This window comes from Rhipicephalus sanguineus, chromosome 2 (genome assembly GCF_013339695.2).
Source record: "Rhipicephalus sanguineus isolate Rsan-2018 chromosome 2, BIME_Rsan_1.4, whole genome shotgun sequence".
NCBI classification, from domain to species: domain Eukaryota; kingdom Metazoa; phylum Arthropoda; class Arachnida; order Ixodida; family Ixodidae; genus Rhipicephalus; species Rhipicephalus sanguineus.
In genome coordinates, this window is record NC_051177.1 from 43706256 (window position 1) to 43778344 (window position 72089).

Here is a 72089-nt window from a genome sequence, read left to right on the forward strand (position 1 = left end):
TACAGGGCGTCGAAAAACAAAGCGGTAGACCCGCCGAAACAAGCGGCCTGGGGAGGAGAACACATGCGCGAAAATTGTGGCAGGACGCAGGAAAAGCGGGACGTTCTGAAAACGGCTGCCCGCGCAATCGAAGAGCGTCGATGGGGGGGCTCGAAATTGGCGGAAAGAAGCGAAAAGTGTATAAGGGCAACGCACGATGTTGGAACGGGGAGGCGTCGGAGGAAACGGTCGCTATGGCTGCACACTTTTGCAGTGGCGCTATGGAAACGGCGCTCTTCCTCGTCTCTCCGTGTTCGTGGATAGAGGGCGCTGTTGTTGTTGTTGTCGCGACGGCTGCAACGTGTCTGCCATGCAGATGGCCTCACGCGCCCTGTATACGCACGAAACCTCATCGCTGACGCACCCTGTACATAGCTCGAGCGAAACTGAAGTGGGTGTGGAAAAACGTGGCATTGTTCAGCGACCACGTGACACCATATTATGCGTATACTGATCGTATATACTATACTGATCGTATATACTGTACTGTGGCCACTCTTTGAAATATGAGCGCTTAGAAAGTTGCGGGTTTTCACAAAATAACCGTTTTATTTTATTTGTGGTGTTCGGGAAAGAGACCGCAGCTGCTGTTGTTATGAACCGAGGTTAGGACCCCGACAAATACAGGCTGTTAATGTATAGAACGGAGACACTTTCTTTTTTGGCTACTGTTCACAGGCAGGTTCATCAGCTGAAGTTTTTCGACATAGTTTAGTATGTCCAGTTGTCAGCAATATAATCACCACATCTCCATCTTATTTCATGTCACTCTCTCTCTCTCTTTGTTCGCTAGCGCTTTTATTCAAAAATTCCATTTCAACAAAACTCACAGGTTATCTTATGCATTCGTCAAAGACGACTCGAACTTGAAAACCATCTTCTTCTTTCTCTTCCCAGTCGATGTATTAATCCTGCCCCGACCCCTGCGAAATCTTTCTGCACTTAACATGATTTTACAGTGCCTGCAGGATCGGAGGCATTGCTTCTGCACCTCACATGGTTGTGCCGTGTCTCCGTGATCGGCCACCAAGGGCCGATTTCATGTAATGACGTCAACATGTAACGTCATGGCGCAGCACAGATTTTGGTGACCTGTTACGTCATGATGACGTTACGAGGTGATGATTTTATTGCATCACTCGTGTTGACGCCGCCGACGCCGACGGTCAATTTTCGCGTTTCCTGAGGCATCTAAGGCTTACGCCTTAAAAAGTACAATCGCAATCAGCTACAATCGCAACCCTCGTTGAGATTCACGGGATATCCGTTTTCCGACATCGGGAGGAGTCACGGCTCAAAAAAGCCCACGAGCTTTACATTAGCGAGAAGGCGTCGAGCGCAAGTGGCGCCTACCAGCGAATTCGTTTTCCTGGTGACGTCACCGCGCACACGCGTTTACCCCCGCGGGTTTACTTGAAACGAACGGACTCCTTTCGTCGTGTTTACCCCTCGAATCCGACCAGCCATGCCTATAGAGTTCATTTATACGCGGCGCAGTGTTCGGTGTAAACTCTTAAAGTCTACCCTGAAAAAAAAAAGAAATGACTAAGGAAACGACAACATCAACAAAAGGGTCGTCGTTGCTTCGTGCCCGCATAAGTTTTTCTTCTGTGGCGAAGCCTGGCTCGTAGGCGGCGTAGCGAGATCTATCGGCGGGCTCGGGTTGCTTCGCATCAGTATGGAAACTGCTTGGGCGAAACGGTCCCGCCGAGGCCCTAGAAAAGCGCCGGCTGCGCACACGAGGCGTCGGAGAAGAATCGAACGAAGCGCCTTTATCCGATCAAAGCGAGGAAGCTGATAAACCGCGCAACGCTTCTGTCGGTTCTTCTTTCTTCGTGGGGCGTTTTGGCGGTGCCCGCCATCGAATAATATTTATTTATTTATTTATTTATTTATTTATTTATTTATTTATTTATTTATTTATTTACTTATTTATTTATTCGAGAGTTTCGGTAGCTGGAGTTCGCACGGGGGCTCCTCCGAAGCTGCTCTCGAAGCGAAAGCGCCGGGTGTGATGTGACACTGGAACTCCGCGCTGCATTTGGGCACCGAGGGATAGCGTTCGGCCTCATACGGCTATGCTGAACAACATTCCTCTCTTCTTTCCCCCGTCTGCAGCTGAAATTTACTATAACATATAGCAGTCTGTCCACTGGATTTTGGGCATGTTGTTCAGAGACTGAAGCGCTGTTGAATTTTATCAATAAGTACTTCATTCTAATCCATGCAATACTTTATTAAATCGATTTGGGGCATCTTAATTTCTTTGGGTTTTCTTCTGTTCTTCAGCAGTAAGTGGAGTTATATAAAAAAAAAATCGGTCGATCGCACGCATTGTGGCAATCGATTTCGTGAAAAGCAGTCAGTGAGTAGCAGTCTAAGCCGGATTTCTAGCTCTGCACGAATCTTTACGAGGTGGATCGACGTCATTGTCTGAATTGAGCAGTTGCACGTATACCATGGGTTTACCACGCACGCCGACTACATTCGCGTGCGAAGGGCAGCTCACAGTTCAAAGTAACGCCGGCACTCACGTTTGGTAGAGACGTCAGTTTTCGCGCAGCCACAACTGCAAATCAATTGGTAGAGACGTCAGTTTTATAGCCACAAGTGGAAACACCATTTGCGTTGCCCTGACATGAAGCTTGCATATGGTCTCTTTCCGAAGCACTCTGAAGCACTGGCGTCGCTGCAGTGTGTGGTTAAATACTTCACTCCCTTGCAGAGTTCCTGTGTTCGACTCCGGTTTGAGGTGTGGTTTTTATTCTTTCCTTCCACGGGACTTTTCTGCTCATTGACAACGCCGCCGACGCCGTATTATTTGCGACATGTGCGCCATAACGCTATCACGTTAAGATTAACAAAGTCTATTCTCTCTGTCCTTGGGTTGATATAGTCTGTCAATCACCTGGACCGTCCAGCTGGCTGAAAACGCCGATAGGACCCAAGGGTTACTGGTCGCCGTTTAAACAGGAACCTGGTCCCCAAACTGCTGGACTCAATAAAGTTATATCTCTCTCTCACCTGTGACGCATACCCGCATACCACGGGCAACAGTATGCGGGTATGTGCCACTTGTGGCTGGTGGAAAAGGTTTGATGAAGGTCGCGATGAACAAGCCATGACATTCGTGTATTAAGGTGTGAATCGTGTTCGGCATACAGTGATGTCTTCCCATATAACAGTTTTGGTATATACCAAGTCAAAAGGACGACCACGAGAGCGTCCAGACGCAGGCGGCTAGATGAACGGACAGACGGGTGGATGGGTGGATGGGTGGATGGATGGACGGACGGACGGACAGACGGACGGAAACGGTGACAGTTCCTTTGTTTCGCATTTAAAGATTACCCCAGCGAAAATGAGTAAATGTTCTTCCAAACGCAATAACACGAAAAGTAACAGTAATTGTCGTCGTTGCGCAAAGCTGAGCAATTCGAAATATTTAAAAAAATCTAGGAATAGGCATTAGATTGTCTGAATGCACTCTAAGCTCTTATGTGTATAATACTAACGTTTCTTAAAAAACAGAGCAGCAAACATTTGCAATAACTGGAAAAGAGCTCAATTTATTTTTCTTCGAAGCGTTCTACGCAGTTCATGCCTGTGGGGCCAATATGAGGTTATGCACTGTTGTTGTTGTTGTTGTTGTTGTTGTTGTTGTTGTTGTTGTTGTTGTTGTTGTTGTTGTTGTTGTTGTTGTTGATGTTGTTGTTGTTGTTGTTGTGTTGTTGTTGTTGTTGTTGTTGTTTTTGTTGTTGTTGTTGTTTTTGTTCTTGTTGTACAGATCCGAAATCTCTTGGAGACAATGTCGTTGGCATAGCAACCGCATGTTCCTGGTGATATTGAGCAAGCTCCATTATGCAAAACTGTGATCTTTACCCACTAGCAGCCGTAGAACTATCAGAAAGGCAAGACGGCGTAGAGAGGCTTCAGCTGCGTGCTAATTCCAGGTTAATCTTTTGTCACGACCTCAGAGAATTCGACAAATGATCTCAGATGATGACATAGTTCCTGCTTGCTTGGTCCGATATTTCTAAACTCCAGGTCATTAGGCAGACAAGTATAAATGAACAAACTCTTAACTTTCAACTGTAAAGATCACGTATTTTGCGGAAATTGTGTGTGCAGCATCTATCAACAAATAGAAGTGCTTTCTGGTTTTCTTTTCAGTGACAGCATTTAAAGAAAAGGAGGTGCCTGTAGGCAACAATACGACAGTAGGCAACCCGGGATTCGGAAATATACCTGTCGCCACATGTACCATTTTTAACCTAACGTAAAGTGGTAAATTACGAATTGTTACTGAATCGCAAGTAATAACAGTGGAGGTGCTTTGAGAAATGTGAAAAGAACATCAGTCACATCATTGGATGCATAGATAGGCCATGCGTAAATGCTTTTTCAGTTGCTACTACACCTGTGGCTTGGCAGCATATTTCTGCGTAAAGCTCACACAATGGTGAACGTAAGAGATCTTTAAGGTTGTATGCCGCTTGATCAGCATAAGGTTTTTCTGAGCGAATACAAGTTTCAAACATACTGTTATACATCTTGAAACAGGAGGTTTTTCTCCGTCGTTCTCCGATGCAACTCTTGGCTGTCCGCCTTTCAGATATTCACCAAACTTTATTTGAAGCGGTCTGTGGAACTCGAAAAGTAAAGAAAGGAAGAAAGAGAACGAGAGATTTTCTTCTCCCAAACAAAGCAGAGTGTTATCGCAGCCACTGATTCGTGAGAATTTTAACAGCAGTTCAGCTCTTCTAAGTTCTATAACATCGCAACTAAAGGAAACGGTAGTTGGATAAAAAAAACGCTCCAGAACCCAAGCGCGCGCAATGCAGCGTGATATCATCGTCCTGTTTTTCTTTATTTTTCCTCTGCGTCTCTTGGTGCTCTTCTTCAGTGAGCATAGCGTTTCGGTGGACGTTCCCCCCTGCTCTTTGAGAACGTTCTCGTGTCTGTGGACATACGGTACGCTCACGCCAATGCTCACACTCGGCGAGTCGGGATTATTCGGGTGTCCCGCTCTTGGCCTTCATTGCGCGCAATGCCTTTTTTATTTCACCGTCGGGTCTCTCTCTTCGGCGTTAAGACACGCGCTGGCCCCTCAGCCACATCGCGCGCGCACCGTTTTCAAACAAAAGCGGGCGCCATTTCCGTCCTGGCCCGGCGTCGGAAAGTATCGCGTGTCCGTCGTCGTTGCTCGAGGCAGAGCCATCTCACGCTTGACCGGATTCTTCCTCTTCTTCGGCCTGTCGTCGTCGAGTGGATGAAACACTCCGTCTCTGGCCCTCTTTGCAGCGCCCCACGAAGAAGGAGAAAAAGAAAAATGCCTGCGCGTCGATACGGGGGAGTGATACTCACTCACTCCCCTCACTCGCTCGCCAACCCCTCGTTTCTTTCTTCCTCCTTCTCTTTCTGTATCAATATTTGCACCGCGTGTGAGACACACTCCGAGGGTGTCAGCTTTCGCGAGTCCCCCCTCCCTACGGCCACGCTCGACGATGCGTCTCGGACCGATATCTAATTTTGAGACCGACGCTACATTGGGTCCCCACACCCTCAAGCACGTCCCATCGGCGGTGGACGTTACGGCAATGTCTCTTCTTCTCACCCTTCTCTCTTTCTCCTCTTCTCTCTCTCTCTCCTCTTTCTCTCCCTCTCTATTTTCTTCTGGGGGTGCTTCTTGTCTTCTTTTTCTGCATGCATTAGGACGGTATGAAGTCTCGATCTTGATTAGCCGGTACTGAGGTGATGGATGCACAGTGCTCAAGAATATAAAAGCGACGCGAAAACATTAAGTATAGCGACTGGTATTCTCAATTGCTCGAGATAACCGCGTCGTGTCGCGACAAAACTGGCGTCTGAAGCTAAGGTTCGATCTTATGTAAATGTCTGAGTCGAAATTAAGCCGATATGACATGAAGACGGAGGGAACAAGGTTACATGCACCACTTTGTCCTAAATTGTCGCATTTCCATCTGTGAAGGCTGTTCCTAAACTAAGCCACTATGGCGGAGTTAGTATAGTATCTTCGGAGCATATTCTTAGTAAAGCAGCTCTATAAGCTTACTATGCACGGAAACACCAAAAAAGCATCATTCAGCTGCACACAAAGCGCTCGTTCCCTTATGCAGCGCTTGGGATTTTTTTTACCGCGCTGCTATGCATACACGACAGGTTTTAGCGTATTGAGCTTTATTTGTAGAATTACAAGCTTCGAAGTATAGTCTGTAAAGAGATTTTATACGCTGTTTGTTGCATCTGTCGTATCTATCATGGAAACGGTTTGTCGTGAATAAAAACGCCGAAGAACCTCCCTTTCTTCCTGCGTGGAATCCGAACACTAGTTCAGACATGCAGACCGTTGCGGTGGCGTCGCGTCGTAGATGTTTGTTCTTCCTGTTTTTAATGTCGCCGTTGTCAACGTTTTAGCGTATCCGTGATCGCCATGCTTTCGTCCTCATTTTCATTGGCCTCAATGTCGCTGCACTCGCTTAGCGAGCAAGCAAAGTTCGTTAGAGTGGGCAATGTACTCGTATTTCATAAACTTCAGTCGCCACTAACACTGAGATAAGAAGGCAACGTATTGTACATTCATTAAAACTCTTTAGGGGTCAAGGAGATGCATTGTGCCACTCTCTTAAAGGGGTACTGACACAATATTTCGCGACCGAGATAGCCTGCAAGATCGATTCCTGTGAACATGCGTATATCATGTGCAAAATACCAACAGCGAATATATCTTGGAAGTTATTTTAAATGAATTTTTAAGTTTGCGTGAGCGATCGACATCCTCGCGCTACTGACACCTTCGAAGGGGACCCTTGGGGACCCCCTACTTCTCTCAAGTAACCACGCTGCAACAAGTTATGATGACGTCATAGTCGCCATGTTTTTTTTTTTTTTTGCCGCGTTCGCTCCAGCAGTCTACTTCTCGGCGGCTGTTCGCGAACCGCGCGGTAGTGCGTCACAGTTCTTTGTGCTGACGTGCTCGAGCGCTGTACCCGCTAGGTGGTAGTTGCACCAGGTTTTGAAACCAAAACTGACACAGGTCGGTAATGAGGAGCCTGTAATTAATCATCTGTCGCGAACTGCAGCAAACGATGTGCCGTGTTATGACTAACAGGCCCCCAGCAACACATTGCAGCAAAAAACGCGAGGCCAAAGTTTTTGGGTCAGTACCCCTTTAAAGGTAATCCCGAGTCAAGTCAAAGCAGCGTACTGGAAATAGTGAGTTAGGCTAGTTGGTTCAGCATCTTGTGTAGGGTAGCGCGGAAGCAGTTTTGAAGAAAGTGCACAGGACAGGAAAGACGCTGACAGGAAAGAGGCACAGGACAGGACCGTCTTTACTGTCCTGCGCGATTTCTTCCAAACCGCTTCTGCCCTCTCATACGCAGGCTGCGTTCTTGCTTCATTGGAGTGAAAAATCAATCACCTTACGCAGTTAGCAGTGCATCCCTGTGCAGTTGTCCGCTCTACGGGTGAACTAAGGCCGTATGAAGGCAAATTCAATCGTAGTTGACATGCCGAATCGCTGCGGAGAGTGCCTGAAAAAAAAAAAGTCGGGCTTCGCGAGCCTTTTCTACACGCTGTCACCCCACAACGCTGAGACATGTCTCCCCAAAGAGCGCTTCGCCACTCTGGACGAGCTAGGCGCTCGTTAATTTGACGCGGACGGCGCCGTAATTGAGTTTCGGAGTTTCGCAAAAGTTGGATGCAATTTAGATTCCATCCGAGAAGTTCCGCTAATGAGGGCTTTGTTACGTGAGCCTTGCAAAGTGGTTAGTCTTCTCGTGGTATATAGCGACTCACCACTGCTACGACGGCCGAGCGCTACGGCTCAGTGTGGAGCATTCATTCATCATTATTTCGTTGACATCCGCCGATGAAACCTGGGGTTCGTTCTTTAAGTTTTTTCTTATTCGCCTTAATAAATATTACGAAGGAACAGCGCATGCGCATACACGTGCTCAAGCACACAGACACTTGGGAACACATTGTTTCGAAGTGTTCCGGACACACACCAGAGAAAACTCTGCTCCCGAGCATCCACTTCAATACATGTTTAGTTGAGCAAGAGGATTTGCTGGGCTAGTTGGTATGAAATGCAGGAGGAGGAGAAGGAGCAGAAGAAAAAACTTGCAGTGTTCTTTATGCATTCGCCTAAGATGACTCGAAGGCAAAAGCCACCTTCTCTTTTTTAACTCTACAGAGAAGAGCGGCTTTATGCGCGCGCTCCCCTCTGTACACTTCCACCTTTTGTTCTGCACATTTATGCCGCACTCTTTACTCTCCATTCTCATTTTCTTGTTGTTTTTTCTTGTAGTTTCTGAACGCAACATTTTGTGACCCACACCTGTAGTCGTGGGCGACTCGAACGCTCAGTTTTAAACGGCCCCTAAATAACCTCTGAAAATACAAAGAACAGGCTCGGTATTCCCTCCTGGCGTTTCCCGTCTTTTCGGCACACTTCGTGACGCCAGCAGTCTGTTCACGTGACGTCATGAGGAAGCAAGCTGTCGACTGGTTCATATACGAGGTATATCGATTGTGAGTTGTCTCCTACCCTGCTTTGCCGTGCAGTCGCACGCTCGTTCTGGCTTGTTGCGCATGACTATCGTCAGCGATCAAAATATTTCACTTTATTTTGTGCGTTTCCGACTGCGCAAGCGGAGATAACAGCGTGTAGCCGAAAAGCTCGCTCGAAGTCACGATAGGCTCAACGCTTAGTGCTGACATGTGCCCACGTGTTTCATGAAGAAATAAGTGGCGAGGAGGAGATAGCGCCTGTGGGAAGGGTACCGAAGGCGAGAAAGAAACCACTCTCTCGTCTCTGAACTCGGAGCGGCTTAGGGACCCTTTAAAGTGGCGGCTTTCACTGGCTTCCAAACGCCAGCCAGATAACAAATTTGACGCCAGAGCGCAGCGACTCTCTGCAGTGCCGTAAGTCAGCATCATCCGTGGCTCGGCGTATGTAAAATGGTGCGGAAGCGAACGAATGACGCGCAGGAACAAACATAGCTGATCACGCCTTCCCCGAGGTCATTTCTTATCATTTCTTGTTTCTCAAAAATAATCGGAGGTAGTTTTGGCCAGGAAAACATGTGAAAAGTACGTGTTGCGTGTACGTTTTGAATGATAATGCATTCCATTTTTCTCTCACGTTTTCCTAAGGCAATGGTACGGGCATGCCCGGTAGACACGCAGGCTGTCAGAACAGGAGCGCTTACCTGTTAAATCTAGAAAAGAAAACGCCACCTGCACAATTTGTCTTCCGTGCTCTAAAGCACGTCAGCAAAGGAAATTCGCCGATGAGAAAGCTTCCCTGCGCCTGCTTCTTTTCTTTCCTTTTTTTTTTTGTTTGGCACTAGCCACTCGACTCTGTTCGTTGCGTCAGACGCGGAAGTGCTTAGAAGAAAGTTGCGCGCCAATTACCTTTGTTTCAAGCGTTCGGGTTTCACACTTTGCCATCGTTAATGCATGCGCGCCCGTGTGTCCATGAGTTAGAATTGTGCTCCGTCCCTCGGAATACACTGCGGTGTGTGTCGTACGCAGATTCGCTTCAGTCCTTAAGTTTTGTTCTTCCTTTTTTAAACTACAAGATTTTGTTGCTGGAAAACTCAACCGAAAACATGTGTGTTCTTTCTTTCTTTCTTTCTTTCTTTCTTTCTTTCTTTCTTTCTTTCTTTCTTTCTTTCTTTCTTTCTTTCTTTCTTTCTTTCTTTCTTTCTTTCTTTCTTTCTTTCTTTCTTTCTTTCTTTCTTTCTTTCTTTCTTTCTTTCTTTCTTTCTTTCTTTTTGCTGTGTTCGTTTCCTTCGCTGTTCCGGCAGTTTCTGTATAAGAGAAAAACACTCTGGTCAGAAAAATAAAAGCCATGAGCTCGATCTTTCTTTCATTCCTTCTTGCATCTCTTGTGCGCATGCGCATGTGACAATGAAGAAAAACATTTTCAGCAAGAAAGACGCATATTTGTTTGTTTGCAAAGCACGGCACTACAGCACTTTTCTTCTTTTGCAAAAGTATCCGGCGAATATTTTAACGGAAGCGTTTGCACGATTACACGAGATACGAAGAGAAATCAATAGAGTGCGTGCTTTGGCATTCATGTTGTCGTGAGACATATACAATAAGCTTAGCACGCTGAGCAACATAGCTGTTTCTGTTGTCCTCGTCAAAACTGTTCACAGTGGGCAAGAAAACAGCAGCGCTGCCTCCGCACTGAAGCCCCACTTCTTCCTCGTGCTACTCGAGGCAGGTTGTCCCTATAGCGCTGGTATGTCCCGCAGAAACTGTACAAGCCCCACTGTTCCACTAACGTGTCGCGGAGAGGAGAATGCCACAAAATAGAGAAGGAGAAAGGTAAATTCAAGACAGGGAGGTTAACCAGATGAAGCCTCCGGTTTGCTACCCTGTATTTGAGAAGGGGAAAGGGGCGTAAAACAACGAAAGAAAAGAAGAGACTGTGACGACAGTAGGCGACAAAACAAACAAAATGTCATGACTATACCACCGTCCAAGTACTACACACGGACGTCGTCTGTGAACAGCCATAAAATACGCATGCTGATCAAATGGCTCCTCAAGATCGTCCACGAAATGCCAAGCGCATGCGGCAAGCCAGACTAGACGAGGCATGTCGCAGTAAAAAGACACGTGCTGCTCAAACGGAAAACTTTAAAGGAGCATACGCGACATTCAAAAGGGACTTTCCGTACCTTTCATGAAAATGTTGTGCCTTTCTGTACCGTTCTTCAAGGTTCAGTGCACCTCTGGGCCGTGTGATGCACAGCTTCAATGGTAATCATCCTTCACAGAGTGTAATGGCTCCCTAATAAACCCAGTGTTAAGCACCGGCGCCGAACCTGTCAGCTTCGTTGGTCAACCATTTCTTCGATCATCCTGGATGCATCGTCGTCTATTGACCAACACATGTATGGTTTGAGCAGTGTAGCTGCAGATTTCATTACCTGCCCTTAAAGATCGGGGACGATTTTTGCAGCTGGTCATCAGCCTGTCCGTAACCATTCTCGCCCAGTGACGTCATTTATCGCTAACAAGCTTACTGAAAGGTTACCCACGTGACTGCTTCCACCCTTAACGTAAAGAAACTGTGTACAGAACTTCTGTTTAGATAGCAGAAAAGCGGCAGCGCTACCACCCCGCTGAAGCCACTTTCCTTGCCCAGGTATGCTACCTTGTAATCCTCTTCATTTGCGGTCTGATGGTCGCTTTCCGCTGCTGTTTTATTGCCGATATAATCAGCGTCTTGGCCGTGTTTCGACCTATGTGCACGCCATGTATCGCAGGGGCTCCCGTTTGTTGAGCGGTGATGTCCAACTTAATCCTAGCCTCCAGAGAAAGGCAATTCGTCTCATTGAAAAGCTGATCTATTTCTTTACGTGGCTGCCCTGCCGGATAATTTTTCTGGTCAGTGAAATTGGCCTTTCCTTTACGTAATGACTTGTACAGCTGCCTATCGAGGGTAACTGAAAGCGGGCCGAGTTAGCTGCGATTATCAAAACTATCGAAGCGTCCGGAAAAAAATCGTTTAAAGTAAAACGAGCTTAATGGCTTGATAAGTTCTAAAAAAGAAGCAAAAAAAGAAACAAGCTCAAGAGACAACACGCAACACGCCGTCGTCGCAGCGGGATGGTAAGCCGAGAACGTTGGCTCTCGGATTGCTTTCTTTGAACTTGAGCACAATGAATCGGAAAACCAGACCAGGATCAATAAGCTACTATTGCGTGGTACACCTGATTCGCATGAATCATCAGCGCAATGTCAAAAGGAAATTCTACAACGTCTGCGAGACGTATGTTCATGTTGAAAAAACAGAGCGTGCCAACACGTGCACAAGATTGACGTAAGACACCGCAAACGCCGCAAGATACCACAGCATTTGTAGTGTCTTGACTGTGTCCGGGTTTTCATGCCCCGCCTTTTTAACACGAATACCTACGAACTAGCCAAGTTCTCTGTTATTCTAAGACGTATGCTGCTCACTGCCTGAGGGAGCAATCAAGCTCACCCATTGTTTGGAGACCTTGATGTTTAGCAGATGTCGTCGCATAATTATTCACTTTGCTGGCATTAAAACGATATAATCACTTTTACTTCTCCCAGGCGACCTAAAGAAATAAACTGCACATTCAACGAATGCTTCTCGCCGTGCGCACGAGTCGTTCGCACGAACCTGAATGACCAGGGCCACAGAAAGGTTCACGAAGGCAAAGTTCCGGAGAAGGTGACGACTTAGAGACTGAAACGTTCCTAAACGTGGGGTGTCGCTAGAGCCAACGTTTCTTCGTTCATTTCGCCTTTGCGGCGTTCGCGTGACTCGAACTAAAGTCTCATGACCACTCGCGCGCATCGTGGCTCGGGGCGCGCCACGAGGTACACCTTTCAGTTTTATCATTTTCATTGATTGCCCGGTGTCTCTAAACAGAGAGGCGGCGCCGTACTGTCAATTTACAAAAACTTTCCACCCCAATATATAGTTATATAAATGACGGTATCGGGAATGCGGTTGTCACTTTGAAGATGAGATATAAAACAAATGTGCGGTTGTTCTTGTATCGCACACTCATTGAAATGCGGCCACCGCGGTCTGCAGACGAACCGACTCCCTGTTGTTTAACCACAGCCGCTGTGCCTCTAATTCAATGTTTTGTTTTTCCTCGCTTAAAATGTACTATGGACTTCGCACAATGGTGTGTTCTTGCTCACTTCTGCTTGTCTTTCACAGGAAAGCGCCATATTTTCCGAGCAGAAGATAATAACGCTTTCTGCACAGTATGAACCAACTAGCCCAACAGCATATTTTATTAAGCCATATTTTATAATGGTAGAAATTATAAGGTCGACCTCTTTCAATTGTATTTAATAGTTATTACTTGCCTCTTGAATATATGACTGTTTGCAAATATATAGCACATGAGCTAATTAAGCATTATCAAGAAACCTATTTCTCTTAGAGCACAAGCAAAGAATAGGCGCACTAGCAATCAAACAATAAATCACCCGAACCACCATTGTCCTTCCTACCCAATCTGAACCGCTGAAACAACGGAAACCTCCTCTAGCGGCGTAACATTCCCTGCGCGTCAATCTCGGTCATTTTCTTTCTTGATGCATCCGCTGAGAGGGTCAAAGAACTCACCCTTTCCGAGTTCTCGCCGCTTCTTCCATTTACCGGGGACAATCCCTCTGCGACATCTTGGCTGACTTCAGGTGCTTTCCTTTTCTCTCTCGGTTATAACGCTCTATATTGTTGCATTCGCGCGTCCAAATCACACCGTTTTCTTAGAATGGCCTCCTTACTGCGCAAAAAAATAAAGAAAACTCAGTGAGACATACGCGTCGGATAAAAAGCGATTTGCGGAGGCTCAGTGCAAGGACCCCCATTCCACGAAAAGACACTCAACTCCACGATAGCGCTTCTCATATACCTTCTGCATCGCTTCAACTTCAACGTTCCTTCTGTCGCTACCGACGGCTTTGGATAAGTGTGCTGCTTGAGACGCCCATTCACGGCAAACACTCACATCTACGAAATAAATAGATGCGCAAAACGAAAACTAACACAAACAAAAGCGAGCTGAAAGACACACACGTAGTGCGTAGATACTGTTGCGTGGTCGAGTTGTAGAGAGGCACTGGTCAAACGTGTGACGTGTTTTTTTTTTTTTCTGCTGTATATAAGAAGTGACGGCGCGCGGCAGGGATAGAATGAACACCACGGAGCCGGGGCGACAATGGACAACTAAGGTACGCACACTGAGCTGTCGTGCGCTTTCAGTTGTCGGGTTGCTATTCGTCTCCGCAGGCGATGACAATGAAGGGAAGAAGATACCTTCAAACGGTACCGGTGGCTCTGATGATCGATGGCCGAAGTGAGTCTATCACAGTTCCACGAAACTCATCGCGCCCTGTCCCACAGTGTGTTCCCCCTTGCGTGTTTTTTTTTTTTTCATAGCCCACGGTTGTCTCTTTTATCAAAGCGACGTTTTTGTTTCGAGCAGGGCTGTCGCATCAACACACGTTCGCTCCATCTTTCCTTTCTCTTTTTATTTTCTGATTATGAATCGTTTCTCTAAACTCCTTTTTTTTTCTGTTCTCTCACCGCTACTTTCTAAAGCGACAGAAAGATTGAGGAACCGTGAGAAATGGGGCCTGCGATGGTTACGCTTACTTTTTAGGGAGGGGTGATTCGGTCTCCGAATGACCGAGTAGAACGGGCCTCGTCTGTGTGGAGCTATTGCTTGAGTGTGCTGCGTTTTCCGGACTGGTTAAGCGGCAGCGTCGAGAACCGTGCAAAGAAAATGTTTAACTTATATTGTTCACCTCTCATTTTTCTTCTATTTAGTCACCTTCGTCGGATCATAAAAAAGATCAAGCTGTAAACAGAGAATATGTCCACCATACCGGGATTAACTGGTGCTTCGAAGAAAAACAAGAGAGAGAAAGGTTAAGGGAAAGGAAGGGAGGTTAACCTGAAGCTTTTCGGTTTGCTACCCTGCACTGGGGAAGGGATAAGGGGGGATAGAAAGGTAAGGAAGGAAAAAGAGTAAAGAAAAAGAGAAAAAAAACGTGGTTGACGCCTCTTTCATAGGAATCGGTATAATACGAAAGTGAACCATGCCTTCATATGGATATTGTTGATTGTTTATTGGACATTGATGTATGAGTGCTTGCACAGTGTCTACTGGTGTTTGGCAGCTATAGCACCGTTTGACACCCTCGTTGACGCGTAGTGGCACATCTCCGTCCCGACGGCTAGCACCAAAGATCATGATTTAACCCTTGTGGTAGCTGAAGTAGCTGAAGGTGTGCGCAAATTTTCCACAACGCAGCCAAACCAACTAGCCCGCCTTTCCGTCTTATTGCAGTTAACATACACCTGGACACAGCATATGCCAAATCCCGCGCAAGGATCGCATCAAATAGCACATAACACTGATACTTGATATAGGCTCCTTCAAAGCGTCGTGAAATGCGAAGAGAAACGCTACGCGCGTCGTGTCTTCCCTCTAGCCTGGCCGTTACCTCTCACAGGGCGAGCGCGGAACGCGATGCGACAGCCAGGCGAGCGTCGGAGAGGATTTTCGATATGGATGGATGCTATGAGCGAGGCTTGGGTTAAAGCCGCCCCGTCGCGGTGTGCTAAAGCGTTGATGAAATTAAACTTGTATTGGAAACGCGCTGAATGGGATGGTCGTAGCAACGGTGCGTTTTTTAACACGAAAGTGTTTTATGCCGGGGTCCGCCAAGACTTCAGTGACGTATTTCCGTCACGGAAATGACGTCGAAAAAATATACACGATCAGATGGCAAAGAAAAAAAGGTACCGTCAACGGGCATCGAACCCACGACCGCTCGGTCCGCAACAACAGATGCCGGGCACGCTATCCACTGCGCCGCGGTTAGAGACCCTGGAGGCTTTACAAACGCGCCTTTTATATCTACCACTCTCCCGGTCGGCTAGGTAGTGTTGACCTCTGGGAGTTGTAAGGTAAAGGGATTCGTCATTGCTGCGGCGTCCGCGGCTAGCACCTGCAACGCGTTACGCGTCCGTCCCGTTCGGTGCGTTTTCAATAGAAGTTGAATTTTGTCAATAACTTAACACACCGCGAGGTGGCGACCTTTGCCCAAGCGTAGTAAAAGTGTCGGCCTCGCTCATAGCATCACGCTAATACAAACCAAAAATAGCTCTGCGACGCGCGCCTGCCTCACCTGGCTGTAACACCGCGTTCCACACTCACGCGCTCGCCACGAGAAAGATCGCGGCCGGGCTACCGAGGTGGCACGACGCGCTTTGCGTTTCCCTCTAGTCCGGCCGTGGTGTTCAATCACATTTTAACATACCGCGGGATGGCGACCAAGATCTGCGTCCAATATGCGACGCTCTTGTGACTATCGCACCTCGTTCTCTGATTACGCTTTCACCGTTAACTACTACGGCTACCACAAGGGTTTGTTTAATCATTTAACATGGACGTTAGTCGTCGGGATGGAGATGTACCACCAATCATCAAAGTGGGTGCATACACGTTAAACGGTGCCATCAGCTGCCAGACATCAATATACATTGTGCAAACTCTCTTATGTCAATGTACAGTAAGAGAGAAGAAATAGTAGAGAAGGAAAGGCAGGGAGGTTAACCAGTATAGGACAACCGGTTTGCTACCCTACACATGGGGACAGGGTGGGGGAGATTTAAAGATGGAGAGGAAAGAGAGAGAGAAAGATAGAAAGATAGCACATGACACAGCACACATAGAATCAGTCGGTCACTCTTGCGTGGTAGCATAGCACACATAGAAACAGTCGGTCACTCTTGCGTGGTAGTTGGTCACTTCTGCGTGGTACGCGACATTTCTGTCACAGGCGCTTGGCCAAGTTCGTCGCTCTCAAAAACCTCAGCAGTGCCGCATTCAGTTATTTCTGTAAGGGCACGCTTTACTTTCGTGTTATTCCGATTCCTATGACGGAGGGATCAACCATGTTTCTTTTTTTCGAGCCAATTAGCACAGATGTCACCAACCCGTTATAAAGGGGACGCTCATAGCATCCATCCATCCATCCATCCATCCATCCATCCATCCATCCATCCATCCATCCATCCATCCATCCATCCGTCCGTCCGTCCGTCCGTCCGTCCGTCCGTCCGTCCGTCCATCCATCCATACAACAGCACTGTGAGAGTGAAGTGTGAAAGATAAAAGGCGCATTCATGTAGCCTCCTTAATGTTTTTAGCGGTAGCTCAGTGGGCTAAACGCCCGCCAGCCATCGTCGTGGACCAAGAGGGCATGGATTCGACCCCCGTCAACGGCACTTTATAGTTTTTTTTCTTTGCCATCTGGTGGCGTTAATTTCGCGGACGTACTTCCGTGACGGAAATACGTCGTGAAAGTCTTAGTGGACCCCGGCATAAAGCACTTTCGTGTTAAAAACAAACAAATACAAAACGCACACACGCTCAAGCACGGGAGCATCATAGTCGTTTAGCGAGGTCGGTTGAGCGGAGAAACTTCAGCAGCGCCTTCGTCGCTCACTGGTTGGAAGCTAGAACGTTCCGGCACTCCAAAATTGATTGTTCAGAAAGCGGCTGGTCATCGAGGCGTGCTAGCGTTGCTGAGAGCTGTTGTCTTTGGGAGCTATAGTGAGGACAATGACACAAGACGTGCGCAATAGTTTCCTTGCTGCCACAGTGAACACAGGCCGCACTGTCTGCCATTCCGATTCAGTAAGAAAAGCTGTTCGCTAATGACACTCCAATCCACAGGCGGCAAAGGACTTGTTTCGGATCGGGATAGTCCGTATGTAAATTGAAGTTGAAGTGACGGCTTCAGACGGTGAAGGCGGGTATGCAGAAAACCGGACGTATTCCACATTGAATGCGTTAGATCACGTACGAGCGAGCGAATTTTCGATGCGAGCGAGCGATTTTTGAAAATGGAAAGGCTTCCTGTACGCCACCTTCATGACCATTCTTTGCAGAATTATCGGCATGTTCGTTGCCGTCGATGCCACAGTGGCCTGGAAGCCACTGAAAACAAAGGGCAAAATAGAGACAGGAGCAATGAATTCTACCCTGAAAGCTGTACTTAGTATTATATTAAAGTACGTAAAACAGTAATTTTTCGTTTCAGCCGCTAGGGAGCGCGGTCGACACGCAACAAATTTGCGAAGAGCTTTTTCTCTTTTGCTGGATAGCACACTCCAATACAATGATACCTAACTAAATTTCTGGCTAACTGCTGTGCTAGGCTGGATAACCGAGTTCTTGCTCTCGTCGGAAAGCTAGTTGAATTATTCTTTAGAACCCTTCACACGGCGCTAATTGGCTGGTTGTGATATTCTGGTGCTGAGCAAGACGTCGATGGCACGATTTCCGCACGGTGTAGTCTCATTTATATGGATGCGGAGTGCCGAAACATAAGTGTACAGTTATTTGGGTTGACGTTAAAGAAACTAGAATGGTGAAAATAACTCACTTCCTTTAAATAAGACGCATATCGTATTTCTTGCATTCAAGCAGGACGTCCTAGTTGGTCTGTTAATAATATTTCGCCTTTTCTTTATATTCTTTTCGAATGTTGTACTTATTTTCCACCCAGCCACGCCTGAAATAGGGACTTGCAAATGTGCTCTTTCACAACTTGGTGCCTGTAAAGCGTATTGTAAAAAAGTCAGCGCAAGCAAGACGGAACACAAGAAAGGAAGGCCACAGTACGAGCGCTGTCTAACAACTGAAGTTTTAATGAAAACAAAAAGAGAACACGACGAAAACCAACACAAACCTGCGCAGAAAATTTAGGTGACGTCAAAGAAATGGGTGGCCTTGCGCACCTCGCAATCTAGTAGACAAACAGACGGTTCAGATATGCAATCATTACCCTCGTTTCTGATAAAGAAAGCTTCAGCGAGCTCCCGCGCCCTTTTGTCTTTATGTTTCAGCATAATAGTATTACTGAAATATAAGCGCCGGCCGTCTCTGAGTCCATCCAGCGGTAAAGGGTGTGTATATAACGCTCGCCGTTAGCTACGTGGAGGATCTGCGTTTCGTTGCGTAGTGGATAGCGCCACTTTGTGCGGAGCAAGAGGTCCCTGGTTCGATTCCGCGCTTCGGAAGCATTCTTCTGAATTATTTTTCTTTGGGGCTTTTATATATATATATATATATATATATATATATATATATATATATATATATATATATATATATATATATATATATATATATATATATATATATATATATATATACGGTGCATGACGGCGGCGACGGCGACGGCAAAATCCAGCCGAGACTGTCCATATAATTGCTATCGCAATAAAATGATTTGCATCCACATGATCTGCTATGGGCCGAAAGGTGCGACGTCGGCGTTCCCTTTAAAGTATTATTGTGCTAGCGAAGTCTTTTGTTGATGCATTTGCCGGACTGGCCTATATACACCTTTTCACAGAAGAGGGGGGTCATGTAGACCACACCAACCATTTTTCCGGTTTCCGCAAACGGTTTCCGCCAAACCGTTTTTTCAGTAACACTGTTATTATGCTGAAACATAAAGACAAAAGGGGGCGGGAGCTCGCTGAAGCATTCTTTATCAAAAACGAGGGTAATGATTCTATATCTGAACCGTGTGTTTGTCTACTGGACTGCGAGGTACGCAAGCTCATCCATTTCTTTGACGTCACCAAAATTTTCTGCGCAGGTTTGTGTTGGTTTTTGTCGTGCTCTCTTTTTGTTTCATTAAAACTTCAGTTGTTAGACAGCGCTTGTACTGTGTCCTTCCTTTCTCGTGTTCCGTCTTGTTTGCGCTAAATTTTTTACAATATGCATCCATTCCAACTCGCTCACTTCTCTACCTTACTGTAAAGCATGCTTTATGTTTAACACGCTTGCTACTGGAAGAAGCCAGCTTTGCGATTACGCATGCCCAATCGTTTTCTGTCGTGTGTTTATTAATGTATGCGCACATAATCTTAATTGACTTCATGCGCTTCATTTCTTGACATAATATAAATTAATTCTAAGTAAAAAAAGTCCCAGTTTCGCCTCAAGGGCGAAGCAATGAATGCGATAGCAAGAAATTGGAATGTCACAGGAAGAACGGCATGCAGCTAGAAATTTGCTGCGCGCTACTCGAGCTCAAAGGACGCAGGGAAAAAAACACGCAAGGCTAGTGCGAACTAGCAACTGTCACAGCTCGACACGTGCAGTGCGCTGCTCAAACAGAAAGAACGACGCACGAAATGAGCGCACAGGCATACACAGGACGATCGTGAACTGTCACAATCGTTACTTCAACCAGCCCCTACTTTGTCTCTTCTAGCTAGCAGCTCACTCCTTTCTCGAATGCGGCAGCTACGGCGAGCAAAGTGTTCTTCCTGCGGTCTATAGCTTCAACGCAAACTTTGCGGTGAAAGCACAACACGTACAAAACTCCCCCTCAAGAGATAAGCGCGCAAGCACGGTCGACCACGCCCTGTATGACCATGGTACAAGTGGGAGCAGCACATCACAACTCCAGCGAAACACTAGAGAGTTTTAGAATTAGGGACCCGAGATAATTATGAGCGGCCAGGGTGCATGCGCAGAACGCAGGCTACTCTCGGACTCTTGCGCTCGTGTTGTCCCAAGACCCTGTATGGTACATATTCCTAATGCTTAACTTACGGCGCATGTCTTCGCGTACCTAATAGACTATCATCCTTCTTACACGTATTAGATTAGCGCTATTCTTGTGTGCGCATGTTAGGTAAGGTTGCCTTGGGCTTATATATGCAATGGCGTACGAAAGAATAAAGGATTTGTTAGTCAGCGCTTGGGTCCTACTTTTTTTTCGCGGTTGTCTTGTGCGTTTGTGCTGTAATTTTAGCCTGGAGATTCTGGATTCTGGTCATGGTATAAAATATATACAGCGATTCTGGTTCAGCCGTCTCGTTTCTCCCCTCTTGTGGCATAACCGTGCAAGAGCCAAAGCGTTCCCACTACCTCTTTCCACCACGAGCCACGGGACGCTCTTCTTTTTCCCTGGCCGAATGGCCATGAGTGGCGCGGATCTGCAACCCCTAAATGGAAAACTAGCGTGGGTCGCCAGCGATAACACGCAAACACACCGCGGTCAATGCTGCAGCATGGCCCGCGTCTCGATTTATTTTTAAACTGCGTGCGTTTGTATTCTGTCTTTAGTACCCTGGAGGATGAATGACGCATGTCGCAATTGTCTAAGGCAGCGCAATGCGGAGCGTGGGGTAGCAGGTTCGAATTCCCGGTCGGGTGCATCAGAGTTATTTTCTTCTGGAATAATTTTATTTATATATATACATACAGATACATATCCGGGACATGACGGTGACGGCGAAAATCCCCCGAGAGTGTCTATATAATTGCTATCGCAATAAAATAATACATCATGTATCGTATCACCGAATACGTCTAATCGCTGCAGAAATTAGTGGAGACGTCATTAGGTCTTTTCTGTTCGAAATATATATCGCATATATTGAATGACAAGGGAACCGGTGGATGTTTTCTTTGGAGCGCCGCAAAAAATAAGAAACGATGGGGAGAGAGGGGAGGAACGAAACTAACAATCTCATTGGCTACGTTATAAACCCGAACAGTTCTGGAGGGGCTTTCAACGGTGCGTAAAGATGCATATCTGGGATAAATGATGCTGCCTTCTTGGCAATGCACCGGTTTTTGAATCCTCTGTTTGTATATTTGCTGACAAATAGAAAATAATTCAAGGGACACTCGTTTCATAAAAGGGATTGCAGCATAATTATTATCGATTTCTTGAGCTTTCGTTTTTTATATTGGTCGATGTGCTTTCGATATGAATGTTTCATCCAGTCCCTTAGGTAAGATGCTACTGAGCGCGCGCGCGCACACACACACACACACACACACACACACACACACACACACACACACACACACACACACACACACACACACACACACACACACACACACACACACACACACACACACACACACAGCACGCACGCACGCACGCACACACACACGCACGCACGCACACACACACACACACACACACAACGCGCGCGCGTCATAGATTGTTTGTATTGCTTAAGGTTACCTATGGTAGGCCTATAGCTTCCTTCCACTCGGACGTCCAATTGGTTTCCTTGAATCAGTAGGACAGCATTGGGACCCGATTGCTTTCTTGTTTCTTTACTGGCTTAGGGTTCATAAAGTGGATGCAAACCACACACTGTGAGTGCTAATGAGAACCAATAATTTAGTGTTTACTACGTAGGTTCGTGAGTGTGATGCCCAGTGTCTTCCCTACCCTTTCATGTACAGCAGTCGACACTGATGGGTCCGACGAGTGGAAGGCTGCCACTGCGATAGCGATTGAAACTTGTTAGCAGGACCCTGTCTCACTTTGCTTCAATTACGCCTCAGCCCCTGCTAATCGCGTTTCCGGCCCCCGGAACCGACGCATTTGTCCATCGGTGTGGCAGGTGCCGCCACTGTACTTCCCCGATGGCGTAGAGGGGAACCGTTTTCTCCAGGAGCCACTCCTAAAGAGGAATGATGGGCCTGCGCACGACGCGAATCTGTCTCTGGCCCTTAATCGGGGCCCGCAATCTAAGGCCTGCCGGAGTTCGCCGTTCGTGCGCACTTTTCAGGAGCCTAAGAGCTGGCGAAAGAGCCGGCGTCGGCGGGCGCTCAAAGTGGCGAGGGGTGTGCCGCAGTCACCGCTGTCAGATACGCAATTGTGTTAATCGGGTGGAATCGATACCTTCATTTGTAGCTCGCGCCACCCTTATTCGAGCGTAGTCGGCGAAATAGTAATCTTCTCTATATACTAGGGGTGTGCGAATATTCGCAAATTTCGAATAACGAATCGAATAGCATACTATTCGATTTGGTACTCGAATCGAATAGTACATACTCGAAATACCGAATATTTTTCGAATAGTTTTCGAATAATTAGCGCCGACGGGAGTATCCCAAAACAATGAAATTTTGGAACAGTTAAAGGCCATTTTTCTTTTTTTAATGACTAAATTACGAGTATGCATGCAGCCCAAGCTTTTACGAAACTACCGACGCTATATTGATCACCGGATGAAGGCGGTTTTTTTTTTTTTTAATGAAAGCTCCACACTCACTCAGTTTTTACTATGCTGCAGCTGCATCGGTTAATCAGTTCCTGACTTCATCTTGTCATAACTGAAGGTGCACCTGCATTCAGCTTCATGAATAGCAATAGATGCAAGGGTTGTGTTTGCGTAAATTGTTCTTGCAGATACAGCTTTCAACACCGATGTCTACATGCCTTCAGTGCTGAGGACCATGTTGCGATGGCAGATTTATGTTTCATTACCGTCTTAGCTGTATGCATGGTGTTCGGTTCAAAATTGTTTAGATATTATGTCTCAGTTTTATTTATCTGCCGTACTGCTATATTTCAACCTGCAGTTACAAAATATTTCGAAGGCTCGGGTCGCTGCTGCGTACGAGCTTACCTCAGTTTTCATAACTGTGGTATTTTGAGTCTGTTAAAAGTAAGCGTAATGCTCTTTGGTGAAAGTGTGTGAATATTTCTTTTAAAAAAATGCTGTGTAGTTCTAGTACCGTGTTGAGAATGGTTGTCTTATTATTCGAAAACTATTCGAAGAGTATTCGATTAGTATTCGTATTCGATTCGGTGTCATCACTATTCGATTCGTATTCGATTCGGTTCCGAAATTCACTATTCGCACAGCCCTACTATATACACCTACATTACCACCTGCAGGCGATAAGAGGACGTCTGTTCAACGACAGCTTACGGCATATTCGGGTGGTCGTTTGAGAGAGCTCTGACCGCGTTTGAAAGTGGTGAATTCAACAACTTTAAAGCTCTACAACGAAAAGAAGCAAGTATGCAAGTCATGTTGCTCCTTCCTGATCGTATATTGACCCGTTTATTTTAGTGCAAAGCTTAATTGCTCTTTAAGGCCATTTTTTCAGAGTCTCAGGAGTACTCTGAAGACGCCACCCGAATGTAAACTTAGTGTGTCCGATTTCATATTATTGCAGGGCTTTCGGGGCTAATGTGAGGACACTGCAATGAAGAACCGCTTCAGTTTAGGCCTTTGTCACTTCGTCAAACCCTCTTCTGTCTTTTGTTTGTCGTTCCGCCGTATTATGCGCTGATAACGGTGATGCGTTATCAGCGCATAATACGGCGTGATGTATTAAGCGCTGATAACGGCGATAACACACCAGCTAACGCTGCAGAACGGCCCTAGTCGCTCCTTATGCCACTCCCACCCGTGGTCGCTTGAGTGAGCAATTTACGGGGTGTCGCAACCCGTAGCTGTCCGCGCATCAGAGCTGGCAGTTTCGAAATGCTGATGCAACACCACTCCGCGGAATTTCACTTGTCCGGAGGTCTAATATGACGCACTGGTTTAGGAAGTACTCATTAAGACGACATTCGCAATGCATAGCGGAAGTGTGTTGCCGCTGGAGCAATCATAAGTGGTTTAATGAGTGACATGCGCGAGTATTCGAAGTGCCAGCCATGACAAGATCGAGGAGAAGAAAAAGACGAAGACAGTTGCACGAGCACTTGAAAAATAAGATAACAAAGAAAAGCAAGTACTAATCTGGAGAAGGCCATGGTGTGGGCGAGGCAGAAAGGGCTAAGCGTTGGGGGCGAAAGAGACACGGGAGAAGCAGCGAAGAAGACAGACCATGCTCTAGGCTGTCGGGTTCCAGACCCGAGCCTTGGTGACCAGCTGAGCCTGGAGGGACCTGTCACGTACGAGCCGGCCATGGCGGCGCGTCTCTGACGTGCTGTTGCTGCGAGGCGTCCTATGCCTGTGGACACGCGGAGCTCTCGGGCTTCGGACTCGAGCTCTGGCGTAGGTGTCCGACCGGGACGCGGCTAAGGCGTTGGTGCCTCCTCTTCGATTAGCAGCCTGGGAAGGCTGTTTCGACCAGTGGTCTATGCGCCCCTCACCGAAACCGGTCATCCACTACGGGTCTTGGTGACAGCAGGCAGGCAAAGAACTTTATTATTATCCGGAGGCGGCGCTCGACCCCCTTGGTGAGACCAGCGTTTATTTATTTATTTATTTATTTATTTATTTATTTATTTATTTATTTATTTATTTATTATTTATTTATTATTTATTTATTTATTTATTTCAGTACCTTCAGGGCCCGAAGGCGTTACAGAAGGGAGTGGGTAAGAGTATACATAGTAATAAGAAAAATAAGAGTGAACAAAGAAAAATGCTGCTAAGAGTAAACATCGCATTCAACAGCAGCCTTAAAAGCAGTGACATCGGTCAATTGGGCAACAGAGGAGGGTTCGTACGTCGTCTCTCCGCAACAACTAGGAACTGCAATTTTAGGACTGATTTCACGGTTTAGTTGTGTATTGTTATTTTGGGTTTCTGTCAGTGTGGCGCGTGCTCGTTTTCAGTGTGTATATTAAATGTTGTGTACAAACGGCCTCGTCCTTTCGTGGGTGTCTGTGGCCACGTCTTGGACATCCATTTATTAAGGATGTACACGTTGTGAAACATAACAGCAACATAACAGTGTGCAGTCTTTCATTTTCTACTTTTGTTTTGATTACGTCTGTCTCCTATGAATTTGTTTTTTTTTTAATTTAGTTAACTACCGTGTTATATGATCCACCTCATGCAGAGAGCTCGCCTTTAAATTAAATCATTCTCCATGTTTTTCTTTCTTTTTATCTGTCTGCATGTGATGCAGAAGTTGAGCGCAATTGCGTGAACACTCAAAAAACATTTCCGTAAATTTTAAAGGGGTGGGGCAGCGAAATATATCATGTAAATATCGGAATAACTACTGTAGATCCCTTCGCTGTTCGCTTTACACTAAAGCACAATTTAGTTGCAGACAAAATGTGCCTCAATTTCGTCGCACAATTCATTAACACAACAAAGTTCCTGCGTTGCGTGACACGCACGTCACCAGAATTTGTACGCTTTTCTAGATTGGTCGAGGATTGATATTTTGCTACACATAGGCCTTTCTATCAGAGAACATGGCGTCGACAGTACCGCGAGCCCGAAAGCTTTCTGAAGTTAAACTATTGACTGTAATGGAAATAGGTATTACGAATGGCCTCTCTTCCGTTCTCTTTGCTGTTCGCGAGCGAGCGCGCACCAAACACACACTCACTCACTCACTCACGTTTTCCCCTTAAATTGTCCACTTAACGCCGAAATACCCAAATACTGGGCACTGGTCTCAGCCGCCGACTAGTCACTTTCGGTGCACCTTGCAGACGAAATTCGGCTCTCGTTCAAAAATAAATAACGAAATAAACTAGCTGTGGCCATTCGCTCTTCGGGGCGGCACTGGCGATCACCAGGCGCTGGATTTTGTGAGCAATAGGCCACAGCCACAAGTGGAAAGGGCGAGGAGCAAGGCCAGAATGTAAGGTGAGGAAGTTAAAACAAGAAAAGCACGAAGAAATAAATGATGGCCCGGTCGCGGCCCATCTCCCACCCGTTGTCCGACGGCAGTAATTTGCGAATTTCACTACCGCAGGACGCCACTTGATTGAGGCATCGATCGGCGCTGCACGGCGTGATAATCACGGCGCGCGAGAGCGTGCCCCCGAGCACATGCCAGCAGAGAAAAAGGTAGTGTGCGAGGGAGCGCGCAGGCAACGTGGCTCGCTGAAGGTCCCTCGGGCAGTGCAGGCATGCCCGCTTCATGTAAGAGAAAAAATGGGGAAGCTGTGTGCGTAGAGACGCATGTCGTGGTGCAGGCTTCGCACCATCATTGCGTGATGCGATAATCCCGTTGATAACAGGCTGAACCTACCCAGAAAAGCGGCCTGTTACGAGATCTAAAGTGATTGAACGCTGTACAGAGCTAACAGTGACGGACTAGGTATAAAGAGACATTCAAGCGAGACTAAATCTGCGTGGAAAAGACGTTTCATAAGTCCCCGAAATATATAATGTGTAACTTGACGACTTGTTCATGAAACAATTACTCGACCATATCTGTGCGTTTTATTCTCATTCTGTAACGTCAATAAGCTCTGAAGTCAGAGAGAAGAAAACAAGTTTTATTGCATTTTCAACAATCAGAAAAGTAACGTCTATCTGTAGCGTCTACCACGAAGTGCAAGTTTCACTTCGACTCCAATTAAAACGGCTGATTGGGTGAGTTACTTAGACATACGAGCGCGTAACTCATACAGGTCCTTGTCTTCCTAAGTCCCTGTATAATTTACGTGCTCGTATTTCTAAGTATTCAATTAAAAGCTCAAAACTATTCCTCATTCATTTCAGCCACACAGGAGACAACGACACATCGCGACGTTTTTGGAACTGTGTTAAAAGAACTCGACTATCGACAATTTTGAGAACTAAAGATCCCTGTAGCATGACCCTACACGTCGCAGGCGTGCAAAGCAACACGGGCATTGCTACTGTTTCTAAAATCAATTGGGCTCGGTTATCCATTATAGGCATGTAATGGGCAGTCACACATGTTTCATCCTGATCCTTTAATACCTTTCTCTAAGTAGGGTTGCTAACCGGACGCGCGTCTCATTGGCCTCCCTGATTTCCCTTCCTCCCTTCCTTTTTCTATCGTCTCCACACGTCGGTGAGGGCAATGTGATGGATTACGTGAACAGCCGAAAATGGCGGATCCATCAATATCACCAATACGAAACAAGAGAGCTGGAGTCCACCGCAGGAAATGAAAAGCCCGCTGAAAAAAAAAGCTAGTTTCACAGTGGAACAAACGATATAACGAAACTAACGCTGAAATATGGCGCAATTATGCGACATTGCATCGTAATTATTGTCCCAACTGCAGTATATGGAAACACATGCATCGCGTACATAGACCATGTCTTCCTTCGCGTGGAATTTCGTTAACATAGCTTGTTTTACGAAAAAAGCGCTACTGCGAGTAGTGTGGTTATGTCATTTCACGTGTTCTCCTTTCGTTGCACTGTTTAAAGAGAACCCCCGACCGATCCGGCCAGCTGTCGACGGCACACACACTGCGCTCCTCTCCATGAGTTCATAATGACTGGAACACGGAATGGAAGTCTGGCTTGGCTATTCAAGGTACCGAGGGCTGAGTGCAGAAGAAATGATCGGGGCTGAATTGGTAGGCAAGCCCGAGGCGCTGCCCCACCATTTGGCCCAGCTTGTGAACAACCGACGTGAGAGTCGGGTCCAGGTGAGACTTCATGCGTGGCACTGAGCCCGCTTTACATGCATCCTTTCGTGATACCCTGTATGCTGCGGCTTGAGATCACATGATTCCCTAAAGGGGCTTCTGGAAAGTGTTTTCGAGTGCGGTGGTCTGCAGTGTGCTCGACCAACTGCTAGTTAGACCTACCCCTTGCGATCGTTGATCAAGAATTTCACTTACTGAGCAACTGCGAGCCGCCAGTCTATTAGAGTATAAGACGAGTCTGCAGCTGGGGCATTATGGCAAGTATTGCGCATGTGACTGCACCAGAATATAAAAAGGAACTGTCCTTATTTTACCACGAGTTGTATTGACGTTGTCAATCAAGCGTATAGCTAGACAACGGTTACGTAGGAAGAGCGCACGAATAGCTAACCAAGTTACGTTCTTCTGTTTGAAGCAAGTCGGTAGGGACTTACTAATCTACAAGCAGTTGCCCTTTGCACAGTGATCACCTGTATCTTTTATATTTTAAATCGAGCATACGCAGTGATGTTGATGTGGTAGTGCAGTACAATGGCTGTGAGCAGCGGTAAACGAATATTATTTGAAACTCAAGAGAACAAATTCACAAAACTGGTAAGTGGTGGCTCTAAAGAGAGAATCAGCAAAATAAATAAACAGCAGCGAGAGAGAGAGATAAACATTTTAATGAAGCTGGAGATGTTTGCCTGGCTGTTCGCCTGACATGCTAATCCAGGTGCTGGGTGACGATTATGATATATACAGTGATAACCACATAACACATACAGTCACACAAGTTTAGAAAGTTTCGTTCAGGCTCATGGCCCGCAACAAAGTCAACGGCGCTTTCGTGGCACGTAGCGCACAGGTGCTGCTTTGCCATGGGCCCAGAACATGTCGCAACTCTAAGCACGATCCCCGTTGAAGATGCAAGGCCGCCTTCAGAGACTGTCTCTCTGATGCGTATCGCTTGCATTCACAAAGAACATGATGTAGATCTTCTTGGACGTTACATTGGACGCACATTGGTGAGTCCGACAGCTTAATCCAGTGGATCGCAGGAAGGCGAGTAGTGCTTGTAAAGCCTTCTTCTGCGACGTTATGTCCGGACGACGGCATAAAAGTCTTTCTTCTGATAGAGGCTGGTCGTCTAACTTGTTGAGAGCATGGCAAAGAGATTGTCTCTGTGTTCTATACTTCGGACAGTCACACAGAACATGCCGAATCGTTTCTTCGTCGCCGCAGTGCTCACAGGCGGTGGTGTCGGCCATCCCTATGCGAAATGCATACGCATGGGTAAACGCGACGCCCAGCCATAATCTACAGAGAACGGTAGCGTCACCTCGGCGAAGTCTTGATGGCAGTCGAAGGCTTAACGTGGGATCAAAGGAGTGTAGTCGTGCATGCATGAAATGTGGCTCATTCCAATTTGACATGGTGCATTGGCGAGCGAGCATGCGGAGCTTCTGAGCAGCGTCTGTCCTAGAAAGAGGCACTGGCCTGTCAGAGCGCCCCTGAGCGGAACGCTCTTGTGTGTGTGTGGTTGTGATTGTTTTTTTCCTATTATTTATTTTCTCTCTCTCGCTTTCAACCCCCCATTCCCCAACCGCAGTGCAGGGTAGCATACCGGATGCAAACTTCTGGTTAACCTCCCTGCCTTCCTCTGCTCTTTCTCTCTCTCCGACAGCTTAATCTTGCTCCTGAAGTAGTTGGTGTATGCGACGTTTAGTCTGATGCGGTGCAAGCATGTTTCATCTTGTCTGTTTAGGTCTCGCGGCATATCGAAGTTACATGATGGGTCGATCTTGTAATGTGGTCCATACTGGTGATTAGCATCTGTCCAGAGAGATCGCTGAAGCCGCCAAGCGTGTGCCGATATGAGTGTCGCGGCATCTTTTCTCGAGAAAGGTATTTCGATGATTTCTCTCGAGGTTTCATGTCCAGCCTTGGCAGTGCCATCAGCCTGGACGTTGCCTTGTGTTCCACAGTGGGCAGGTATCCACTGCAGAGCAATGCGGTGATGGAGGTCGCAGGCTTTGTTGCATAGATATTTGATGTCCATGACGAGTTGGTCCTGCGGGCGTGGAGACTTCAGAGACTGCAGCGCCGCTCTTGAGTCGGTGAAGATGACCCAAGACTCAGCTTTCTGATCTACAATGTAATTAAAAGCAGCCCGTAGTACAGCCAGTTCAGTCGCTGTAGATGAAGTACGGTGATTAAGAGTGGCAGAGATGGTGACATTGGCAGATGGAATCCAGACACCAATTGCAGACGATGTAGGTGTAACAGAGCCATCAGTGTAAATATGACGGTGAGCCCTCTAATTGTTTTCCACGTGCTGTAGGGGGAAATATGTTAGTGCTGGTCCGGGTGTGCGTCTCTTGTTCTTGAACCCCGGCACAAAAGGGATTATTGACCACGAAGGAATTTTCCACGATGGCTCCGTAGGCATTGATGCGCTTTGATAATGCAGCGGGAGCAAGCTCCGCACCACAAGACCGCTGTCTGAAGCAAGCGGATGACCCGGCACTCTGGTGGCATAACGCAAGTGAACTCGAAGAAACTCCTGCTGCAGAAGTACTGCAGCTGATAGGCGTCTGCTTTCAGCAAGGGTTCCAATACTTGATGTGTTTTTTGGTAGGCCAAGGCACACTCTCAGGGCTTTCGCTTGAGCTACAGTCAGCGCTTGTATGTTGGTTTGTGAAATGCCATGTAAAGCAGGAAGGCTGTATCTTAGAAGACCTTCACAGAGAGCCGTATACATTCGCAGCAGGGCACTTACGGAGCAGCCCCCGGCGTTGCTTGATAACATGCGGAAGGTGCTTGCGTATGATGCAACTTTTTCCTTTAATATTCGAACTCGGGGCGTCCACGTCATTAGCCTGTCAATTTTCTCTCCCAGAAACTTATGACTTGGCACATACCGAATGGGAGAATGCGCTACCTTTAACGTATAGCGCGAAACATCACGCCTCGTAAAAGCAACGGCGGCACATTTTACTGGTGTCATCATTAGACCTCGACCGAGTAAGAATTTTTTTTATTGAATTGAGAGCTTTTTGTAGTCTTCTCGTAGGACACGTCTGTTGCGACCACTGCTCCATATACAAATGTTATCTGCATAGAGAGAGATTTTGACCTATGCAGGGATGCACTTCTCCAGTCCAATGAGAGAGATGTTGAATAAGGTTGGACTTAGAACATCGCCCTGGGGAACTCCTCGATGCACTGTGTGCGGGGCTGTGTCACCTACTTTTGTGGACATGTACACTAACCGATCATTGAGGTAGTCCAAGATCCAGCGGTACATACGACCGCCAACTCCGACAGACTTCATAGCGTATAGGATGGACTCGTGAGTCACGTTATCGAACGCTCCCTTGATGTCGAGGAATACGCCGATAGTGATGTTGCCCGTAGCTTTGTTGAGTTTTACGCAGTTAATGAGACGAATCACATTGTCGATGCTACTGCGGCCCTTTCGAAACCCTGACATTTGTGGAGGGTACGCATTCACGTTCATCAGCAACCAGTCCAGGCGCATCAATACCATCTTCTCCATAAGCTTTCCTACGCAACTGAGAAGAGCAATGGGACGATAGGAGTTAAGGTCCGTTGGAGACTTGCCAGTCTTGAGAATAGGGATGACACGAGCGCGTTTCCAGCAAGGTTCAAGACGCCCACTCTCCCAGGTGGCATTGAATATGGCAAGAAGGTGCATCTTCGCCTTGTCGCCTAAATGCGTTAACTCAGCGTAGCTAACGCAGTCAGGTCCGGGAGATGACGCCTTGTTCACCAGTGCCAATGCTCCAAGCAGTTCCATGATCGAAAAAGGTTGATCCGCCTCTGTGGTGCTCGTCATCGCTAAAACCTCTTGAGCTACACGAGGTAAAGTTGCTTGCGCCACTACTGCAGTGATCTTAGAGCAGAAAGCCTCCGCCACGTCCAACTCGCTGCTGTTACGAGATGAAGCAACTGAACTGAAGGGATGCAGTTGAGTCGGCGTGGTTTTTAGGCTGGGGACGATACCCCATATTCTTGACAGCGGATTTCTTGGGTCCAGTTTAGAACAGAATGCCCGCCATTGCCTCCTGACTAGCTGATCCAGGTGACGTTGGATTTGTTTTTGCATTCGCCTGGCATCGCGAATGTCATCTGTAGACAATGTCGTACGAGCACGTCTTTCAGATCGGCGGCGAATGGCCCGGAGCCTCTCATACTCAACGTCAACCGTTGAATGAGTTCGAGGTGGTTCTAGGCGTTTGGTGCTGCTCTGTTTTGCTTGATTGAGCACAGCCACAAACTCCTCATACGTCATTCCAGGTGGGTCTGAATCTTCGATTGTAGCGTTTTATAACTCCCAGTTACTGCAACGAACCACCCTCCGTTGGGTGTACTGCTTAGGACAGCTCAAGGAAACAGCAGCGAGTCATATAGACAAAGTGCACCCTTAAAGCACTCTGATGTCACAAGTCACAATTGGCGCTACATTATTGATAAATAGAAACAGAAACACGTTTAGCCCTACCTGGACTAGAAAAGTTAACGTATACAGAACAAAATAGTTAAGGTCTGTGGCGAGCTCTGAATTAGGGCAAACAAAACGCGGATTGTATTTATGTAACCTTATTAGGAGGCCACGTGATTACTGCCTCACAACTGTCATGTGTCTGCGAAGCAAGCGTTCCGTTGTTACGACATGCAGGCTTCTCGTGAAAATGGGACCTCTAATCTTTTGATATTTTTGTGCTCAACGATCAAGGCAAAGTGCATTCTAAAAACGGGATCTGCAAGAACGACCTTATTGGACCTTCTTTCAACAATTATTTTGTGTGGTGCACTTTCTATCAGTAATCGTTGGACACGTGCGAACTATGTGCAGGATCCCGAGATCACGTTTATTCTCTTAGAAAATAAAAGATGTGAGTTCAGGTATCCTGTCTTGTTCTGCTAAGAGCTTCACTGAATCTTATAATCCGCCTAGGGCAAACCCCAGCTGAATCGAAATCTCCACTGATCCTATGCAACATACATAAGTAGCTAACTAAAGTACGTCGTTCCTCTGCTTTTGTATGCTTTCTTTTACTGTACAAAAAGAATCGGTCGCATTTCTTTCAACGATCTCTTTAAGCGAAACGCAACGACTTCGAACGGTCTGCTTAGTATAGAGGGGCATTGCCATTTTTAAGCACGTGAGCGTTGTCGCTTCGATCTTCATGATGGGCGCAACGACGACAGACTACATGAGACAACTTTTGTTTGCCTTTCTTTCTTTTCTCTCTTTTTTTTTACAATCACGGCCGAAATGTATAACATGGGCGTAAGCACACGTATCTAGTGTCAGAAGGCTAACGCAGCCTGGTAACCGGCAGCCACATTCTCTTGAATCAAATCACGTAAATCTTCACTCACCCTGAGTACATACAGAGTTACTTGCCGGGTTCATTTTAGCAGTAGTCTGCCGGCGGTTTGTCCTCATTCGTCATAATATTTTAACATTAACATTATGGCTCCCAAGGAGCCGTCAAGTAATCACGCGGGTATAGTTGCTGGGCAACCTAGAGCTCTTCGCTGTCAACTCTGGCTGTGTAATTGTATATTATGCACGACGACCCCTCATAACATGTTATCACGTTTGGACCTTAGAATAAATGGGAAGTTGGTCACTTCTCCGACAGTTTCATATGAAATCAGAACTATCGCACACCCTAAATCTACGTCACACAGCGCCGTATTCTTTTTTGAAAGCTTCCTCTTAAAATCCAGATCTTGTTCTCAACTGAGTAATATTGTTGCTTTATAAATGTTTGCTATCTCAGCGCAGTTTTCTTTCTGTCTATTTTGTATCATTCAGTTAACGTGGGGTCATACTTTGGTCAAAAAATGCAATTTTGCGATTTTGCGATCACCTGATAGAGAATTTCTTTACTTTCAGAAAATGTAACACACTTCGCCAATCGCGGTTTCAAAAATATTTTTTCGTCCTTTTTCTTTGACACGTTGAGAGGAAATGCGTGTGTACCGTACCTAATTTCTGCGTTTTTCTCAAAACAACATTTTTGAAGTTTGTGTACGTTTTTCTCGGGAACTAACGGGCGTAAGCGAACGAAACTTCTCACATATGTTAATTTGTGACCCTTGCATAATTGGAACAAGAATCGGTAGCCTAGGTGCATCTGTATTGTTCAGTGTAAAAGAAAAAAACCATGCGTAAGTGGCAATTTTCATACATCTATAAACGTAAAAAAATACATAAAAATTTTATTTCTTGTTGTACGCTCACAATTTTAGTTCCACTTCTCTAAAGTGTCAGTAGCTACCTTTGGAAAAAGTTGCAATGCCAAGAAGATGTAAGATCTTGACAAAAAAAAACGGACATATGCAGAAAAACAAAAAAAACTAAAATAAAAAAAAAACACTAAACACAATTTGAAACTAATTTTGAGCTCCAATGCAACCTACATGTACCTTGAAAATACGTTGTAAACTTTATAGTCATAGGTTTTATTACCATTGCTTACAGCCAAATTTTGACAGTCACTTTCAATGTCGCACCACACCTTAATGTTGCTGCACTTTAATTTCTTAATCTCTTTAGAAAATTCATGTTCTTTTATCATTTTTTGTTGCATACATATCCCTCCTAAAGAGGATGCAACACATTTGGCTTATAGTGTCTTGCAGATAAAACAAACGGAACGACTTCTGTTCTTGCATGATCAACTATGGGTCATCCAGCAAGTACGTGAAGGGGCGAGGAGACAGGGTCTCCGGACCTCCTCGGGGCAGCCAAGGCCCAGGCCACGAATGTGGCGGAGTTCGCAATAAAGTTGTTACCACCACCACCAACTCCTGAGGGGTTCAGTATAAGCACCGAATCTATTATTACTGTAATTAATGTACATCCTGCCTAATCGACAGTATCCGTATCTGTCATGACGTGTTCAGCGAGTACGTCTTTATGGTGAAAAGTGTCAGTGTCTTACGTTGAAGTCATGGCTTCGATTCATGTCTCTATAGGCCCTCAATCAAGAATGAAGTTACGCAGAACTCCGAGACCAAGTTTATAAATGCTGACAATAATCTTCTGGCTAAGGTTGAGCGGCGCACATTGCTGGTCCTCTGAGGCATCTGATACGGCAGATGTATTAAATGCATTAGGTCGATTCCACGAAAGATCGAAAAAGGGTGTATATTTGATGTTTCCGATTTTCCTGATAATTTTGTATGTTGTGCACATATGACTGCCCAGCACGAAATCGCAGTTCGTTTTGAAATAAAAATTTTTTTCAACACAGGAAAATTCGACAAGTGTCGCCGGTTGACGACGACCATTTTACGAAGAGGGCGTTTTCGTAAATTCGCAATCATGCTGGCAGCCACTGAAGCTGTATATTACAAATATCTTTCTTTTTGGCGGAAGTAGAAGTAAAGAGGAAATAGCTCTTATCATTTCATGGAATTCTGAGTAAATTATGTATTTTTAAAAATTCACGAAAAACGCTGCGTTTTTGAAAATCAGTCAAATTTGGGACGCTATGGCTACTTCTGTGAACATCTTAGCTTGTTCATATTTGCAGTATGAATAGGCCTTTATGTGAATAATGAACCTCTGCATTTGTATTTCTCTAATAATTTACAAAGTACTAAATTTTCATGCTCGAAACACCAAAAAGAGAAAAGTGCTCTTCCATTTAAAAATCTATAATAAAAAAAACCCAATCTCAATTTTGTTCAAAGTCCCCCAAAATGTTCTCAAATGACTGCAGAATGATATTATGAAAAAACATGTTGCATCATTTTTATTACAACAAAAGCAGAAAATGTCAAACATTGTGTTTCCAGAGCGTGGTGGCTACTGCGCAAAGGACATCTCTAGTATCAAGAAAATACAGTAACACGTCTTTTTTCTTTTCTGAGCTTCACTAAACAACAGTAATGATCTATGGTCGGAAATTGGGAACTGTTTTGTAAAGAAAAAGACCGTTCCAATTAAATGCATTCGCGTAGTTTGCGACTTCACGCCAGTGTTAGACATCCCTCAGTCCACAGTATGCACTTTCAGTTGTAGCCTCCTTTTCTTTCATCTATTTCAGTTGAGTATAATTCATATCTTGAGTGCTAAAGAACGAATTCCCTCCATGCGTCTCTTATGATGATGTGCTGTGCCAGAATCGAGAGATTGGTATAAAAGCCAAGGTCTCTTCATGAATGGAAATGAATTTCTGGAGAGCGGTCGCCAAGAGGTGTGGTTTTTGTTGACCCAAATGTGTACGTTGTCAAACCTTATGATCAATGCAGAGTTTAAAGAGAATCGACTACGTGAAGATTGGTGGCAGCAGTTCTGGCCACGGACAAAAGACGTTTTGTTTGCATTGCATCTGCTTTGTTTTGCATATCCTTCTTTCTCTTGAACGAGTGCTGGCAGATCTGGTTTCCCTCTTTGAATTGAGCGCGCATCCTGCTTCATGACCCTCCGCAAAAGAGTCTCGACCCGATATCTTCTACGTAACGAAAATTCTGCTGCAGCGGAATTTTCTTTTTGTGCACCATGAGGCAGTCCGTACAAAATCTCGGCCATGGCTATAACGCCTACCCATAGCCACCTTCAGAGCGTAGGATAGTGATCGCATCAAAGTGAAGCACAGTTTGGATGCTTAACTTCTATCTCAGGTGGTGTTTGGCTGACTGGCACAGCCGTACTCGTTGCTGTCGTCTGCTCAGGCGGGCGTCTATCGCGCCGCCCTTTGCACCTGTCCGCCTAACGCATGCTACTCCGTTTACACGAGTGCTTGTATATAGCGCGGGCCACACGATCCGCACGGTGCGGATCCAGAGACCGGGCGGGAGAGCGACGAGCGGTGAAAAAAAACCACAGCATATCCACGGAGTGAATGATGATGAGTGGGCGAAGCTGCGGAGGTTCATCGGTAAACCGTGATCTTCCGTGAATTCTGCCCAGTACATTATCACCGACGTGAGATCGGGCGCGTTTATACTAAAGGTTCGATGAGAGTTATGACGACATGCAGCTCACTTTAATTTTACATGTACGCTGTGAATTTTCATTGTTTAGAAAACCATTGCTTTAAAGAACATCTGGCGTCTTTCGTTAAGCAGCTGGCGTCTTTTCGTTTTGCTTTAGAAACATCTGGCGTCTTTTCGTTTTGCTTTTAGAAAACATCTGGCGTCTTTCGTTGGTTTATTTCATCAATCAACGGCGTTTTGAACAAAATTTTTATTGTTTAATCACGCACAGGAGAAATCTCACCAGGCACTACATTCGAGGTAAACAATGGCTGCTAATAGGAATGAGAGACAGAAGAAGTCGGCTTTTAGCTAACACTTACACTTCTACTTCTACTAACGTTTCCTACTGGAACATGCCAATGGCTGCTAATGGGCAATGAGAGACAGAAGAATTCGGCTTTTAGTTAACGCGCACGCTGCGAATTTCTTATTGTTCAACAACGCACAGGATAAATCTCCCACCGGCACCACTTTGGAGGTCAAGATCTGGTACTAGCGTTACGACTGGTTACGCACTACTACGACTACGAGGGACGAACGGGTGCCGCCTTAAGGAGCTTCGCCCCTAAAATGTATCGTGTAACCAACGCAATCGACACCCCAGCTTTTTCTCGTGCATAGCGACAAAGCCTGGCAAACAATGTGTGGCTGCTGTGCTTAGGTTGCACTGTGGTACTCGCCGTTCACCACTGCCTCCATTTGCGATTTCTCACATTCTTACAATGCATGATCGACTCAGCTACACATATTTCGCGTTGAGCTTCGTTACTTTTATATAAGCGCATTTACTAAAAAAAATTATCCAGAGGAATGAAAATGTCCGTGCTGCCCGTCGACGAGGAATGTAAGTGGTGTCGCAAATGCATTTAATTGGAACGATCTTTTTTTTCTTCACGAAACAGTTCCCACTTTCCAACAATAGGTCATTACTGCTGTTTAGCGAAGCTCAGAGAAGAAAAAAGACGTGTTATTGTATTTTCTTGTTACTAGAGATGTCCTATACGCAGTGGCCACCACGCTCTGGAAACACAATGTTTGACATTTTCTGCTTTTGTTCGAACAAAAATGATGCAACATGTTTTTTCATAATATCATTCTGCAGTCCTTTGAGAACATTTTGGGGGACTTTGAACAAAATTGAGATTGGGTTTTTTTTATTATAGATTTTTGAATGGAGGAGCACTTTTCTCTTTTTGGTGTTTCGAGCATGAAAATTTACTACTTTGAAAATTATTAGAGAAATACAAATGCAGAGGTTCATTATTCACATAAAGGCCTATTCATACTGCAAATATGAACAAGCTAAGATGTTCACAGAAGTAGCCATAGCGTCCCAAATTTGACTGATTTTCAAAAACGCAGCATTTTTCGTGAATTTTTAAAAATACATAATTTACTCAGAATTTCATGAAATGATAAGAGCTATTTCCTCTTTACTTCTACTTCCGCCAAAAAGAAAGATATTTGTAATATATAGCTTGAGTAGCTGCCAGCATGGTTCCGAAGTTACGAAAACGCATTCTTCGTAAAATGGTCGTCGTCAACCGGCGCCACTTGTCGAATTTTGCTGTGTTGAAAAAAATTTTTATTTGAAAACGAACTGCGATTTTGTGCTGTGCAATCATATGTGCACAACATACAAAATTATCAGGAAAATCGGAAACATCAAATATACACCCTTTTTCGATCTTTCGTGGAATCGACCATTATAAATTGCTGAACAAATCGTTGTTTGGGTCTAGTCTCGATGATCCTGGAGCACTCGGCGCGATAATTTTCATACATATCTACCAGCTCGTTGCTTACGGCTTCGATGGTCTTGTTCCCGAGCGCGCACATACTATTTCAGCTGCTGCATGGTTGGGTTCTTTTCTGAAACACCTTTTTCGATGTGTGTTTTCCATGTTCTTTCTTTTTCCTTTAGCATTTTCTCATGATACTAAGGCCATGAGTCGGCTTCGACAGTAATTACAAATGACCTTCTTTCTTTATTTTTTCCTCCCTGTGCTTTGTCTGATTGCATGTCCCCGAACAGGAGTTACGCCTACACGTATGACCGCGCGCTGCGTGGTATCTGATTTGCAAGCACCGAGATGCATTGGAAGATGCCCACGCACGTGAACCATTCTCGTGCTCCGGTAATGAGCCCCGACGATATTGAAGGCCTCAACAAAGCAGATTAATGTGCCTGATTAGAACACGATAATCTGCGTATTTTCGGTCATAAGGCCTAAGAGAATGGCAGGATTCGTGTATGCAGCGGTGAGCCGACGGCAAGGACATACGCTTGGTTAAAATTGCGCTGTTTGGTTGTTTTTGACGAGCAGACCTACCCATCGAACCACCTATCGAATATGCAGCCCGACGGCTTAATCTTGGGCATCCGAAATGAGCTGACCGTACAGTTTGTTCGGAAAATTGTTAAGCTTTGTTCGGCGTGTGTCGCATAACGACGTATAAGGAAAAGAAAATTGTACTGCGGCGATGTCCCTGTTAGCATTGCGCCCATGGGAAGGAAGTCGCGCAGGATGGCTTGCACACGTTGAACCAAGAATGCTCTATTAGTTTCCCCGTCGTTCGATATTAGATGATGGGGCGCACTGGCGACGGCAGACATTTGTTGAGAAACCTGCAAAGATAATCGTACATAGATTTCGCAGTGAGACAAGTCAATGCACAATTGTCCTAAAATGTACGAACGCACGCGTTTGACATGGGATAAGTTGAAACAGGCTGTATTTCACACTGGAGTGTGATCTGTTTTGCCTAGTGCCAACGCTTATGACTTGATCGCGCTACCTGTGTTGTCAGCGTCCGTCATAACCCAAAAAGCGCTGTCTCTTGGCGAAAAGGGGATGCGAGTTTTAAAATGTTTGCCACATTTGGACCTCTCGCCTTCAAGTATTCAAGTCGACGTCATTAATATATTGGATACGTTCAAATTACCGTTTATCGACTGGTTACAACTTTGCTACTCTCGCATTGATGCGTATCTCGACGAGGGGACCTGACGAAGACAAGTCCTTCGTCGAAAATATTTCTTATCACTTCAAGCCTCCGTCTTTCGCTCGAACTTCTGTTTCCTTCGGATTCCCCTTGTCCTGCGACATCACAATTAATTGGCCTAACTCGTCGTTCCGTCATACTTTGCTGTTTTCTTACAGGTGCCTGCGAAACCTGCTGTTTGTCAGTACCACACTGCCTTCTGTAAAGCTCTGGGCGCTTGTTGGTAATTCAAATAAATAAATAAATAAATAAATAAATAAATAAATAAATAAATAAATAAATAAATAAATAAATAAATAAATAAATAAATAAATAAATGATTAAACGTCTGCGTGTGCCAGTGGATTCGAAGACTTCAAACTGTATGGGAATCGCGAAATAACCTACCCTAATATCGGCATTATACGGCCCCTTCACGTCCATGCACTATTCCACCCACCCCACTGCTCCTCAGAAGCATAGAAGCAAAATGAAAAAAAAAAAAGGTATCGTGGAGGGCTCCAGGCGTTCTATTGCACCGTTGACGGCCTCCCCCGTCCGGTGTCTAATGTCTCGCTCCCATAGAAAAAGCTAGTGGTGCGCACCCTCAACTGCCCTACAGCAGCGCGGCAGTTTTGAAACGGGACTCCTTCTTCCAATGGCGCTGAGTTCACCGGGATCGGGCGATCTATCACGTATACGTGCCCGGCGATATCCCCACTTCTCAGGATTGCGTTGGCGCTTGGGCTTCAAGGCTGGCGCCAAACTGCACCCGGCTTCTTCGCCCCCCAACCCTCCTCTCCTACCGCAGTTTTCCTCCGGCTCCCGCCCCGCCAAACCAATGGCATTGTGAGACCCCCTCCCTCACAAGTTCGTTCGTCCGTGCCCTCGAGCGTAATTTCTTTTTATTAGTTTTCGGTGGGCACGCACTGATATTCAAGCATTCCCGAGCAGCTCATGAATGCCTCCCGGATAGCAGGATAAGTGCACTTTTGTGACTGCACCGTAGGCTGCCAACCAAAGTTGTCATGGCTCGTTCCCTATTGCTGCAAGCAAGGCGGGCGCAATCTCGTGCGCTGGTTCTATACGGCTCCTCCACCTCGCACCATGTATGTACATAAACAAAAACGCGCGAGCGCACGCGCACTTTTGTACCTCGAATCAGCACTGAGAGAGTGGATCAGTGTATATAAGTTTTTGTGTTGCCGTAGTAGCATTTACCATGTGGAGTTTTCCAGCCGGCGGTCAGAACAGGCGCAGCTTAGCGGCAGCGTTATTGGCTCGAGTTGATAAACAACGGAGCTACTCCTTACCCCCTCTATTTCTACACCCCCCCCCCCTCCCTTCCCATGCTGCTCGATTCTTTGCCAATCGCCCAAATTGAGGTTGGCGGGAAAGGCGATTTGAGCGGCAGCCCGGCTGTTTGCAGAACTGCTTTGCGTTCACGAGATCAGCAGCAGTAGGCGATAATGCGTGGGCCCTTCTTAGATTATCCGCTCGCTTTCCTACGGCATTTTTTTATACTTTGCCCTAGCTTTACTTCAGTATTTGCGACCGAAATTCTAGGGCCTACGCGGACGTCAACGCGTGCCGTATTGAGGGCGTTGTGACTGTCACCACGACACGTTCTGACAGTTCAGTCACTACGTTCAGTGACAACGTACTGACTATGTAGCTTTTAGACAGTGCATGACTTTGTACTGTAGTTAGACTATCTCCTTCTCCTTCATTCTTTCGTACCCCATTTCCCCTTCACCAGTACAGGATAGCTAACCGGAGATTTTCTCTGGTAAACCTCCCTGTACTTCCTCTATTTTTTCCTCTCTCTCTTTGTGACCACTCATCTTGTTCTCTTTCTTTTTCTCCACTTCACATACTTTCTTTCAGTTTCTGTCGCCTCCTTTGATGCATGTTGGCAGGCAATCGGCTCCCTTGCGGTGGCAACTTCATGACAGTTGAGTTGAGTTGAATAAACTTTATTTGCCCAACGCGATGACAACAAAGCGGCCACAACGATCATGATATGAGTGGAAAGGCGAAAGGAACGCATACATCACTGATATGTTCAACCAAAAAAGGCAACTGACCTGCAGTAATTAGACTCTAGGCCCAAAGCGTGCAACTTGGCAAATAACTATTACTACGAAAAACTGCGCAAAATAAACAGGGACAAGTGAGACGCACTCACAAGCGCAGACTAGCAACTGGAAGTTTATTGAAGGAAGCACACAAATATAAGTAACAAGAAAAACCACGTGAACAATTAGAGGTTGGCGGTTAGATAGTATATCTCTAGTTTGTAAACAGGGACAAGTGAGACACACACACAAGCGCAGACTAGCAACTGGAAGTTTATTGAAGGAAGCACACAAATATAAGTAACAAGAAAAACCACGTGAACGATTAGAGGTTGGCGGTTAGATAGTCTATCTCTAGTTTAGACTACTAGAGATAGACTATCTAACCGCCAACCTCTAATCGTTCACGTAGTTTTTCTTGTTATTTATATTTGTGTGCTTCCTTCAATAAACTTCCAGTTGCTAGTCTGCGCTTGTGCGTGTGTCTCACTTGTCCCTGTTTATTTTGCGCAGTTTTTCGTAGTAATGGAGTACCAACTCGCCCAACACTCAGTCCTTTTAAATGGGCAAATAAGAAACCCGTTAGCATAGCAGGAAGCACATAGTTGCAAAACGAGCTCGGCAAGGTAATCAAGGTAGCAAGAAAGGTGTGTCCGGTACTTGGAGAGATTTTGCCATACAGCAATGGAGGCATTGATGCGTAGCTCACCCTCAGCCGTCCAAGTGGCGGCGGCGGCGGCGGCGTGGATCCGCGGTGGTCAACGGCGCCAGAGGGCTTGCAGCCGTCTGAGTCACCACCCTTCCTTCGGTACTTGAATTCGTTGAAATATTTTTTTCAATCAATCAATCAATCAATCAATCAATCAATCAATCAATCAATCAACCAACCAACCATCATCAATCAATCAATCAATCAATCAATCAATCGGGCGATTGAATGTGTAGTCTAGTGATCGCAAGCATTCGATCGCATGATCGAATGCTTGCGTCCCATTGGTAGCGTGTTATTTATACCTCGAATACGGTTTCCACCCTTTTCCCTTATCGTGCATGTGAACGTATTTTGCTTTATGTTAATTTCTCTTTTTTGAATCATTGGGATGTCTACAGACCTCCGCTAATAGCTTGCATGGGAACGGGACCGGCTAGCATCAGATATTACAGGCAATACAGAGCTCTGCATATTGTTTATGGGCTCTTACGCGCCTGGTTTTGTTTCTCTTGTTTTCGCTTATTTTGCCAGCTATTTTTACTCCAATGCTGATTTCCACAAGCCGCATCCGTCAGCACTGGCCGCCATACTTATCCACACTCTCTTGCGAAGCGAAGCAGATGAAAGAGAAAGGGCGCCTTGCTGCTTGCACCATTGCTGCATCCGCAGAATGCAGGCACTTTGTTTGTGGTTGTAAACTGCGCTTGCGCGGCCTCTACAAGTGGGAGCTTGCTTTTCATACAACACCGTGACTCGCTTAGACAACGCCACGTGTCTGGCGCCGAAGCCAGCACTAAAGCATGCCGCCTCAGTCTCAGGCGCCGCACCTTCTTTTCTTCGCGTGAGATCCATCTATCGCCAACGCGCATGTGTTACGTAAAGACTACGCGTGAAAGCTGAAGTATTGTAGTTCAGAAAAAAACTTTTCGTCTCTCTTCACTGGAACCGTGATATTGGGAATACGGCCCCAGAAGCGACTGCAGTTGGCAGCGTGGTTCGACGCAGGACGTGGAACGAACATTGGATTAACTAGTCCGAAGTCTGGTGAGTGAAAAAATTGATTTGCATACGCAATAGCTCCTTTAGTCTGAATTTCTCAATTCTCTATCTTATGACTCGGAGTACACACAATTCTGTTTTTCTTCTACTGTACGCACGTGCTGCTTAAGACAAGTGAAATTTAATGTCATCACCACTTCAGCTTTCTAAATGTACTGCAAAAGTGCGCGAGCACGGTGGCTTGCATTCTTATCTTTATTACGGTTCTCTTAACACGATAACGTTAAAGAGCTCGTTTCGCAGAAATTCCGGTGTCGGCGTCGGTGACGGCGTCATGGGTTGTGACCAAAAAATCATCTTGTCCGCGACCGAAAAGCGAGAAAGATGCAAATAAAATAAATAATAAAAATCTTAGGTTCGAGTGAGAATCAAACCCAGGCCGTCTGCGTGGCAACGAGGTGTTCTAACACATAGCCGTGGTATTTCTTGAAACTGCTTCGAAAAAAAAAACACATATGAATGTCATGTATTGCAGGGAGTCTCCTTAACGCCTGTAATATTGCGTAGCAGAAGCGTGGAATCGCGCCAAGCGTCAAAACATGTGAATTGCGTGACGAGCAGCAAAAGCATAAACAAAGTGAACAGCTGCGTACGTTCGCGTGTTGCCTTACGGACACGTAGTGGGCTTTCCGCTGATTCGCAAAAGCGATAATTATGGCGTAGTGGGCACTTCACAACTGTACTTGCAGTAGGCACTCCAGGACACCTTGAAACGGCCAATGTTTACGCGCAAGGTCATTCGTTTCCTTACGGCACGGTTGAGGCATGCACCGAGAACCGAAGCTAGGCTAGCAGTTGAGAAGGCGATGCGCACGGGGCCCGATTACGCTATCGCGTTCTAGTCTCGAAGGCGAAGCTAAAGCGTCCTCCAAGTTTTCTTCACACTTTCTTTTCTTCGAGACGCGCTCTAAAAAAGTTTTATGAGTTCGCTCCCATCGAAGATACCAGATGAAAACTTGAATCGTTGTTAACTTCCTTTGAGGAATTTGTTATTACCGAACACATTGAGTGACCTTGAAAGTGGCCATGTTCAGATTCGCCGACGCCGCTTTTTCAGGCGGCTTCTTAGGTCGCTTCAGTTTTATTGCATAACTATGGTGTGTCTGTGTCCCAGAGAGACCTTCGCCACGCTACTCTTGTGATCCAAAGCACTTGCAGCCGACTTATTTGAGCGTAGACCTGCAGTACACGAAAACGCCTGCGCAGTCTAGAGCTGTGTGAACCTTTCAACAAAGGGCGTGGTTCACTTCTCTTCTTTGTTATATACAGTGTTACGCGTAGTGAAAAGGATGTTGCCGTACCATTTATGATGTACTACGTCTAGTGGACAACCTGTGCACAGATATTCGACAGCTTAGGAAGAGAAGCAGAGTCGTGGGTTTGAATCGCAGATTCTTTCAGCAACAATGAAAACCAGGACGTGGCAACACCGAAGATGTTCTTTCAGTGTCTAGCAAACTCGTGAAAGTTGCCCTTTCTAATGGATGAGAGAACCGAATGCGATTGCAGTGAGGCGGTTATACAGGAACGAAATCATGTCAGTTCCAAAAGCGGCATGCAGGCGCCCAGGGTATGGATGCAAGAAACAACTGCCAAGAAGAAGAAGAAAAAATTCAGCCATCCCCACGCGTTGTGGGAATCGGTTTCATGCGAAGCAGTCAGCGAGTACTTCTATGCTGTATTTTATGGCTTTGAGCCAAGCATTACGAGGTGAATCGACGAGTTTTACAGCGAAAGCTGTTATGACGTCACAACAAGGGCCGTTTTTGCCGCTGTAGTTGTCCGCCGCCGCCGCCGGTCTCCGTAACATCTATCGCGCGAAATAAAAAAAAAAACGAAATAGAAAACAATATCCAGGATAGAATGGGGTTCGCACCTGGGCCCTCTGCGAGGGAGCCCGGTATTCTACCTCATGCAGAGCCATGCCGGTGCTTCAAACTGCTTTGGAAAAAGACCCATACAGCCTTCATGTCGGGAAAGAACCACATTAACATATGTAATGTAGCGTGGTAGAAGAGCAAAATAGCAAGCAGACGTCACATAACGCGAATTCTGCAACCAGGCGTCACACAATGCGAATTGCGCAACGAGTGGTTTGTTGAATGCTTCCAACCCATTACAAACAGCCCTGCCACATTTCTTCATCCTCATCAGCCACAGTATCAACAAAGTGCACATAATGCCTTACAGTTGTGTAGCGGCTGCCATGGTTCTCCGCAGAATGACGAAAAATGGCATGGTGACTATTTCCCTACTTCAAAAAAATTATGAATATTTACAGCGTACTGGGTTCCTCGAAAGTGCACTTCTATTGGTTGCCAAGGAAGTTCATAAGGCCCCCATGATCCATTTCCTCAGGGTCTCAATAAAGTTCTTTCCCTCTCTCTATCTCACGTTGGCGTATGTTATAAAGCGTGGTGGGAGAGTGAAATAACGATCGGGCGTCACACAATGCGAATTAGGTAACTAGTAGGTCTTTTAAAGCTTCCAACCCATTACAAAGGGCCCAGCCATAATTTTCTGCGTCATCAGCCGTCGCATCAAGAAAGTGCACATAAGGCCTTACAGATGTCTGGCTGGTACCTCGATTATCCGCAAAATGACGAATAATGGCGTAGTGGGTGCTTCCCAACTTCACAAAAAATATGATTTGTGGCGTAGTGGGTACGTTGCTAGTGTACTTGTATTAGTATCTACAAGAGAGTTTATAACGGGCTCTAGAAATGCTCCTCCTCAAGCTTTCACTGTAACTGTGCTGCGCTTTCCACGCAGGCCTGGAGTTTCTTTGTAAGTGTAGTAGCTGTGTGCACATCGTGGGCTTACCAGGCACGTCGACAACACTGGCGTTTAAAGGGTAACTTATGGTGCGAAGTAACGTAAACCCTCACGTTAGAGTACATACGTCAGTATTATCGATACTAAGTGCACTTTATGGTGCAATCATGTGATTATCATATGTAACTTTCGTTAATGTATTCCTCCAGGGTCGAGCAATGTTTCAATATAGCTTGCTGAATCATAGGAATACAAATGTCATGCTTGTTAGACGGCTATAAAAGCGGAGCCAACACTGGAACCACAAACGTTAATCTCATATGATGCCTGTATCGTAGGAGTGCATATGTAGTGTTTATTGTTTTTTTGTAAAACTGTTTTTCTGTAAACTAGACAAACACAATTGTCGTTGCACCGACATTACGCCTGCATAGGTACTTTTTCCAAACCAGTTTTCAGACCTCGTGTGGCTCTGTGGTAGAATACCCGATTGCCACGGAGAATGCTTGGGTTCGATTCCTGCTGGGATCCTAATTCTTATTCTTTCCATTCGTCGGGTCAACGCTGCCGATGTCGGTTTTTCTTAACGCTCTCTCTTTTAAATTACCAATGTCTGTTCTCGCCGTTCCTGGGTAGATATAAGCTGTCAATTCACCAGTGGCGTATACCCGTACACTGCGGCCAGTGGTAAACGGGTATGTGCCACACGTGTCTTGAGGAAAGGGTTTGACGACGTACGCGACAAAACTTTCACGTTATTCATGTCATGACCCGACAGTCATATTCGTCAAATCCTCTTACCCTCCCATGCCAATCTTGGTCTACACCAAGTTAAGGAGGCGATCATGAGAGCACCCAGACGTAGGTGGCTTGATAGATAGATAGATAGATAGATAGATAGATAGATAGATAGATAGATAGATAGATAGATAGATAGATAGATAGATAGATAGATAGATAGATAGATAGATAGATAGATAGATAGATAGATAGATAGATAGATAGATAGATGGATAGATAGATAGATAGATAGCAACAGCACGCAGTTATGGCGCTCGCAGTCAGTAGGACCAGTTGTACACGATAAGGAATTGCGATGCTACTGAGGTTTGTTCAGGAAACATTCGCTACAGACGAGGCTCAGTAGTTTTCTAAAGTTTTCTCGCATTTGTAGAATGTAACCTTGCGCCTGGACTTCTCGTGAAGACCGGACTATTTTTTTATTCGTGTCATTTTATCTTATCTGTTTCTATGTAACTGGCATACAATATATGCGCCGAGGCACTCGACAAACGAAAAGCCGTGCGAGAGCGCACAGCAACGAGGTGCCGTTACTGGTCTAGAGGGCGGCTGACGTGTACAGAAAAGCATCTCTTGTGAAAACAAACCAGCGCTCGGCCGGAAAACTTACGCGTCGCAGTTTTCCGAGGTCGGTGTATATACTCCTGGGAGGGTACGCAGGAACAGGCGAGCACGAGGAGGCGTCGGCTTTATCATCATTTATTTTTGGGCTCGCAATGTTTACCGTGTGTTTGCACGCCCCTTGTGCGGTTAACTTATGCCGCCGCTATTGGCTGAGCAGGTACCGGATGCGAGTCATGCCGGAAATATTTGCATACGCCGCTGAAAGTGCTAACACCTTTCGTGTGTGTTTTAATGACTTCGCCCCCTTGAATACCACCCCGCCTTTTCGAGCTTCTTCTTTCCTATAGCGAGAGGAGAGCCCATTTGTCAAGATCAGGCTTGGTTTCGGCGATGCCAGGAATGAATGATTGCAAAAAAATTACCACGTGCCGCTGATTGCAATAAACATGCCAGCACACAGCAATATATTATATGCAGAAGGCTGGCGCATTAAGCGGAAGATAAATATCCACTTTGATGCCCTGTGCTGGGCAAGGAAGGTGTAGAGGAGACAGAGACGTCTGAAAGAAATGATTAGACCGAGATGCAAGCTCTCACTCGTGTTGATGAGTGGTTTTGAGACAAGTACATTCTTGAATAAGATTGAGAACTGGGAAAGTTGGGAAGGATTCATAGCGAGTATGCACAAAATAGTGTGAATAAAACGAGGAATAACGCGTGTGCTGTTGTGTCCAACACGAGTGTTGAAGAGTGGACGCAGCAGCACGCGTGTTGTCCACTCTTTCTTAGTCCGACCCGCCTCGGTGGTCTAGCGGTTATGGTGCTCGGCTGCTGACTCGAAGGTCACGGGATCGAATCCCGGTTGCGGTGGCGGCATTTCGATGGAGGCGAAATGCTAGAGGCCCGTGTACTTAGATTTAGGTGCACTTTCATGAACACCAAATGTTCGGAATTTCCGAAGCCCTCCCCTACGGCATCCCTCATAATCATATCGAGGTTTTGGAACGTAAAATCCCAACAATTATCTTCCTTAGTCCTCGCTTTGTTCGCGCTGTCTTGCGTGCATTCGCTGTGCAAGACATTCTTGTGGCGCTTCACCTGGTGATCCGAAGAGCCTCCGAAAATCCCATTGGCGCCGTAAGGTACACGCAAGCCAATTCGCACAGCCTTTTGTCCCAAGGGCCCGCAGACTGGTGACCAACCCTATAGCGCTAATCACGGACCCCACGCTATCGGGTATCGGCCACCCCTCAACTGCACCTGCGCAGACAGAGATCGCGCAGACAAAGGCGAGGAGGAAAAGGGGAGGAGTAGGGAGTCGAGAGGAGACGCGATACGAGCGGATCGGGGCTTTTCATTCGCGACAAAAGCAATCGCTGCTGTTAGGAAACGACGGACTACTAATGGCGTTCATTGTGGCTCTGAGAGCGGGTATGCCTATAGAGCAATGGATCTCTATAGAAGCGGCTTCTTTATACGTTTACTCTCGGTTCAGCAGCATGGTTTCACCTGACGGTAGGTGATACACAGAGCTGCCACAACTACTTGCACTGCTCGACTTTTGTGCCCTCTAAAACAGAGAAGCAGGTGTAGCTATTGTGCAGAAGCTAGGGATTATATGAATACCATGATTTTTGTAGGCTCGATGTAATGAACGTTTCCTTCGAGAGGCCGCGCCATGGTATGCTTGGTCTGGCAATTTTTGTTATGGTTACCATCGCGGTTTCAAACGAAGAGTTTCAACCGATAATTGTAAATACATTTGACTCGATGACGTAGTGCGCCGCCTCTGAGCTCTGCAGCACGCCTTGCGATACCTTGTCGCTCACATTGAGTGGAGAAACAAAAAACTCACCGACGATTACGATACTGAATAATGCGAACTCTAAGCGCAGCTTCGTGTTGGGCAACGCCAACTGTATTTAAAGTTTTGGCTACCCGCAATTGTGGCAATGTAACATTCCTTACATATTCCCACAGAAACTGCCAGCGCTCGAGTGCTACGCACTCCACTTTTGCATTGCAGGCGTCGCGAACCAAGCGAAGGAACGAAGAAAACAAGAGAGAAGGCAGGGAGGTTAACCGGGCACATGCCCGGTTGGCTACCTTGTGCTAGGCGAATGGGAAAGTGGAGCATTAAGATGAGAGACACGGGCAAGAAAAGATGCAAACGATCAGTAAATACCCTTAGGCGTATGTAGCGGTGGCACTCTACAGAAGTCGAAGGCGTTCACACAGTCCCGCATTCCTCAAGAAGCACAAAAGTGCGTTATCTGCCTTGTGAGCCGAGGAGCGATGGGGACGGCGATCCAGCAGCATCTGCAAGGAGAGTGGCCGATCGGCCAAACGTGGCAATGCGTCAGAAAGTGGTAGTCTCTCAGAGGCAAATCGAGGGCAGCGGCATAGCAAATGATGAATGTCTTCGGTGCCGCAGATCTCGCATGCCGCACTGTCGGTCGCTTCAGTTAGCGTTGTGTATGCCTTCGTGAAGGCAACCTCCAACCAAAGCCAACAGAGAAGCGAAGATTCACGTCGTTGAAATCCGGATGGAGGTCGGACTTCCAGAGTAGGCTTTATTTGGTGGAGTCTCGTATGTCTTATGCTTGACGTGTTCCACTTAGACAAACAGAGACTACGTGCCAGGTGACGAAGCTGCCTTGCAGCGTTTGTCTTTGAGAGAAGGATCGGAACGTTGTGTTCTTTTTGATGGGATATGCGAGCCGCTTTGTTTGCGGAATTGTTCACAATGACCAGGTAGCCACTGAAAATTAACCTCGTGGCCTCTTTGACGTCGTAATGAAGCTTGACAATCAATACAGCGCGCACAGACTGCCGCTAGCTGCTGTGTGGGCCCGCCTTGACGACAGACCCCTTTCGGAACAGTCAGTGCTAGAATGCCGACCCGAACTGTCTTCAAGCCGGAAATCAAGTAAGGCTTTACTGAACTTGTTGCGTGCCAGTGACCTATTGAATAGGCTATAGTACTCCCGCTCTACACCTTCCTTTTATTTATTGGTGTTTTTTTATCGTGCCTCTGCTTTTCTCCCCGTTTTGCTCTCCATCTTTCTCTCCCTTTCCCCCTCCCCTTAGTGCAGTGTAGCAAACGGGATGCTAGAACTCTGGTTCACCTCCCTGCATTTCTCTCATTTTATTATCTCGATCTCTCTCTTCGTACGTGAACCAAACGAAACGCCGACAGCCAGCCGCAGCGCACGTGTCAGCCCTGCGTGGGCACGAGCTCCGACCGAGGGGCCTGCGCGCGTGACAGAGGAAGAAATGGAGGTTAGACGCCAGTGGCTCGGGATATCGACAGTCTCTGCGTTCGCTCTCTTTCGTCCTCGTTCACTCTATCGGTTATGCCGACGCCTACGGCGACGCCGCTCAACGCAGGAACGAGCGCCTGAGAGCTGCGCTGTAAAACAGCCTTATTACTGATATACGGAAGGAACAGCAAGATGTTAGTTTTGTTCACTGAGTCGCGAATCCGTCGTTCTTCAAGCACGATGCATTATTCTCAAAGAAAAATAATCGTGAATGCTGTTTTCTATTCAGCATTTACCCTTGTTAAGATATGTTGAGATATGTTACAATGAAAATCGAACGTCCGTGTGTATTACTAATTACATCGAGGTTTCGCACTCACGCACACTTCGCCAAAGCGACACATTTCAATCTGCTACAGACAGTCTAGTGCTTATATTTCGGTATGAACGGAAATCACGAAAGGACGCAGACGTTCCGTTCAACGGTAGGATACTGCCGGTCACCGGAAATCACTAATTCATTCATTTAGTTATTCAATTAGGCAATGTATTGAATGACCATTTGGTACTTTTGTAAGATACCTATCTTGTTCATCGTTGCAAAACAGCGGTGGGGCTACGACCGCATGCAGGCTGAAGAGAGTCTCTCGGATGAATGGCTGAGACTTCTCGTGGCTGAGCGTCCAAACCTGGCCATACACACGCGTGTTTTTGGCACCTACATTCCGATTCCGATCTGGTCGCGACCGGAGATCGAATCCGCGACCTCGCGCTCAGCTGCATCACGTCATCACGACCGCATAGGCATTAACCTGTCGGTCCGTCGCCTCCCAGTGTGTGTATACGTTTCGCCGAGGAAAGGCGGTGGCGCCTCTCTCTGACCGAAGCCCGCGATGCGCACGGAGAGTGAATGCTTCAGCCGGCTTCCTTCGCGGGGAACAATCTCTGCGTATCCTCCTCTCTCCTTCTCGTCGCATCGTCGCCGCTTCCGGAAGGCACGCGTGGCACGCGAGGGGCTTCATCTCCTCCCGCGCCTCTTCTGTACCATATACCGCTATCGGCTCTGCTTCTTCGCTTCCGCCCATCTTTGTCTTGTAGCCGTCTGCCGCTAGACCTCTATTCGCCGTCTCTCTCTCTCCTCTCATCCTTGGAACCACCCGCGTTACCGGCCCCCGTTCTGCTTCCTGGATTTAGCGGGGCTTCGAACGCCACTGGCGGCTGCCCGTCTGTCTCAACCCCCCTCCCCTCCGCTCCTTTCCATGAAGGCGCTCTTCCTCTTCCGGTTGGATTGAACTGCGTTATCTGTTCTGGCAGCCTTCGCTTATACGCCAAATTTGATGTCAGCTTGCATCAGGCCGGACAAAGCGGGATGACCTCCGCGCGCGGCGCTAGAGCCCCCGATGCGACGCTTTTGAACGCTGTGCCGCCGCCGATTCGCCTTTGCCTCTCCCCTCTTTCGACAGCGCTTGCTCGCCAAAGCATTCTTTATCCCCATTTCGTGATTTCTTTCTTTGTGTCTTCCTTCGCGCCTTTTCTTGTTCTCTTCATGTGGCCGAGCGACCGTATTGATCGAGAGTTTGCAAAGAGATTTCTTTTTTTTTTATTCTTCGGTTCGGCTGCTCCTTTCTTTTACGTCTTTGAACGCGTCACTTCACGAACATCTACGTTACGTCTGAATAGCTGCTGGCACGTTATATTTATTTGTACGTACTGATATCCAAATAGACTGTCACGTTGCCGGTAGTGGTCACATTATGCAACAATTTTAAAGCAATAAAAATACGTATAATTCATTTTCAGGTATTCCATTCTCTTGCATACATTGTGGTTACCGTATAATATAGGGTGTTATTATGGCATTGACCATCTCTTAGTCATTCTCTTTACCTTTTAGAAGAAAGGCCTCGGGAACATGGTCTACGCATTCTTGAAGGCACAAGGCCACGAAAACCCTGTCGTGCCTCCAAAAGTAAACAATACCCTTTGACCACTTGTTAACTGTTAGTGTGTGTTCTGTGTGTTCACTTTAGCTGCCCTTTTGTTATCTACATTATTTACTTGCATGCTATAAGCACTCATTAGTGTTGTCAGGGCGATGGCTAAGGATGGTTGGCGTTGGTATTGCTGACCAAATGAGGGCCGAGGATTATCTAAATGTGGCTAATTACGGCCATATCCACTGTTGTAACACCAGCGTTGTCTTCTTTCAGTGTCGATCCAGTGATTGCGTCGTGCACCTAATTTCCTTCTGCCTCTCTCCTTGTGCCGAACTACTGTTATTTCATTCTCCCCATCTCTCTTTTCCTCCTTATGTCACCTTTTCGCAAGGCATAGAAGCAAACCTTACGTGCACTGGGTTAACCTGGCAGCCTTTCCTCAATTTTTCTTTATCTCTCTCTCACTCCTTCATGAGACTAACAACCAATCGTTTAGACATGGCCATTATGTTCACGGCCTTCAACCTAAATGCAGATATGTGCGTGACTAACAATAGTATGATTTCTAACATAAAGTTTTGAATAGGCCTGGTATACTTAGTTGTGCGTTTTTTTAATCATTTCTATCGTTTTATGCATTTACGCTAACAATACAGTCGAGTCTCCAGAGCGAAATTTTTAAAAATACAACAGAACAATGCATGCGTCTCTCCCTTCATTTCTGCAAGTACTTTGGTTTTCGTGATTGAAAAGGAAAGACTTCAAAACCCCGTGTAGTCGCTACTGTGGTTCAATGTCTTCGGAGTCGTTGAATTAGTCCGACGTAAGCGTATTGCCCGCCAATATACGACCGCGAACAGGAAAGAAGAAATCAGAAATTAACGAAGTACTCTAAGAATGACAAAGGCTGTTTCGCGTGCAGTGTTTCTATTCGTAACAAGGCACGCTGCGGGGCTAGTTTGGGATGCAGAGTTTTCTTCGTGAAAGTTAACCAGCGGTAATTTCCGCAGCAACGACACAGAAGGACATGGGAGGAGAGGCGCTGTACTGCAACTAAGTTTATTCAAATACACACACGCCACACTCGACTAGAATTAAGCCTGTGCGCATGCGCATTCATAGATTAAGGAAAGTACCTAAACTCTTTCGATTCTCAAGGACTAATACAATCGTGTTGCTTGAAAACGAGAGACACACCAGACACGATTCCGCACGTACTCCCGTTAGCCTTTAACCATATTCTCTACGAAAAGCGGCCGGCTCAAAAATTTGCATTTTGGAGAACGCCCGTTTTCGATTCCTGGTCGACATCGCACGAGCGAATCTCTCTTTAAACAACTTATTACTTTTCTACCTAGTGCAGTTCACTTTTTCTTCACAGTGCTTCCTTGCGATGATGGCGTCGTGGTGAATATTTTTTTAGTGCCGTTTTGCTTTCCATTTCACTGTCCTGCGCCTGGGAGTGAAGACAACGGAAAAGCACGTATTGTACCTCAACAGTGAATGCATGGTTGCACAATTTTAATACCCAGAGTCGGCATATGTGAAGGTTGTGTAATGTGTATCGCGATCTAGTTAGGAATTCCACCCTTTAAGTTAGAGCTTAGCTATAAGTGCGCTTGAGTTGAAAGACGCAGTGGCAAGGCACTTCTGTTGAAGCGACGTTATGCAAATACCATAACTCTATGCAGCGCCAACGCTTCATAAAAGTCTAGCTTTCGTAAGTGCCGGTGAAACACAGAAAGGTTATGCCCTAACGTAACCCTCGTAAGATTGCTTGGTAGAGCATTACTACTGACTTACCCGAAACTTCTCTACGTATTTCCGCTCACTGCTTAGTATTAGTCTGCCAATATGTTTATATCATATGCCTCATGCGTTCGTAATTTCGCTTGTTATCTTTACTGCGTCAAAACACGTATACGTTCGTAGAAAGGAGTCTCGCTATTGCGTCAGCATGCACTCTAATCTTTCGTCGATTATGAAAGCCGCTGCAATGAGGCCTGCCTCGGACTCTCGCGCGTAGTACCGTTATTGCATAAACAAATACCTCAGTACTGCTATGCATATCTGCACGAGTACTGCAGTTATCCCATATCCTGCATATGATCTTTATCGAGCCTGTTTATTAAGCAAACAGATAGAATCATCGGGAATAACGTTGACGAGCGATGTCGTCACAACCGGGTCATTGCGCAGCCTCTTTATATATACACCGAAGAATATGGGCGCTTTCGCAACGAGCTATAACTCTGTTATTTGTTGCACAAGCAGTAATGCACTCAATTTATGGATGTCATATGCCTCCTGTCGCATCGGCGCCCTGCTCGACCTTAGAAGCCACTGTTGCATCATACGGCCATGCTACGTATTGCTTCGACCTACTGTTGGGAGTTACCGTAACCGAGTTGTTACAGCAGTCTACGGCAGCACCGAGCTGACGCGCCTGCTTATGGACTTCGAGTGCTCAAAAATTATATAGAACCTTCTCGAACGTGCGCGGCCGCGTGTGTACACTTTCCTAGCGATCACCGTCCACTATAGCTTTTATTCCGATTCACTGATGAAGTTTTCCTTGGGCAGCAATGACCGGCTGTCACTAGACAACTACACCGCCAAACTATGAGAGTGGCATTATCGCTTCTTGAAGCCTATAACACATCTAGTTGTCGCCTCCACGCTGAAGAAAACTCAGACGCAGCGTTCGTATAAGTAGAGGATAACTTCGCTTTTTAGGGCCCCCATACCACTGGGGACGCAAATAAAGGAATGGGACAACGATATCTCTGAACTAACAAAATCTGTAAAGAGTGTACATTGTCTTCCGATTTACAGAATAATAATTGTCAACTACGGAAAGCTTGTGATTTCTTTATATAGTTGCATTACGATGGAAGCAAGCGAATACATTGGGAGGAGATGCTTTACAAATAGTGTTTCTTGTCCCAGGACACGAACAAGGGCATCATAGTAAGCAAAAAAAGTAAAAAAGCGCAAGTACTTATGGTGTATCACACTATAGTCGGTGACAACCTAAGAATAAATATAAGCTCCGCCCACGAGGCCGCATTGCTCATATTTTGCATGCCTCCGCGCTACAAACGAAGTAGTTCCTAAACAGTGGCAATACTTTTCACTTATATAAACCTTATTTTGCAAATACTGCACTGATATTGAAATAAAGAAAGCAAAGCTAGATAAAATAAATTGTGAAGGCACGGAGTTCACCGTCAGCATAACAATATTTGTGTTGTTTAAATCGCACCCCCGCCGCCTTCATCTCGGAGTCTACACGAAAAAGTAATGCAAATCTCAAAGGCGATGTTTCTGAGCAGTACCTAATATGGTATTAAAACAAAGAATGCTAGATTTAACATAAAACTTAAAATAAAGGAATAATTATTTTACGGTTTAACAGAACAAAACAGGGACATTTATCACGTTTAATAAGGTCGCTTGTAATTTTTTTTGCGAAACTCTCGCCGCCAGTTTTCTTCACTGCCTGCTGTAACTATGGCGACTGTGACTCAAAGCGAAGTATGGCGAAGTGGTCTGAGACCGCCTTTGTGAATTTCGACTCTTGTGTTGCCGTAAATACCGCATTTGCGTCTCTAGTCGCCGTGCTTGTAATCGTGTTTAGGAAGACGCCAAGGCTTTATTTGACGTCTTGCTTCATCGAAATAAAAGCATGTTGCACACATGACGTTTAACTGTGGGGGCCATTGCGTGCGTTGCCGTTCACGCCAAGGAGGTGCACGCGGCTAAATTGGCATTGACTAAAAGCTTTACGTGGAATTGTTTCTCGCTTCGACAACTTGCACTGAAACTGCCATTACCCCTTAAGCCCTTGAACGTTCAAGTTTTTAGTTAATTTATTACTTATTTATGACATAACCGCGTCACCCCAGTGGGCATTACAGCAGGGGCACCCACTTTTGCTAGAAGAGGGGCCCCTACCTTCTATATATGTGTGTGTCTGTGCGAAGGTAGATATATATTTACGTAGATTGTAAAGAGGCTGTCATCGGTTGCCGTAAGAAAAACAGGAAAAGGATACACGCTTCTCAAAAGAAAGTTTGTCAACGTTTCGATCGGAGACCGATCTTTATCAAGGAAGAATTTACGAGATTTTGATGCACTTCTAAGCATCGTCCTCCGTGCAGGTAGAGCGACAAAAAAATAAATAAGAAAAAATCTAGAAATGAAAAAATCAGGAGGCCAAAAGATGACAAATATACACTCGGACATAGAAAAAGCGCGTGCATCCTCGAAGAAAAAAAAAGCGAAACATACACATGTCTACATAGGTAATCTCGGCGGACACAATCAGTAAGTACATTCCTTTCGTACATTGTCAAGCCCGAGCTCTCCTGCTTCCCCCTCCTCATTTGTTCGTGAAGCATAGTGAGGGGGTGAGGCTTCAGAACAAGGGATAAGCGCTTAAAAAAGGGTCTATGCATTATAAGCTTCACGAGTTTAATATAAACAAATTATCACTGCGTAATACATGCCCACAATACACGCGAAATGCTAAAAAACGCACGTTAGACAAAAACACGGATTCCAAATATGATAATGTGAAATATGATGCAACGCCATTAAAAACAAACGCTTTTTCTTTTCACTGAATACTAGTTTTAGCGGCGTCACTTCACTTACGATCACGATCCATGCAATCGACGTGTCACAGCGAGCGCATCATTTCACGGTTCGTAAACAACGATTGCCTCGCACGGCGTTTCTCATTGCAAGGCGTTCGTGCATCGAGCGCGATACTTACGCGACGGGCACTTCAACCTAGCACATGATTCTGGGCTGGTGGAACTAAATTCCGTTGATACGACGCAACTGCGCCAATAGGCACACGTCACATAATCACAAACGCATCAGATGACCACAATTATTTTCTTATAATGCACACACCACTGCATATACTCCACACCTGGTTTGTTTACTTTCGCATTGTGTTGCGCTAACGGGTTATGTTGGTCGCTTTCTTTCTCTCACGCTTCGTCCGCACATACGTCGTTTATATAGGCGCACAGCACGGCGCATATCACAATAGATCACCAAGATTCCCATGTCGCGAGCTCCAAGCAACACACACGCGCACAAGTGGCAACGCTAATGCCATGGATTTTGCGGGCGGCAAACCGTACACAGACGCGCACATTCCGACTTCACTTTCACCTCACTGCACACGAATGAACGCGACGACAATCGCCGATGTGGTGACCCTCAGGCGATATGCTTGATGTATCCGAGCGATGGAGGGAACACACGCCGTGTTGCAACTTGACGCTGCCGAAACGACGGAACGCGCTAAAGCGTTGTAAAACATTCCGAGCTGCTGCCACTTCGGTGCACTTCCAACGCGGCACAGTCACAGGCTTCTATTGCATCGGATGACGACCGGCGAGGACGATGCTGGGTACGTGCGAATAACAGTAGGAAATAGCATCTTCTGGAAGAAACAAACACCGCAGGAAATTCGAAATGACGGATCTCGTTGTCGGTGCAGCGGTGCCTCTGGTACCTCGCCTCTCGTCGCGAACGGCGCCATGTTGCATTTGTGATTGGTTCGTCTTAACTGTTACGTCAATGTAAAGATCGGCCGTAGTTGGACGCGCATAGTACAAATGGACAGCGGTATAGTTTACTTTTTATTCTTAGCTTGTCACCGACTATAGATATTCATCATTCGCCTCTGCGAGGTACTGAAATCGGCAAGCTTGATCATCGAGTTCCTTATCAGGACTTATAATCTCTCTTATTCAAGTGAAATTTCTCGTGGCAATTTCTAGGCAGTAAAAAAATAATTTCCTTCCTCAAACCCGTTCGTTTTTGAAAATGAACGCATATTAATCGCCACTCTAGAGTACAATATCTTAAAGTTTTAGGTGAACACGTATTAGTAGCCATCACGCTGAAGAAACACATTTAAAGCGGTTATACACATTACGGACCAAAGCGTGGGATTAACGTGGCATTAGTATACAGAATAATCATTTACTTTACATAGAGTGAAGCGTTTTAGGCTGATGTCCCTTTTTACTCTTCTCGCCAAAGACTGAAGCGGCGACGTGGCAGTCTCTAATCGCCTTAGACCACCAACACTCAGCTTGAATGACGAGAGTAATTAAAACTTTCTTTCGAGTTCGATAATGATCCCCGACATCCTGAACTTCGGGGACACCTCAATTAAACTGCCCCGGGCGATAATTTTCGCAATTCAAGCGCCCGTGTGCATACGCGTACACTTTGTACAGGGCGAGTCGCCGTCGCTAATCCTTTTAATCCACTCATGGCGCTCCTCATTCTTGCCCCAAAGGATAGACGAAAATAAAAGATACAAGATGAGGATATAAAAGCTGATGGCGTAATCCTCTTAGCAATTCCCTAAGCGGCACGCTTGAGAAAGTTGCCGAGCTATGCTTCGTTTGTTTAGAAGCATGCGGCTCCCGCTTTACAAGTCGACCGGTAATCCTTCTTTTTTATCCGTGCAGTTTTCTTAGCTACAAGCGTAAAACTGGGCATGACGACGCTTTAGAGAGGGACAAGGTTTCTTTCTTCTGAACGTTAAAGTGCCCTCTACAGCTTCTCATTTAGACGTCTCACGCTTGGGCGCTTCGTTTGATCTCACGATCAGAGCGTGAATGCTTTTCAACTGCGCGTCGAGCCTCAAATTCACCCTTTTGTAGTGTTGCTGAACCGTAGGGGTCACCAACATTCTTAAAGAATAGTTTGGGGCAAACGAAGATGTGGACTCCTGTAAACAGTGAGAAAACACTGGATTATTTGTTGAGAGCTTGCTTTGTTTATGTCACTCCCAATTAGGCGTCATCAGGAGGACACAAATCAGCATGCGCAAATCGTTTTGGTATGCCGACTTTTTTTTTCTGATTCTATACACGAATTCTTCAGGCAGAAGAGGGGGTAATTTCTTGAATAAGACGCAAGCAGAATATGTATCTCCTCTCTCTTTCTCTGTCTCTTTTTTTTTTATTTCAGGAAGAAAACAAAGAAAACGAGCCCTTGATCAATTCACCTTGTTTCGTTTTATGACAAGGAGAGGTTCTTACCTCTGTTAAGAATACCTCTATTTCTCTTTTGCTTAAAAACAGAAAATTTCCATTGCATATATAAGAGCTTGCATGCGAACTAAAAACATCCAGCACTACTATCCCACCATTTAACTACTACATTCGATATTCATTGGTTGGTCAAACTTTATTAGACTGTCCTGAGAGACGCGACTGGCGCGCATATTCGTTGATCAGATTTTAAAAGCTGAAACACTGTTTGTCGCACAAAACAACGTGTCATTCTTTTCATGTTTTCGCACTATAGAAACTCGGACTTGGCAGGTGAACCGGTCTATTATTTTATAGCAGCCTGCGAAACATTCACTATCGCAGAGATCGTGTTTCCATTTTATGCTTTTCTGAGAATTTTAACGAAATGGGTAGGAAATGAGTAGGGGAGTGATTCTATCGAAAGCTTTCGTTGTTTTGTTGAAATCAAATGATGAAGCCTGCTTACAAAAGAAAAATTCAACCAGCTCCGCTTCGCGGACACCGATGAAACAGCGACGCTGGTGGCGTTCCCACCGTCAGGCTAACGCATTTGTATGTTTTGCAAGTCTTTCAGATATGTTGTATCACTGCTCTTCATAAAACACTCTTTGCGAAGCTTTGAGCTGGTCGCATAGGACTGGAATAGGACTGTGTCTGTGCCTTTTCTTGTGTCTGTTGGTTCTCGTCTCTGCGCGCTGTTATGGCCTCGGTGGTAGCATAGCGACCACTTTTTATAACCTCAGAGTATCACGTGACAGTGGGGTGACTGTGGTAAACCGCACGTCATTTGTTGGGCTAACTGTTGCCTTCTTCCTTTTTAGTGGAAGTTGTACGTGTGTAGTGGGATTTACCCAATTTCTGTGGCACGTACGCGTTTGTGATGATGATGATGATGATGATAGTTTTCTGATAGGCCGCACAGATTTCTGTGGCACATACCCGTTTGTCGGGCTAACTGTTGCCTTCATCTTTAGTGGACCAGTGATGAGTAGTGGGATTAACCCAATGTCTGTGGCGCATAACCGTTTATGATAGCCACAAGCGTTACCGCGGAACCCGGACATGAAATGCTCGACCAAGAACAGCTTCGCTGTTAAAAGAAAAAAAAAAAAGGCGCATATAGACAAGACCAGCCACACCACCAAACCTTGCCGCTCGCCACTGTTTGACGTGAGCGTGAGACGCTGGGGCTCCAAGCTGTTTACTGTTTCGCCCCGCCGCTCGTTGTCTGGTAATACACCCCTCAACTAGACCTGCAACTGTTTCTTTCTGACTTGAAAAAAAAAAGTTATTACGAACACAGAGAGTACTGCACCCTCCTGTCTTTTTACGTTCTAACAGTGCGCACCTTTGAGTCTTCCGCAAGCGAAGTACACAGAAATACTTATAAAAAGGGGGGAACAAAACCAAACAGATGTCGTTGTCTTCCGCGACGGTCGGTTGCTTCTCATCTCTCCTACGGTGTTTTATTTTTGTCCTTGTTTCGCCGTCTCGGTCTTGCTTGTTTGATACCGCGTGAGAGACGTGCCGTGGAAAGAAGCGTCTTTGTCTTCTTCCGTCTTCTCCTTCAGATTTATTGGGGCGGTCGCGCCGTCGAGACTGGCCCTATTTCCGCGTTGTAATTGGCGCTGTCTTCTCCCTGATTTTCTTTTCTTATTCACGGCGATGCGCTTCCTCTCACAAACCCCTTTCGCCTCGCGTGCCGTCCTGAAGGAGTTCTCCTTTTCTTCGCCCTTTTGCTCTCCCTATATAGCTCTCATTGAAGAGGGGGAAAATAACGTGCCATTCAGCGTCGGCCCTGACAAGGCCGCGCTCTCTTATAACGTATTTCCCCCTCTTCCTACGTCATTTCGCCCTCTTGTGACGTCTTTTCTTGCTTAGTCATTTCGCTGTGTCATGAGGACTTTGTTTTTTTGCTTCGTCATTTCGCGTTCTTGTGACATATTTTTCTTGCGGAGTCATTGCAGCATGTTACGACGTGTCTCTTTTTGCTTCGTGCCATCTCGCGCTCTTCTGAGGCCTTTTCTCTCTCTCTCTCTCTCGCTCTCTCTCTCTCTTTTTTTTTGTTCAGAATTGCTGTCTCATGAGGTCTTTTTTTTGCTTGATTTCTTGTTCTTGTGACTTATTTTTTCTTCCTGAATCATTTGACTGTGTCATGACATCTCTCTTCTTGCTTCGTCGCATCTCGTGCGCTTATGACGCGTTTCTATTTTTTGCTTAGTCATATCGCTCTCTTACGACGTCTTTTTTTTTCTTGATTTCTTCTTCTTGTGACTTATTTTTTCTTCCTGAATCATTTGACTGTGTTATGACATCTCTCTTCTTGCTTCGTCGCATCTCGTGCGCTTATGACGCGTTTCTATTTTTTGCTTAGTCATATCGCTCTCTTACGACGTCTTTTTTTGCTTCGTTATTTCGCTCCGTCCCTACGAAACGCACAGCTTCACTCTTTTGTTCCGCCTGCGGTATTCTCTACCGTATCTTCCATTTGGTGCTGATGATTATTCGCCTGTTGCTGTCTGATTCGTGCGTCGTCTTGTGAGAGCAATAGGGATGACGGGGAAAGACAGGGTGCTCGGGCCGGACGCACATCCGGTTCGGTTGGCCTGTACGCCGGAGCTGAAAGGCGTAAGGACGTAAAAAAAAAAACGCGTCTAACGGAGTGGGCTAGAGAATGACGAAAACATGGAACAACAAAACGACCTTGCGGAGTGCGAATACTAACGCCACCTCGTCCTTGTGCCCCCCCCCCCCCCTCTCTCTCTCTCTCTCTCGTTCCTTCATCTTCATTTCCTTTTCCTCATTCGCGCTCGACTCTTAGGACTCGAGAGGGTAATCGCTCTAGCAGGGACGCACTGTGCATTTAATATTAGAGTGGCTGTTTCTTATACGCCCTAACAGAGATGACAGGGTTAAGAGGGAATGTATAGGCTCGCAATGCAGTGAAGGCACTGTTGTGCTTTTTGAGGACGACGGGATTGTGGGAATGTTTTTGACTAAGCGGTGCAGTTCTCCGTACGTAAGCGAATTCATCGCATATTTATGCAGCCGAAAGCTTTAAATGCCTCATCAAGCGCGAAAAGTGACCTTCGGCGTCGGCGTCAACGCGAGGGATGCAGAAAAGCATCAGCATGTGATGAGGAGGGGAGAACAGAAGGGGAGGGGAGAGGAAGTGGCACTTGTCCTCCCCTTCTCTTCTGTTTTGGTAGTGAGAGAGGGTGCGAAGCATACACGCGCTAAGGCAGGCAGTTGGAGACTTGAAGAAGACAAGACCGCTCGTCAAAACGTTGGCTCCAGCGACAACCCGTGTTCAAGAATTGTTCATCTCCTCAAGCTTCCATGTTCTCCTGTACTTCTGACTTGTTTGGATTCCCACATTTGTAAGCACACGTCTTCACACCTTGTACTCTAATCTAAAGGCACGTATCCCGTTCGACCCCTCACAACTTGACTGTGCGTTTTTCGTCTTTCTACGGTAACTGGTGCCATTCTCAAATGCTGAATATTTTATCATTACAATAGCTAACAAGGCACAATGGGAACTTTGAGGTTGCGAACTTTCTCGGCGAACTTCAAATCGTTGCGAATCGCGAACTTTTTCGGCGAGTGTCCTCGTTTTAACCACCAAGCATCAGCGCCCTTAGCCGCTATAGGCCTGCTGGACAACCCGCCGCTTACATAAAGCAAAATCCTTGGACACAGGCCTACCTACCCAAAGCGCTAGTCGCTATAAAGGCGTTTCAGCGTTCCCGTCTAGACGGGACTGTACATACTCACCTCCCTTACTTACCATCGTCATCCATCATTCTTTTTTCTCCCCTTTCCCCACCCCTGGTGTAGAGTAGCAGGCTAGAGCATACTATCGCTCAGGCCGACCTCTCTGCCTTTCTATAAATAAACCTCTCTCTCTCTCAGCGTTCCCTTAGACACAGCATATTGTACGAGTGACTGCGACTGGGCATTTTATATTGTTTTGGTGCGTTAGTCGCACACTGCCATGGTCATAATGGCTTTCTAACGTCTTCATTGAGTTTTCACGTCTTTCATTTTCATTACTCATTTTCCTTTTTTCTGAAGTGCAAGGTAGGGGTACCCAACTGTAAAATTTCTCTGGTCGACCGCCGTCTATACCACTTGATATTCCTTGTTTTTTCCTCTCTGTCTTCTGTTATGGTGACAAAATGGGTGTTGTAACTATACGCAAGGCACGCCTGTGGTCTAAACCTCTTCTGAGTACGAATGCTACAGGACAATGTGCTTAGATTTAGATGCACGTTAAAGAACCCCAGGTGGACGAACCCCGAAGCCCTATACTGCGGCGTCTTTCATAGTCATATAGTGGTTCTTCGACAAAAAGCCCCAACAATTAGTATATTATTCTTCCGAGTAAGACGGGTTGAATGATAAACACGTAACAATATTTTACACCTACCGTGACATCTGCGTGTGCTCCATAACGCTATTTGTTGTTCAGGTAACTAGCTATAACATACACTTGTGTATATATACCACCGCCTTTATGTATGAGGTGGTACTGCCCTGCAGTTGCTATACATGTCCTCACAGTGTAGGAGCGAGTAGAGGTGACGCTGTACTAAGCTACAAGACATAACCAGAACGACAGTTTAGAGGTGGTGGGCAGATGGTCTGGCTGCTGTGGGAAACACGGCTTTCGATAATCTGCTGTGCCAGAAAGGCAATGCAATGACCATTGATGTAGGAGACGCGAACTCGGCCGGGCCTGTGACGAAGCGCGATTTTCGCCGGGGCTGTCAGCGTAGTACATAGACAGGCGATGACGCTGCCGGTGCCGACCGGGGAGTGGTGGGCGACAAACACGGCGTCGAGCGTCGTCGAAGGCCTCGGCTGCGAACAATGCGGCCTGACGAGGCGTGAAAAGGGACCGGCATCCTTAAGAAGGAAAGCCGGCTGTTTCCATCTACCTAGGCCATTATTTTTATTTATTTATTGCGCGTGCGGGTGTTGGTTCGTTCGTCCTGAACTGACAGGCTGACGGGTCTACAGAAGGGAAGCCGTGGCGTCTTTTTTTTTTTTGTCTTCCTATGGTATCTGCTACGGGGAGATGAAAATGCGTGGAAAGGAACAAAAAGTGATGCGATGCACACACACACACAAAAAAAAGGTAAATTCAGGAGAGATGATAGAGGAAGCGGCACCATCCGAGTAAGAAACCTAACAGGGTTTTTTTTTTTTTTTGTCGCAGGCTTGCGCGTGTCTGGGGAGTGAAGCTAGTCATGGTAGACGCTGAGAGGATTGTCTGTCAAAGGCGCGCTTACCCGTTTGCTATGTGCGGACAGTGTTTCCTTGCTTTGCGAGGACAGCTTGCTTTCGTACTATCTACTTACGGACGTCCCCATTCCACGACGATCAGGTTAGTGCTCACCCGCCCGTGGTGTCCAGTATTGGTCGTCTGAAGCAGCTTTCTCCACTCAATGAAGTTTAATTTGTTGATGTTTGTTGATGGTGTTTTTTTTAGAATAGGGTAGGATGAATAACGTAAAGTAAATGTGACAAAGTGAAAATTGTGAGTATTAGTGTCGCATTCACGTCTCAATAACAGTTCACTTGATATATGACCTTCTCTAACTTGAAAATAAACTGAGGCATCATGGAGCCCAACGAATATATTGCTTCCAAGCAATAACGTTTTCAGGGGATATACAGAAGGGTCCAACGAAAGCAAATCATTAGATTTGGACATCGATGGTGACTACTTCTTGCAAAGTAATCTTCTGGCTATCATAACGTTCGGCTTGAGATACAACAAATGTAAGCGCGCGATCCGGACTTCGAGTAAGCATTTAGGTGGGACGTTAAAAATAAACGTTTATGGGTATAAAAACACAGAGCACGTGATTACACTTCACTAATTGTTTTCTTTTTAACACAAAAGTGTTCTATGCTGGTGTTCACCAAGACTTTCATGACGTATTTCCGTCACGGAAGTGCGTCAGCAATATGAACATCATCAGATGGCAAAGAAAAACTAATAGTTCCGTTGACGGAAATCGAACCCATGACCTCTCGGTCCGCGACGATGGCTGGCGGGCGTTTAGCCTACTGAGCTACCTCCAAGCTCATTAGCTCATTATGGAGGGTACATGAACGCGCCTTTTTATCTTTCACAATTGCCTCTCGCAATGCCCTTGGATGGATGGATGCTATGAGCGTCCCCTTTATAACGAGGCGGTGACATCGGTGCCACCAGGCTCGAAAGAAACAAACAAAATAAATTGCACCGTTGCAACAACCGTCCGTCCCATTCGAACGCAGCGCGTTCCCCGCTTGCTCTGTTAGAATTAACAGCCACCCTAGAGGGAAGACACGACGCGCGTTGCGTTTCTCTTCGCCTTTCACGGTGTTTTGATGGAGCGCATATTGAGTATCAGTGTTTTTTACGTGCTTGTTGATTCCATCGTTGCGCGGGATTCACCATACGCGGTGTCCACGTATACGTTAAGAACTTCAGCGACCGCAAACTTAAATCACGATCATGGGCGTTAGTCGTCGGTACGGAGATATGCCACAAGGCGTCAATGTCGGTGCGTCCAGATCAAGTGGTGCTATATCTGCCAAACAACGGTAGACATTGTACGAGCTCTCATTTACCAATGCACTATAAACAATCAACTCCTCTGTGATCGACACGTTTTACTTTCGTGTTATACCGATTCCTATGACAGAAGGATCAGCCATATTTTTTTTTTCATGAATGACTTGTCGAAAGCGAACTTAATCAACGGCAGTTGGCGTGGTGCTATCTGAAAGCCCATGCCTAGTCTTTGGTACCGTGTAAGCACAGTAGCAGGGATAACTAGGAGACGTGCAAAGTTTAGTTTCGTATGCGCCACGCGATTAATCTTAGCCTGTTTATCGGGAACCGTAAGACTCGGCGCTCGGCCGCAGCCACTGAGAATGCGGGACGAGGCAAACAGTGTGTTTCAGCAACGTTGTCCCTGAGGGTACGCACGAAGGTCCCTCTCTGCTAATGACTCAACGCGAGAGAAGACGGCCGCCGCTGTTAAACATAATTTAGATTGACGAAGCCGCTGCAAATTAATCACCCCCGTTTCGATTAATCCTCGTCGAAAGCTGCCCGTACGAGCGCCGAAGTCTGGAATTGACTCATGCATCGTAGAAATACAAGTCAAAGAAAAGGGTGATTTCAGATGACTCATTAAAGACTGAACGACATCCTAAGGAAACAGATATGGGTGAGTTGTATTATCATCAACAAAGTACATCGGCTTGATTGTATGTGACCTTGTAGATTTTTTTTTTCTAGATATAGTGAATCCATCAGTGATCCTATCACAGTTTCCCACAAGACAGCTACGCTGCGCTTAGGTGTTACCTTGTTTTTAAACATAAACATGTCCCGTATAAGGATTAGAGTAGGTTAGGCACGTGCACGTAGAGGCGGCCGGAAACATTTAAAAACAGCGGGATAGCCGCCCAGCCAGCTTGAAAAAAAAAAGCATTATATTAAGGTATCGGTGAGCTCCCTGCCTTCCCTCAATTTTTATCTCGCTTTCTCTACCACTGCCTCTCTGCGTGGCACTGGTAGAGGAAGAGAGAAAAAAATTGAGGGAAGGCATGGAGGGGGAGGAAGCCTCATCGTCTCTGCAGGCATTCTCATAAAGTTGTTCTCTCTCTCTCTACCGCACATGCATGATTTTTTTATTACGTTAATCTGAATTCCTAACACATATGCGTGTGTGCCAAGATGATCACGAACCAACACGTTATTTGTCACCCTCCTACAATGGAAGGGCTGTTCTTGAGAAAGTGCAGAAGGCAGGTTTCTCTCCTTTTTTTTCATCTTTCTTGCTTCTTACAGCTAAGAAGAGAACACGCATTCGCTTTAAGAAGATGTACCGATGCTGTACGTATGGATCGCGACAGCAGCTTGCTCGACAGCAGAAGTCAACGCACAACCGTCACGCCTTGACTGTGCGAAGCGCAAGCTGATGACTTCTTGACTCGGTATGGCGGATTTCTGGAGGTTCCTACACTGCCACAGCGAGCGGGACGATCAAACGGCGTGGAATTCGGACAGTCCTTCCAATTTCGTTTCTCTATACGGGCCTAACACGTTGCGTTGTCACCCGCTGGAAACGCCGGCACTCGACACTCCCTTGACCGAGAGAAAAACGCAGCAAATAAAGGAAAAGAAAAAATAGAGGAAGACCGGACAGCGTGGCGATGTCGGCGTCGCACAGGGGCATCCTCGGACAGTCGGTAGCTCTCAGTCGTGGTCACAAATATATCGCGAGCTTTATTGGAAATCTAAGGAAGTTGGAAGGGCAGCGAGCGAGCGAGTCAAGATGAAGTGCCACAGTGGTGATGTTCGCAGCAGCAGCAGCAGTGGAGGGCGCTACACAACGCATCCGGACGTCGAGTGTTACAGAGTATTGGCTCTCCGGGTGCCAGCTTTTGGTTCGACCCGTTTCGTCCGAGGACAAGACGACAGCGAGCAAGCGTGCAAGCGTGCTTATGTGTCTGTGTGAGAGAGGGGAAGTAACAGAGGCATTCCGCGCAAGGCTCACGTGCTTGCGGATGCCGCCAGCCCGCTTGGCTGAAACACAATCGCTTTCTTCCTCTTCGTATCTTTATTTTTTCACAACTCAAAGCGTTTTATTCTTTATTTCGTGCTTTCTAGCCGAGGTGCGTGTGGAGGAGATTGGTCGGGACGATGGCAGAGTCGAGGGAGATTCTACAGATTTTCGGCGAGAAGAAAAAGATGAACTTCAACGGACTGACAGCGAGAAGTTGCAACAGATGACAGGAAAACTTGAAGTTGTTCAGTCGAACAGCAGCGATGTAAAGTGACGCTCGTAGCTGTGAAGCGATCCCTTTTCCCGAGTGCGCGTGGCGTTCCGCGTGCGATGCGCGTTGAATGCCGAAGAGCTCGACTGTGCAGCGAAGAAGCGAAGAATTGGCTCGCGAGGGGAATCTAACGATCTCCACCGGTGCCTGCACATTCCGCCGCCCAGGGAATTCGCTTCGGCGCTCTGTCTTTCCGCTGCATGGTTCTCGGCATTCGCCGCTGCGCGAATATTGGTTGCATGTGGTGGCCGATAGCGAGAAATAGGCTTCTCTCTCACTGGGCTTGAAAAGTAGCCGAATTTGAATGCATTCGCGCGATCGTTGTCACTGCTCGTTTAACTGCCTTGTGGTTTTCATTCGCGATATTTTCAGCCTACGAGACATACGTGCTAATTGCGTGGATTATGTTCGGCGTGGACTCGTACGCACAAAATATTGGCGTAATCTTGATGTGCGACTTTGAGATTTCCTTAACTAAATTACTGCGGTAACTTCCTATATCCCGTAGCAAGAATGCGTTGCATCAAGCATGATCCTTAAGTTACGCACTAGGCTAGAAATAATATTGTACAAGTAACCTTGGATGAGCCTTCATTATGCAGAAAAAAACAAAAAAAATTTAGAAAATTGTACACGCACTCATTACATGAGTAATCTCTATTGACTTACGCATTTATTATTAATGTACTGCATTGATGTATTGTATTTGTGCATTTATGATTTAGACAGTCAGGCTGAGTGTTGTGAAATATCGTGGTCTGGGTGGGGATTGACGCATTGTGAAACATTCGGTTGCCTTTTCGCCACCCCTTTCCTCTGAACCACTGGATAAGAGGTGTATGCTTGAACTGGTAATAAATATCCTTCAAACTTGAAACTTTGCAGAATATATAAAGGAGAGCTGGGGAAAATGTTTCGGCATCTTCATTACCATATATTTTAGGACCAAAACTAAAGAAGGCGTGAGAATTGAGAGACAATCAAAGCATAAACATTCACTTATTTTTCCATGGCCTGAGGATATAATTGCTTTGTATGCCCCAGAAATGGAAACTAAACTGTCACTTTTTTAAACACGTCATAGACATTACAAGCCTCTGTGGTACACTTGCCTAAAATGACGGAAAACATGCTGAGGCAACGTATTGCCATAGTTGCTCTCCGCACGTTAATTCGCTGCTCACATCACAGTAATGTTGGTTTGAGTGAATTTAGTAAGAGTTCGTTATCTATAACGCTGCATGTCAACTTCGACCTTAATTCAATGCATTAGCCTCGCCTAAATATTTGATGTATTGATGGAATAAGTATAAGGAATGGAGCTAAAGGACCGGGATCCTTCGAGTAGTGGGACAGGTGAACCATTTAAACATCACAAGAGCTAGAGAGTTCAGCAACAAACAGGTAATAAAAAAAGCACCCCGCGTAGATGTACATACTTTAATTCCGTGGAGACTTTATCGGCAACTTCTCAAGGGTGGTGGTGCAGTTCTACCAAAAGCAAGGAGGGATGGGGACAAATTTTGTTCTAGCAAATATTCGTGTTTTTTTTTTTGTTGTTGAAATATTCTTGAATAACACTTACTGGCAGGCCAGTTGGTGATGCATAGTTCATAGGTAAAAACAGCACAAATTAAACGAAACACAAAGAAGACACGGGTCAGAGTGCTGATTTCCGCTACCGGTTTATTCCTCGGCGAGCTTGCCCTATTTATGAAAAACCATCAAAATCAAACAAGATATCGCCCCCCCCCCCTCCCCAAAAAAAAAAGACAGAACAAGAAAAACTCTGGAGACGTTGCCACAAACACGTGCGCCACTGCGTCATCTTCTCCAGAACATAAAATTCATTCCCAACGTGATAACAAAAATTCAAGTTCTTTTCTTTTTAATAGGATCGAAGAAACGCTTACGCACAAGGATCCTGCCTTGTCAATTTTGCGAACCTCAATTGTTTCGCGCGCTGTCTTATCCCGGCATTTGCGCACAACAGAAGTCTGCTCAAACATAGGGTTACAGCCACAATCCCGGCAGTGTGTTGCCAAATGCCCTGACAGCAGTCTCGTCACGTTATAGTGATGCTCCTTTAGCCTCCCACTGAGGCACCTGCCCGTCTGGCCGATACATCTTTTTCCACAGGTCAGCGGAACGGAGTATACCACTTCATCCACGCATTCCGCGAATCGTGAACGGTGTGTCGTCGTGCATTTGGGTGCAGGTTGAGCAGCGTTTACTGCCTTGCATATCCCAGACAGTTTTTGGGGCACGGAGAAAAACCACTTGAACACCTGCGCGATTACCTACCTTTTTTAGGTTGTGTGAAATCATGCGGCAATACGGTATGACGGACACATTCCTCGTCTATTTCACTGGGGATTTGGCCTCGGAATCCCTAGCTTTTTTTTTACTTCATCAGAAGGCTTTCAGCCACTGCTGACAGAAGAGGCGTATAGGAATGCAGCACATGTGAGGCATTGCAATTGGGCACCGAGACTGCTCTCTAGTCTATGAACGCACGACTTCTTTAGTGCGCAGGACAGGGATGAAGTTGAGAGTATGACGGAAACCCGTCTGGCCGGGATGAAACATAAAGGGATCAAGGATGACCGTACGATGGGTCTCTTGACCAGTTTGGAATGAGCCGATTTATAAATAACGGCTTCCCAGCGCGTGGCTGAAATTCCCAGCAAACGTGTTCGTCGGCAAAAAGCACGGGTAAATCATGAAACTTTATGCTTAGTAAGGTGAAGCTTTGGGCTAGTTGATTTTGCATTATGAAATAGTAACAGCGCGATATTCTACATTTGGGCGCACAAGAGAAGCAACGCAGACAAGGGCTAAATTTCAACTCTATGAACGCACTTTATGCTGTTCAACGCAACTTTATGCTGTTGCCAACTGGTACCTCATGCGTGACTACCAAAGGATATAATGAGCTCGAGAACACTGACAAAGCAAAAGCTAGATTTTTGGTGACATCACCCTTAGGACACTCTAAAAAAACCACGAAATCATCGACATATCTGAAAAGTTTCACGACACAAGTGTCTTTAAAGCGTTCGCAAACACGCCTGTCAACTTTTGAAATGTAAATGTCGCTCAGCACTGGGGTGATTGAAGAACCGATACAAATCCCGTTCTCTTGTAGTAGCACAAAATCATTCCATTTAGCATAGGTAGACTTCAAATAAGAAGAAAGCGATT